Source organism: Silene latifolia, chromosome 10 (assembly GCF_048544455.1).
Source record: "Silene latifolia isolate original U9 population chromosome 10, ASM4854445v1, whole genome shotgun sequence".
NCBI lineage: Eukaryota > Viridiplantae > Streptophyta > Magnoliopsida > Caryophyllales > Caryophyllaceae > Silene > Silene latifolia.
Genome location: NC_133535.1, coordinates 78,568,077 through 78,640,165, shown reverse-complemented (window position 1 = coordinate 78,640,165; position 72,089 = coordinate 78,568,077).

Here is a 72,089-nt window from a genome sequence, read left to right as displayed (position 1 = left end):
ATGGGGTTGGGAAAATTGTTTACTACAAGAGAATTGACATACCCCTCCCTTACCTTGGAATTCCTGAGTTCTTTGAAAGTGACTAAGGTAGAGACTAGAGAAAACATCGAGTTCCGCCTTGCCAATGTGAGTAGGCGCATCACCTTTGATGAATTGGGTAAAGCATTAGGTCTTAGTGATTCACCTAGTTATTACAAGAAGCCCGAAAAATATGACCCCGCTCCTCTTTGGGAGGCGATTTTCGGGAGCAAATTTGAGAACTATCATGCTAGTCGCGCTCTATTAGTCCACCATCTGGGCATTAGAGTATGGCACAAGGTCATCGGGAATACTATCATTGCAAGAAAAGACACTAACCACTTTACCAAGCTCGATTGTGTTCTACTTGAGTCGGCCTTAAATATTGGAAGGGAATTCACCAAGCCTTACAATTCTCTAAGGCTTTTGGTGGAAAGATGGCTAAATGTTGATTGTGGAAAGCAGGTTAAGTACTTTGATCCGAATTTCAACAAGGATGACAAGTATGTGGCGAAAAAGGGGGTCATCTCATTGACATGAATGCCGTGATTAACAATTACAAGTTGGTCACTCATAACCCTCTTGACACCAAATATGGGTGGCTCACCAATAACGCTAGATCTTTTACTTTGCCTTCCAAGATATACCGTTTGAGTGTCCATCAGACAAACTACCTCCTTCCCATCTCAAAAGAAGACGAATACATCATCCGTCAACAAAGGGGTGAAATTGAAATGCCCTCCTCCTCCATTGTCACACCACCCTATCCATTCAAGTATCAAGAGTTCAAACCCGAAGGTGTTAAAGCAAGTAATGACTACATGACTCTACTTATGCAAGAGATGCACAAACAAGCTTATAAGGATCGGGAAGATGCATACTTAGCCCAATATCCACCCCTCCTTCATTTAGCTAGGCAAGGACTGCTTGATCCTTCATGTCCTTTGCCTAGTTGGGCGGATAGGGAAGTCTTCTTTCCAAGTGCATCTAGGGGTGAGATACCGGGTGACGATGAGGTTGTCGGTGATGAGGTTGTTGATGAAAGCATTAATGAAGAGGTAAATGAAGAAGAAGATGCTAATGAAGAAGAAGAAGATGATGAAGGAAGGTAGCAAGGAAGTGAAGAGGGAAGTGGTGATGAGTCTACTTCTATTGAGGAAGATGATGACAATAATGATATGGTGGAAGACTAGCAAGCTTTGGAGGCTCCTACCCTCTTGAGGTTTGTCTACTTCTTTCTTTGTTTTATTTATTTTATCTTGATCATGGTTGGAGAGTCCTAGCAACATAGAGGACTAACACCTCAGCCCCATTGAGTTGTTCTTATTTCATTGTTCCCACTTTTGAAAATCCAAAATGACAAATTTAGTTTCATGCATTGCATCTTGTGTGCATGAACTACCCCCAACATTAGGACATTAGAAATAATGTCTATCTCGGTTTGGGGAAGTACATGCATACGCAACGGGAGGTAATCTAAATTACGCTCTCTGTCATAAATAAAAACCAATGCATCATGTAGTGTAGATTAGTATAGCTTGCATTTAGTGTAGAATTCATGCATCATGTTTGCATAATTTCGCATTATTTTGGCCATTGAGGACAATGCCCATATTACTGTGGGGATGGGGAATTCTAACTTAGCTTTTATTCAAAAATCCAAAAAAATCAAAAACAATTTCGAAAAACCATAAAAATTTGAAAATTTGAAAAACCAAAAACAAGTTCATTTAGATTATATGGCATTAGTTGGTAGAATCATTTGCATTAGGATGTTTATATGCTACTTGCATCATGGCATGTAGTTTGCATGTTAGAAAATTTTTTTGAAACCATCTACTTGGGAAGCTTGACAAGTGTATATAGGCCCTGGTAGATGCTTTTTCTTCTTAAGACTTTGCTTGTTAGAATGCTTGTAAAACACCCTAGGATGTGTCATGCTAGTATCCTTTGACCCATGGATTAAGGCCTAGTCAAGAGTACCTTGTGGTGTGATAACTCCTTGGCTACCGTTTATTCCAAGGTGACCCTTGAAACCACGCATCCATCATCCATGTTCTACCACATTTTTGTCATCAACGGGAATGGGCACAAAGAGTTCAATGAAATGAAAAGTGAAAGAAAGTTTGCAAAATGCATCAAATGAAAAGAGGAGCAAAAATAGAACTCCTAATGCTTCAAATATAAGGCACCCTCACTACATATGGGGTGACTTTGAAAATGTTCAAAAGAGAAATGCAAAAAGTTGAAAAGTTGTCAAGTATTGAAAAGCCAAAAATCAAAAGAAATGGCAAGAAAGTGTTCTCAAAATTCAAATGCCACAAGAAATTGGGGGGAAAAAAACAAAGCAAACTCCCAAAATGAAACTCAAATATCTATTGATCCCTTTATCCATCGTATCCATTTTTGTGCATGGTAGAGAGGGGACGACCCTTCTTCTTGTCTAGGCAAGAGGGGGAATTCCGCGATCCTCCAGTGTTTCTAACACCATAGGGAGTCTACTCCTGACAAAAGCATTTAACGATTGAGGACAAAGGTACCCTAGCTTGACACAATTTGGAGGTGATTTATTGGTATCCTTCTAAGCTTAGTAGTTTGAAGAAATTGCATCTATGAAGGAGTGTGTACCCTTGAATTGCTTCCCTTGTAGATATTTTCTGCCACTTAGATGAGGAAAGTGGCTATTATTTTGTAGATGCATCCATTACTTGATTTTGTATGCTTAATGTTTGGATGTGTCGCCATTTTGGCAAGACCCACCTTGCCTTGCAAGAAGGCATCCTACCTCATGGTTGTTTTGTTGTGAGTTGAAAGGGCGGAGTGAGACCCGCTAATTGTCTCATATCGGCTATGTTATTAGGTTAGTTTAAATAATGGTCCTAGTCTTTGTCACCTTTTTACTCGGGATGAGCAAAGGTTCGGTTTGGAGATATTTGATGTGACCATAATTAGAGTATATTTAGTCCCCGAATTAGCCTTGTTCCCATGCTTTTGAGTGCATATTTGGGTCATTTATTGTCTTTAGTTCTTTGTTTTGCATATTCTTTGAGGTTTTGTGTCCTTGGTAGGAAAGGAGTGCAAACCTTGCATTTTCATGGCAAAATGAGGCTAAATTGATTGAATTCAATGACCAAGCATCAAGGAGAGACAAGATTAGAAGGCCTTTGTACATACTATAGTAGATGGGCAATGATGGGAAAACATCCTTGCATCCCCGAGGAAATCCTCAAGGATTTTATGAAGAAAAAGGAAGAAAAGAAGAAGGAATGAAACTGTTTGACAATCCGTGCGGATTGCCCTGAAGACGCCCGTCCACCACCCACAATCCGAGCGTCTTCCTCCACAAGACGCCCGTCTTCCCCCTCTGGACACCCATCCAGAAGCTCCCAAATCCGCCCGTCCCGTGCCAAAAACGCCCGGATTCCCAGACAGTACTTTCGTCTTCTACAAGCATCAAGGAAGGATGCACATCTTTTTCTAAGACCGGCGAAAAAGAGACCGGAGTCTCCCTAGAGACCGGCGATTCCTCAAGGACTTAATCGTCATTTAAGCCCTTAGTAAACCCTAATTTATGTACCTAATCCCCACTATAAATACCCCATTAGTCTAATTTGAAGAGCATGTTCTTCTTAGCAATCTTTAGTGTAGTTAATATCAATCAAATCTCTCTTTAATATTGTAATCAACATTTAATCAAGTTTTAATACAAGTTTTATTTCCTTAATCTCTCTCTTATTCATCCTTTATTTTGGGTAATTGAAGATTATTTGGGTTATTATTGGGAGATTGACAACCTTCCAATCAAGCATCAAGTACTTCTTTTATTTTTTGCTTTATTATTGGAATCATTAGTAGGTATAATTCTCTTAATCCCTTTTTAAGTATATTTAATCACTTTCATTTATTTATCATGTTTCACTTTGTTGGTATGATTGACAACCTTGCTAGCATGTTCAACATGATAATGAGTGAGTAGTTTCTTTAGCTAGGGTTAATGGGTAATTAGGGGAAACCAACATTGGGAATAATTCATGCTTAAATTAATATGCTTTCATAGTTTATTTGCTTGCTTGTTGTGATCTCAACTTATGCGCATGTTATGTTTGATGAAATGTGAGCCTATGAATCCTTACATTTTTTACCCATCACCTATCTTTTCAAAGAGACTTGTAAGACATAAACCAACTCGAGTCTCATTAGACCATGCATATTGTTGAGTAGGGAAGATTAAGTCGACTTGTAAGTGTTGTACAATCTAATCGATTCGGCTCCGGGACCCAAACTTTCCTAGGATTGTAAGATATAAACCAACTCGATCCATCACAACAATAATTGCTTGCTTATAACTTGAGAATATGTTTGTATGATCAATTCCCATGAATCCCCTATGACCCCATGACACCCTAGTGGCTTTTTATCAATTTTTTACACCCCTTTTAATTCATCTTGCTTGTTTACTTTCATTGCTAATTAGTTTAGTGATCTTCTACTTGAAACCCCAATTGTGACACCCTTAGACACCACTAGTTGCAATAGAAATCTCATCTCAATTCCCGTCCCTTGGGATCCAACCTTTACTTGCCTCTTTACTAATTGTAGAGTTGTTGGTGAAGTTATAAATTGTATTTTGGTCTAGGTGCTCCGAACGAAAAGTACTGAAAACCAAACCCTCACGATTGATCACGACCAAAACTCAATAGCGCTCCAAAATTATAAGCACCCATGTCATATTTCTCCACACTAGAAAACTCATTTGTCCACTCTTTTAGACGAACTTCGAGAGTGTTCATGATGTATGCTTATTTTGAGAGCTTTTTGTAATAAGACGAAGAAAAGAAGGAAGAATTATGTGAATAAAACCTCGCTCGACGTTTATATTTATAGTAAAAGTTGTTTCCTAAAATCCGTCAGGACGGAAACGCTGGGGAACAGGTGCAGCACCTGCTGCCCCTCTTCGAAGGGACGCAGCTCTTGCTGCGCCTCTTCCTCAGCTGTGTTTCTGTGATTTTCCGCGTTGGGTCTTTCCTAAATCCCTCAACAAATAATTTCCTATTCATATGGGTTATTATTTTGGTAAATACGTCAAGTTGTCATATTTTGTGTTTCCTAATTCCACGGGCACGCATTTCCAGGCGATACCAACATTTTCGTCATTTTAGCACACTTATACATTTCTTTTTTTATTTTCTTTTTGGGGAATCATTTCACCAATTTAATTTAATTTATTCTTTTTTTGACTTATTCATTTCTTTTTCTTCTTTTTGGGGAATCATTTCACCAAATTTATCCATTCTGTAAAGTTTTACATTTCTTTTTTTAATTTCTCCTCTTGGGAAATCATTTCACTCCTGTCCCACATCATATTTCAGGCTTATAGGTTTCTTTTTTTTTTCTTTTTTTTAGGGGGTAACCCTTCCTACCGTCCGGTCATTTCCAACAAAATTTTTGCATTTTTGCATCCTCGAGTCGTTGTTTTGCGCTAATTTAGGCCATATGTACAAATGTATGTTTTATGTGATTTCTATGTAAATTTCGGCAGCATGACGGCGTAAACTGTCATCTACCAAACTTGTTCAAAGCTAACCTGCAGGTACAAGTAACACAACCCAGCAGCAAAGGCACTCAGGCCATCATATATACAGCCAAAGGAGATATGTGCATTAAACTGGGGGCTCGAGCCCCAAAACAAAGTCCGAATGTCCAAAATATAAGTCCCAAAATGTACAAAATGTGCAAAATATAGCCGACGACAAACAAAAACAACAAGAAAACTACTGCTGGTCGCCACCTAGCTCCGCAACTCTCGCCTCGAGAGCGGCTATCTCGGCGTCATGAACTTCGAGCTCCCTCAGCAGACGAGCTGTCTCCTCCCGAGACTGAGCTAGCTCTCGCTCCAGGTCACTCTCCCCCTTCAAATGCAACAATTAGCTCATGTCAATCACTTCAAGCAAGTCAAACGATAAAGAAAGTTAGAAAATTCAAAATGAAGTAAACAAAAGGTTCATACCTGATGTCCTCGACCGCCAACGAGTGCCTCGACGGCAGTAGCTTGCAGCCGGTTGGCTACCCTCCATAAAGCCACGAACCGGGATGGCGCAACCTGCATTTCAAATAAGAGATTCTCAATATTTGGATAAATTCTAGCCAGCATCCGTCACCGCCACGTCGAAGTCACGCAGCTCGGAGATCGTCTTCCTCCCGGTCGCGTCAGTGTACTCAAGGGTCTCGGGGTACGCTGGGGGCTAAATGCCCGCCGCGTCGACCACCTGCAAAGTGAAAGGATTTCTATTTAAATCGATGATCATTCATCGTATTTTCAAAATAACCAAAAGAAGAGTGAATACTCACCACGACCGGCCGGTACGCCAACCTCCCATATAGGAACGCCGAGTAGTCCTCGCCAGAAAGAAGAAGGACGTCACCATCGACGCCAGCCAGGTCAGCCTCCCTCTTAGCCTCAGAAGGCTCCCTAAACATCGTCCTAGAAGGATCGATGGGAACCGTCAAGACATCCCGAAAGCACTGACGAGCCAAGCGCTCACCTAAGTACCACACATGACCCATCGACGCCCTCAGCAGCAACCGGCTCAACTCCTAGGTCGAAGGATCTCAACCACGAAAGGAGGAGCGCCAGCGTACTCCACCCAAGGCTTGGGCACCCACTGGGGGCAAAGTAAAAAAGAAGTCATTCTTATGATCAGTTCTAAAAAAGGTAATGAAGAAAAGAACAAAGGTGAAGTACTCACGCCGTCCAACTGAAGAGCGTTCACCTCCCGTCGACAGACGTCGTGGAAGGAACGCCGGCTCCTCGTACAACACATCACCCATTCCCTCACAACGGGATAGGCCTTCTCCACTGGCTCCGTCCTCTTGGGCGCGAGGCTCGGAAAGTAGGAGTACACCCACGCCTGTGAAGCACGATAATCAATAACGATCTTTGTGATTCGATAAGAAAAGGAAATGACCTTTCATGAAATGAAATGAAGGTTCATACCTCCAGCAACAGAAATGAAGGTTCATAGCTCCAGCTCAGGTCATAAAGAAAGGGAAGAAGCTTCGTCGATAGCCTCTCTTCCTTGTCTTCAAGGTAGATCGAAGACAAGAACCACTAGAGCTATAAACGGACTCTCTTCTCTGTAGTGCAAGGAGGAGGAGCCATCTCCCTCCCATCGATCACCAGCGACGCCGGGGTCTTCCCCGCGAAGCAGTCTCGAACGTAAGAACTAGGCACCAAACCAAGTACCGCAGCAGCCTTCGGCGCCAAGTTCCAGCTGATCAACCTCCTAGCCTTGGCCGAGTCAACCCTCATGGCAGTCTCGGGCCACTCCACCAGTTTAGTCCTACACGGCAGACCAGAAATCATGCCGTAATCGTCCAACGTGACCCCCACGTCATCAAAAGGCATGTGAAAGGTGGAGGTCGTGTCCCAGAACCGATCCAAGAAAGCTCGGACCAAGCTAAGGTTAGCCCGCAGCTTCCTCTTCGCGATGTCCCTCCAAGCCTGCGCCAGGGCGCCGAACGCCCCTCGCTCGATCATGGCTCGCTCCACCGCTGACAACCTCTCGTAGCACCCCATCGCTGTCGAGTAGCCCGAGAACGATATGATGTTTTCGGCCTACTATTTTAATTTGAAGTAAAAGTTATCTTTATTGTGAACGAAGCAGAAAAGGAATGACAAATGGAAATGAAAGAAGATGAGTGAAAAGTGATGAATTCAAGTTACCAAGCTCTTCACCGTCCTATAGGACAGGTGACCCTCTGCAGCCCAAATAAGGTGCCTACTGACTTAGGTCTCAGCCCACGCCGGTGCTCCCCTTAGCTGGCGACCACCTCATCCAACGTTGGCCCGTCTCGGGGCCTCCTCCTCCTCAGGAACCTCCTCCTCGAGGACCTCGTCCTCAGCAACCTCAGCAGCCGTCACCCCAGCAGTGAAAGCCTCCTCTAACACCTCCTCAAGTCTCTGAGAAGAGTCGAGCGGTGTCCACGTCCATGGGATCTCTCCCAGAAGTAGAAGCCTCGTCACCTGCAAAATTATGTGAATTTAGGCCGCGTCAAGTGACGACAAGCCTTAGTTAGGGAATTTTCGAGTTTCCAAAGCTCCTAAATCGCTTTTTTCTCGCCATCCTTGGCAATTTTCCCACAAACCCGTCCGCTCATGTGGTAATTTGGGTCAAGTCAAGCCTAAGTTGAAGCCTAGTCATGGGTTCGAGTCGAAATTTGGACAGTATTTCGTTATAACGGCGATTATGCCCTAGAGAACTGTCCTAAAAAAGCCGTCACAAACAAAAATTCCGAGATGGTAGGATGTTTACCCATCATACAAGGATTACAAATATCCAGTTTCGTTACAAATGGGCAATCCTAAGGCTATTTTCGAAGCGATTTACGGTTTAGCTGTGAGACCGTCACAATTTCACTCAAATGCTCAAAACTCAACGAAAATTCGAAACAAATACATGGTTGTGATCCTTATACTACCAATTAGCCATTTATAAGGTTAATTTTGAAAGGCAAAATCATTTGAGGGAAAAGCCCCAAAATTTCGACATTTTAGGGTTGGAAACCCTAATTTTGTCGATCCAATTTGATCTATTATGGAAGATTAATGCAAAAATAATACACATACCTCGATTAGTCATGGTAAATGCAAGCTTTTGGATCACATTTTGGCGGAAATGGTTGAAATTTGAGAGAGAATTTGATAATTTGTGTTTCGAAGATTATGAAATAACCCCCCTACTTCATCGGGTTTTTACGCAGAATTGACACGTCCAGGAAAAGACGCAGCAAGTGCTGCGCCTCTTCCAAGAGACGCAGCTCTTGCTGCGCCTCTTCCTCAGCTTCCCTTCATGCGAATTTTCAAAAATTCGTTATGAGTTCGTTATTCGTGGGCCCATCTTTGGTGCGCCTCTTCCTCGATGCCATATTACGTATTTGGTCTATTTAACATCTATTCTTCGCTCGGACCCGCATTTTCGAGCCAACTACAACTGCAAACTGTCGTCATATTTATTTCCTCCAAGACCTTACTTGTTACAACGAGCGAATATTCTCTGACAGGTGTTTCGAGACGCCTTTATTATGTTCCCCTAGCGAGAGTTCACGACAGACAATCGTTCTTCTCGAGACATGGAGATCAGTTCTCGATTATGTTCCCCCAGCAAGAGTTCACGATAGACAATCGTCCCTCTCGAGACATGGAGATCAAAATCGACCCCAAGCTCTCCTGAAGTTTGTTTGCAGCCGACCCAAGCAGATTTCTCCCAGCAGTTCCTGACTATGTCCTACTTTCTTCTCCCAATATCATAATTTGTTTCCCCTAGAGTTTTGAAGAATTTCAGGTATGGTCTCTTCTTATGGCTGGCGAGCCTCCTTACGTAGTCTAATGGACTTTAATCGACCCTCCCCGATAGTTGACCGACTCTAAAATGTTCCCGATGACAGGTCCTTGGTTCAGACCCCTTGAACCGCCTCACGTCACCATAGTCGTCAGGTTGTAATCTTCGAATGACCTGATGGCTATACTTTGAATTTTGCCTTGTCCAAGCCTCAGTCAAAGTGGGGGCTCTGTAGATAACTCATTTCTGCACCTCATGCAAACCACCCGGTGATGATTGGGCCGCATGTTTGGTTCGCGGAATGATTTCTGACAGTTCGTAAGTTTATCATCAAGTGATCGCTCAAACACTTGTGTCTACCTCTTAATTGTCATCTACGCGTCGATACGGTCGTTTTGGCAGTAATTAGAGTACATTTGGAGTCCCGGCCTAAAACCGTCTTCATTTTCTGATAACCGTTGAAATCCAGAGTTAGAATGTTCTGGAATGTTCTGGATATTTCTATTCCATATTTTGCAATCTTTTAATCTTTGATAAAGAATTTCCCGTAATATTCACACAAAATATTAAGGAAAACAAGATTAATCCGTTATTCCATAAACTAAACACGGAAATCTTTCTTCCGCAGGAGGAAACCACTTGGAAAAGGACGCAGCAAGTGCTGCGCCTCTTCCAAGAGACGCAGTGCCTACTGCGCCTCTTCCCAAGTCCTTTTCTGCGTATTTTTCGTATCTTTTCATATCTTTTCGAGATTCACTTCCAAAGTTTCTCCGAAAAACCCTACTTCCTCCATGTGATTAGTAAAAATAGAGACCTTCGGTCTCACATATTTCTCACGTGAGTGTCTGCCCTTCTCTTCTCCCTTTGCATTCTAGACCACGTTCTTACTTTTTGGCGTCTACGTGCTTGAACTTTTGACCACGTAAGCTCGAATCCTTCTCAGTACCAGCCTCGTTTTGCATGACCGACCAATTTGACCAACTCCACCATAATCAACTTTAATCAACTTTGTTTCTTTCCTCCTAGAGGGCACTTTCGTCTACATTCGAGTCGAGCATCACTAAACGTTAACTTAGTTCATCTTGTTTCGTCAAACATGTAAGTCTGAGGGTGTAAATCCTTCTTTTGTTTATTATTATTATTATTCTTTATTTATTGTAATCATAATGTAAGGTTTATGTCGAAAGTATTCTTAAAACTGCTTTATAAAACCATGCTTTAAATCCCTTTTTACGGATTATCAGAAGACAACCGTCGAGAAAGGACGCAGCAACTGCTGCGCCTCTTCGTGAGGCTGCCGCAGTTCCTGCTTCCTTTCTTCTTCCTTCGTCTTTTGTCAATTCGTCTCTTTTGTTCTCTGATTCTTTAATATAACAATTTTAACATAGTAATTTAACATATCATTAATCATCATTAGTATTTAATTCGTCATTAAATCCCGACTTAAATCCCTTATAACTAATATTTGCGGGTTTTCGTCATTAAAGTCAATCCGGGTTTTAGAGGTTCGATTCATTTGTATTGGATCTCTGGAATTCGATCTTTGATATATTTCCATCTGTTTATTATCATATTCATCATCAATTCGTTTTGTTTAACCTAATTAGTTTATTCAATTCATTAATTAACCTTTTAATCATGTAATTAATTCATTCTAATTAGTTTCATTCGTGTTTATTGCTTTTATGACCCTCATTCACATGTAAATAACATGTTAATCACTTTCATCCGAGTCAAATAATATAATCAATCATTAAATTCACCAATTGACATTAACGATTTGCAATTCCGGCTTCACAGCCAGAACTGAGCCAGGGAACAGACGCAGCAACTGCTGCGCCTCTTCTAGAGGGCGCAGCTCTGCTGCGCCTGTTCCTGGTTGTTTTCTGTCTCTGAACTCCCGTTTTGCTTTGACCTAGTTATTAGCTTACGTATTAATTATTTATTTAAAAGTATCCGTTTTAAAAGTATTTATTTATTTATTCTTTTCATGTTCGTTAATTTATTTATTTATTCTTTTCCAAATTATCCGTTTTAAAAGTATTTTCGACATAAATCATTAATCCAATGTTATTATGGTAATTTTCATTATCGTATTTATTGTATTCCTTGTATCGTATTGATTGTATGTTTTCGCATGTAATCAATCTTTAAATCCCAATTCGACCTAATTGTATGATAAACTACGTGTTAACCGACTTATTATTAATTCTCACATGCTAGGATTAATCTAATGGATATTGCATTGCATGCATATAAATTGACAATATATCGAGCATAGATAATTTCCCTAATCATTAGTAGAGGCCGCTATCGAGGCGGGCGGGATTAGGTGTTCGATCAAAAGAGCTTCCTAATATGTACCCTCACCCCCTTACTCTAGATCTCTATGAACATCCGTGTTCATTGGCATCCAAGAGATTCATTCTCGACATAGAATGCTAAGGGTAACGAGTTCTTGGTGTTCATGTCACTACTTTGTGTCTTGACATGGCACGAGGTATTCAAACGGTTTCCAATTTTCCACAATAAATTGGTGGCAACTCCACAAATGCAAACGCTTGTTCCCAAGCACCCCCCATGGGCCCGCGTCCATACTAGACCATATGCAACCACTAGACGATGTACACTTACAACCAAAGTAGAACACGACACATAATAACTTAAGGCACAATGCTAGCATCAAAGTATTGCGAATACAGTAACACACAATCCACAACAACTGAAGGCACAAAGCTAGAAACAAAGCATAGCGAATACGGTAACACACAATCCACAACAACAGAAGGCATAAAGCGAGCAACAAACCATAGGGAACAGGGCGAACTCCCGTTAGAGCGTATAACCACTGCCTCTAACTTGCCAGAGCGTATAACCACTGCTTCTAGCTGATGGAGCATATAACCACTACCTCCATCGGTGTGGAGCCTATAACCACTACCTCCATCGGCGTATAACCACTGCCTATATGTCTAAGACCTGGCCAGGCTCTCGGTGCAAACTGAACGACACTCGGGGAACAGAGCGTATAACCACTGCGTCTGCTACCCCCCCCCCCCAACATAGACCAAACAAATCTTGCATCAACGAGTGACATTAGTTTGTTCCGATAGTATATAACTAATACTACCGTCATCTATTCAGACTAGCAAACCACAAATGCACAGTATAACTGACTATACTAACATACGTGAACAACATCACGACTCAACACATAGGATGGTATAACTGACTATCCCACTTATCACATGAACAAGAGTAACCAAAGATATATACAAACACAATGTAATTAAATAACTGAACATAACACAACATGTGAACAAGTATCAATCATTCAATGTTATAGTACTCCAGCTATAACTTCAACATTAACCATTCAATGTTATAGTACCCTAACTATAACTTCAACCATATCCTTACCTTGTAACTCAATGTTATATTAGCTCAGCTATAACATTGACTTCATTACCCCAATGTTATATTAGCATTAGCTATAACATCGACATGTGACTTAAGTCATAGTAGCCCAGCTATAACATTGAGCTATAATGTCAAAGTTATACGGCTTCACCAATAACTTTATCAGAACCTCAGAGTTGTACCAACCCAGCTATAACATTGAGCCATAATCTCACGGTTATACTAGTTTAGCTATAACTCTAGGCCTTTTCATTTACCACCACCAAGCCGCCACTAGGGTTTCCATTGTGAACCCTAGTCGCACGCCCAAATGCCCAAAATGGAGCATAGGTAAGATACGTTATGCAAATCAAACAATAAAACGCATACGTAAACACAAAAACACAATTAAACATGAAAATAAACAATCAAACACGTTCTAATTATAAAAGTCAATTATTAAATCATGTAAATTACATCAATTGGCTATTCTTCTTCTTCATCCATTAAAATAAGAGACCTTAAAGGTAGGTCTAAAGGTCCATACAAATAATTCCCATAAAATTATTTGGAGAATAATATCTTGTAGAGGTAAGAGCAGGGATTGTGGAAATATAACTTGTTTGTGAATTGGGAAGTACGAAATATGAACAACAATGGAGTCAAAGGGAAAAAATAGAACAAAAGAGAAAAAATGAGGAGAGAACATGCGGCAGCCTTATGCACAAAACAAAAGAATTGACCTAGTTGCTTGCTAGGTTAAATTCTATTTATAAGGAGATTAACTAATGGCTTTTTGGTCCATTAGCTCATATAATGGATTATCTGATTATAAATCGGATTTGACCATATAAAAACGCAAGGAGGCCTTATAATAAAAAGATAATTATTAAATTAAAATAGTCAAATCGTGCACGGACAATTTAACCCTATCAAAAGTAGTCCAAAACGTGAAATAATAAAATAGAGAACGAAGACCATAAATATAAATATTTCCAAAATACATCCTTATACTCCGAAATAATTAATTTAATAAGGAACTTTTATAATAAAATATTATTATAAAATACGAGGTGTTACAACTACCAACCAAAACAATATTTATAACTTCACAAACTACTCTTAGTAAAGAGGTAAGTAAAGGTCGGATCCCAAGGGACTCGTATTGATTTAAGATTTCAATTATAAGTATCTATTGAAGGAAAAGAAGATCTATATACTCAACATATTCATATATGTTTTAATTTAATTTGTCATAAAATTAATGAATGATTTTATGCATGCAAACAATAAACAATTTAAAGAAGAATTCATCATCTTACATAGGATGTTTCGGTTTTATGGGCACAAGTGAGTTCACCTACTCACTTGTTCTTGAGCTTTCCTTATGGATGAACAAGATTCAAGTATAGAATCCCTCCCAAAAGCATATACCCAAGGAATCTCTTAATAACTTATATATTTATGATCTAGTAATAATATAAGTTTTTACTATAAAATTGACACAAATAAATTGTATTTTTACTCTTGAAAATTTCGGTCAAGAGGTGGAATTTTGTGAGATTTTATTTCTCTAGAATTTTACAAATTGTAGAGAGTTTCTAATTTTCTTACTCTAGAAAAATAAGATGATAAGAAAATGAATGAATAATTGAAAAGAAAAACTCTTTTCTTTTCTTCTATGGTTGGCCGAAAAATTGGCCTTGGGTAGTATGCCCAATGCGTTTTATTTTTGCTCTTCTCAAAAGCTTAGGTTTGCATGGCTACTTGTTAGCTTCCATCATTGTGTTTTCCACTTAACAATTAACACAATTTCTCCACTAACTCCCTCCATAATTTCGGCACTTTCATTATAAAATGGATGGTCCATTTTATTTTGTCATTTGTCAATTTGTCACATGTAACATGTTACATGACATGTCACAATGTAATGTATTTTTAACTTATTAAAAATCAACATACTCATAAAATATGTCTTTTACAAAATCGACTAGTAATTCGTAATTACTTGTACCAAAATGGTTTCCAAATTATAAACTACAACATTCTGTATTTATAATAATTTATTCATTCCGTCTCATTTGTTTCTGTAAACAATAATTTCATCTAAGTAATAAAACAATTTGATTACTTAGACCGTGTCTCATTTAGTCATATTTACAATAAGATACGTAAATTATACTCACAAAATCATCCGTCAATTTTAAGCAATTTAATTAACTCGTATCGGTATACGATTAATTAAATAATTAATTAAGAGTATTTCCCTATAGGTATGACCTAAGGGGATGAACTGATCACCACCGTCGCACGACAGTAATGTCAAACTCTAGTCAGCCAATCATTACCGATATGTGTGGGCCAGTTGACTGTAAAATATTACATCCCACATGTATTCTTAAAATGAGATTTAATAATGATATTTAAATCATGTGATCGCACTATTGTTGAGGACACATTTCCCAACAATCTCCCACTTGTCCTCGACAAGTGTGCGTCACCAATACTCTTGTCCTATTACTATCTCCCACTCAATGCAAGGTGTCTTTCGGGTCGTACTTTCAAGTGATCATATCGAGAGTGGTTTCCTCGATCTGGAGAATAACTGATTGACCGGATTTATCTATCATAGATACCTTGTGAGCGTGGCCACGCATTTCCAGTTCATTACTCCTCGAGTGGCCCTGAGATATTGTTTTAACCCTGACAAGGGGGTGGACAATTTTTTTCGCACTTATTCCCTTCGACTAGCCACAACCATCATAACCCAAAATATGCCCATTTGACCCCATTTACGAAGGTCGTAGTAACACAAATCAAAGTTAATGAAATCGTGCCATCTTAGGCGACAGTCTTTAGTCAAAAGAATCGACTCATTAGAATACTATAGCAAATTGCCGCCACGACCAGGCTATATAAATTGCCAGAACTCTATGAGCGGTCATAAGGCCCGACAGAGTGTTCCTAACAGTCTGCCTATGTGATCGACTAGTCATCTCACATGACTCTATGGCACTTGAACTTGCCATCAATCGCATCACACTCTAGTCACTTCGAGACGTCACCTCATACAAGCGACTATGGGCTAATACTATGTTAATCCGGGTTCACTTTAACGGGGTTCAACGTTGTCTCTACAACCCATTTGGATGTAACAAAGTATAATAAAAGAGTTTTAAAGTAAAACTCGAACGACAAATGCGATTATCACATATGAATAGTCAATGCCTGATTACTATTTCATGTTCTATAATCTAATTTGATCTTGTACGTAGTTGTTCATTTCAATTCAATTGAAATGACATGACTCATCATGTTTAGCCTTTGAGAAGGCTTTGGTTAGTAGGTTTTATCAATTTCTTGTACCTTACTCAACCTTACTACATACTCGTTTTCCTTCGTAATGTATACATTTGCATTACAAAACTTTCTGAGTACGTGTCAAGATCCAATCAAGACATAGGCCCTCTAGCCTAAGAATGGCTCCCACTGTTTTCACAGTGTGCGGGACTCATCCTTCTTGCACATCTCATGATTGCAAGTGTACTCAATTTCCGTTATAAATATCTCTCATTGTTCTTTATTGCCTAGAATTATTTTAGAAAATCTATTTCTTAAATAACATAGCCACAATGGTATCTTAACCATCTTAATGTGTTTTGATTATGGTTTTGTCGGAAACCATGCGCAATCTCAATTGTCACTTGTGTAACACCCTTACACAAAATTGCATCATAAACACTTTGCTTTACTTCCTTAATGCTTCTGCAAGCACTTAAGGGTAATCTTTATGGCTTACTTGGTAAAGATTACTTAAATTCGATTTTGAAAACAATTCATCATACTCAAAGTATATGAAGTGTTATACATCATTACTCATTTAATTGATCCGGCAGCGGAAGCAAATGGAATCAATCAAATATGTTCAATTTAATTGAACTAGTCATGAATCTTATCAACGTAAGACTTCTTATTGACGCTAATATCATGGGGATTTACCTACATAAATCCGGATATTAAAGATGTATTATAATACTCCAAAAGTCTTAAATCATTCTCAATGATCAATATGTCATCCACATATCGGACTAATTAAAATTTCCGTAACTCCCACTAAACTCTTTGTATAAACACAACTTCTTGACTTATCGAGAAATGTTTTATAACATGATCAAAACATTGATTCCAACTCATTGATGTCCTAATTAAGACCATCTCTTAAGTTGCACATTATCTTAGGATTGCAAGAATCTATAAAACTCATGACATGTATTGAATACATTCCTTCTTTTGAAGAAGTGGGTTTTAGATTCACATGCTATATGCGTATCCTCATAATGAAACACAATCCCTAAGAAGATCCAAATAGACTTAAGCATTTTAATTAGTGCAAAACCCTTTGCAACCAATCTTGCTTTTGAAATCTCTCTTTATTAGTGCAAAACCCTTTGTCACTAATCAAGCCCTTTTGTTTCGGATTTTCATGGTTCTAAGCCTTGTATTGAGTTGTGACTTAAACACTCTTATGTAAGTCATATGTTCATTACTTTCTATAAGTAATCAACTTGAATCAAACAATTTCTTTTGTAAGTTATAAGCTCTTTACTTCTTAAAAGTAGCATGAATTCATCATTTTTAACAAGTGACGAATTTAACCTCCTAGGTTACACAAAACGTTTCATGTAGCCAAGAAAGACCGTTTCTTGCGACATAACATTCTTTGTGGCATTCTTTGTGGCTCTTGAATAATTTCTCCCACTCTGTCTTCTAGAAATAAACTTGTATTTTAAAAAGACAGCTTCACGAGCCGTAAACCCGTCGTACTCGTGATAATTGAAAAGGGAAAAATGAGCATTTGTTTCTTGTGAAAACTTACAAACATGGTACCCTTACCATTTCATATCTCATATGATTCGATTTAGTGGAAAAATAATCTAGACAAAATGATAAAATCCTCAAAAGGATCAAGTAACTAAAAGTAACTTGATCGAAGTCCAAACCTTATCAAATAGCGTTTGAATTCTTATCCAATCATACATTATCCCATAATGAGTGTTAAGAGAGATTAAATTGTGATACTATATCACAATTTATTTGGCTTATATCAAAGTCTTCACTTTGATAATCACATCACGACTAAATCGTGATTTCTTGAACTCTTTGAAATTCTTCAAAGATTTCTCTATTTACCTTATTAAGTGAACATATTAGTGTCAACTTAAATCGTTGGTAAAAGATAATGATCAACCTATTTTTGATCGATGATTTACAACCTCGATCTCCTTTTCAACCAAAAGGCACGAGACATCTTGCTTTGAATACAAGATACGCATATACCATTAACAATCTAATGGTTTCAAGAGTACTCGATAACTCTTTGCGTTCATCATTCCAAAATTTAAGGTTTAATCTTGGGTTACCAATTTGAATTTTACATCATCTACATGATATATCATTCTAGTTTGGTTTAGAATATAATCACCTTGATAATGGGCTAGCCATACATCAAATCGTGGTGTATAGGGTAACAAAAGTGAAAACCTCTTTTGTATCTTAACAAGTTTATATTCTTATTTAGAGTTTATGCACTTAATAGTCAAAATTAAGTACAACTTTAAATCCAAAAACTAGATTGAGTACACAATTACTCTATCTCTCGACATTATTGTTGCTAGTCGTCATATTCTAATCATCCTATGTATCAAGTACAATGATGAAAACCTCCATTGGTTTCTAATATTGACGAAGTAGTACTAGCAAAATTTTATGTTTAATCAAATAAATATTTAAAGAAGAAGGTTCAATTAGATGTCCCACAACTAACTTGTTGATACTTCAATAATTTGGGGTAGTTTCCTTTCTCGTGTCCAACATTTAAGACAATGGAAACTTTATCGGTCGGGATTGATAGGTTTAGTATCGTCATTCTCAACAACTTTACCTTTAACATTACCTTGTATCAATTCCATTATAATCTTTACTTCTTGAACCTCGTCCTCATCTTAACGGTTTAAGAGAATGCTCCCACTTATTTCAATGAATCTTTGCTTTGAGAAGCAAAATTGAATTCATGAAGATCACTCTTCATTTGTTCGTTTTAGTCTTAAAACTTTCATTGAAGTGGTTGCGTTATTTTGGTCAATTACGAATTCTTGACAAAACTAATTACCAAAACAATTTATCGCTTCAAGGTACTTAATTCATTTAAGTACATGAAAAACAATCCATTGTAAGTAGATGTGTTAGTCTATAATCAAAAACCTGTTTGATAATGAATAACTTTAATCTATACTCTTTGCAAGAGATCCTTAGCAATGGTTAATTCGAGGTCTTTAGAAGAAAATTCAAATTTTGTCTTTAGTTACGATGTTTTAATGGAGTTTTGAATCAAAAACGAAATGATATCGTATATGAATTGTGGTAAAGAAATAGAACAATATGATAACGGAATAATGAAAACAAAACATTTATCGTTATAATAATACTTGTAAATAACAAGTAAGGCATTTACATAGTGACCTCTACCTAACTATGATAAATGATTCCCAGATCCAAAGTCATATAACTTGGGCACGGGGTAGCCGATGAAACCCTTATCAATATAACTCGGTGGATTAACTCTTTAATCGATTCTACTTTTAGAACTCTCGGTCGATAAAATTACATTAACATTTATCTTTAGCCCAAAACACATCCGACAAGAGCACGGGGTAGCCGATGAAACCCTTATCAATTACTTTTGTTGAGTTCAACCCAAATTTCGAATAAATGTGTCCATGATCCAAATTCACATTAACTTGGGCACGGGGTAGCCGATGAAACCCTCATCAACATGAATTCGGTGGATAGACATTCATCACCCACTTCCCCTACGTAACAAGGTTTGTACCCCGGGGTGGCCGAGTGCACTCCCTCGCGAAATAGGTTTTCATGGTTTCTACTATTTGGTAAGGCTAAGTCTCAATTGTTTATTTTAGCGAGAGGTCATGTCAATTTATTATCTATCACGTTTTAAGTGAACTAAAGCGGTGAACTACGATAATTGTAATTGACACGGTCGAAATACTCGACTAAAAGATAATGCATGTTTTAGTTATGGCGATTTAGCGATGCATGCAACATATAAATAAAATGCAAAGCATAAATAAAATAATCCTAGTATGGCCTTCCTAAAATAGAAAAAATATTTAACTATTACATATTCGGAAACCAACTTCATTGGTCCCTTGAACTTCGGTTGAGGCACGCATCTTGAGGTAACACCGTCTTTATGTATCACCTTCTTGAGTGACACCGTCTTTATGGAACTCCGGAATAAATAAATTACATAACAAATTACATAATTTCCTATTATACATTTGTAATTAAAATAAAATAAACCTATTAAATTACAAAACGGTGATACGAGATCACAATAAATTACAACCGAATCGATATTCCCATACATTTCGGGTAATATCAATTAAAAAACTAAGGCCATACTAAGTAAAATTACATAAAAATAAAAATTATGACAATCATAAATAAAATTCAGCATTATAATATGTATGAACATGCCCAATTTTATGCTAAATCGCCTTTAAGGAGCCAATATCGTATATTATTACACGGTTTTTACGGATTTGCGTGATTTCAACATTTTATAATCACAAAAATTACATAAATTCATATTTATGTGTAAGTTAATTACCCTAAACTCTTAGGACTCAAAATTCAGTCTTCACTAATTATTTGACCATAATTAACTCATGTTTCTAAAATTGTTCATTAATGGACCAAAAATTACAAAAATAAGCTATAAACTTCAAATAAATCACAAAATTTCAAATAAATTCAAAATTTGAAATTTTAATTCATGAACATTCTGGAAAAATACCATGACACTCATAATGTTCAAAAAAAACTTAGGTTAAAAATTTCGAAATTTATACGGAAAAACAATGTTGCGGTTTATCGGTTTTAACAAAATAATCATAAAAACATGAGAAAAATTATATTCATTAAATTTTCAATTTTATATCTGAAAAAGATAATAAAATTCAACATATAATGTTTTTCCTTAGTCATAGATTATGTTTTATTAATTTTTCACTAATAATGTCACTATTTATGCTATTTTTCTTCAAAAATCCATAAATCATGCAAAAAGACTTCACTATAGCCTATTATTTTACACACATCTTGTAAAATTGCATGTTACAACATACTAAATTTCTATGACCAGATTCGAAATTTATCTCATATTAACCTATTTATCACTTAAATCCGAATTTAATAATGAAAAATCCATTTTTCGAGCATAAGAAGTCCAAAAATTATGAAAATTTTCTGGTTATCTAGAAATAATATATGTGAAAACATATCCAAAAAGCACTAGAAAATATGAAGTATAGCTAATTTTAATCCGAAAATGACATTTTTACTCATAAAATCATATTTAAATGCCATTATTGTATAATATGAACAATAAAAATCCGTAAATTAACCAAAATATCCTAAAAACATTTTAGGACCAGAAATTTAACATGCATAAATTAATTTCGTGATATTTCATAATAAACACAAATTTATAAGTTTTGTTTGTTAATCATATAACTCGAAAAAACAATAACCGATATGCATGCAAACAACCTTGTGCTCTGATACCAATTGAAGGAAAAGAAGATCTATATACTCAACATATTCATATATGTTTTAATTTAATTTGTCATAAAATTAATGAATGATATTATGCATGCAAACAATAAACAATTTAAAGAAGAATTCATCATCTTACATAGGATGTTTCGGTTTTATGGGCACAAGTGAGTTCACCTACTCACTTGTTCTTGAGCTTTCCTTATGGATGAACAAGATTCAAGTATAGAATCCCTCCCAAAAGCATATACCCAAGGAATCTCTTAATAACTTATATATTTATGATCTAGTAATAATATAAGTTTTTACTATAAAATTGACACAAATAAATTGTATTTTTTACTCTTCAAAATTTCGGTCAAGAGGTGGAATTTTGTGAGATTTTATTTCTCTAGAATTTTACAAATTGTAGAGAGTTTCTAATTTTCTTACTCTAGAAAAATAAGATGATAAGAAAATGAATGAATAATTGAAAAGAAAAACTCTTTTCTTTTCTTCTATGGTTGGCCGAAAAATTGGCCTTGGGTAGTATGCCCAATGCCTTTTATTTTTGCTCTTCTCAAAAGCATAGGTTTGCATGGCTACTTGTTAGCTTCCATCATTGTGTTTTCCACTTAACAATTAACACAATTTCTCCACTAACTCCCTCCATAATTTCGGCACTTTCATTATAAAATGGACGGTCCATTTTATTTTGTCATTTGTCAATTTGTCACATGTAACATGTTACATGACATGTCACAATGTAATGTATTTTTAACTTATTAAAAATCAACATACTCATTAAATATGTCATTTACAAAATCGACTAGTAATTCGTAATTACTTGTACCAAAATGGTTTCCAAATTATAAACTACAACATTCTGTATTTATAATAATTTATTCATTCCGTCTCATTTGTTTCTGTAAACAATAATTTCATCTAAGTAATAAAACAATTCGATTACTTAGACCGTGTCTCATTTAATCATATTTACAATAAGATACGTAAATTATACTCACAAAATCATCCGTCAATTTTAAGCAATTTAATTAACTCGTATCGGTATACGATTAATTAAATAATCAATTAAGAGTATTTCTCTATAGGTATGACCTAAGGGGATCAACTGATCACCACCGTCGCACGACAGTAATGTCAAACTCTAGTCACCCAATCATTACCGATATGTGTGGACCAGTTGACTGTAAAATATTATATCCCACATGTATTCTTAAAATGAGATTTAATAATGATATTTAAATCATGTGATCGCACTATTGTTGAGGACACATTTCCCAACATCTATGTCATAGGGTGTCACAAATAGGGTTGAAATGAGATGTAATATAAACTAATCAACAAGATGAATGTAAATTAATGAAAACAAAGTAAAGCAAATAAAGAGGTTTGTAAACAATTGATTAAAGGCAGTAGGGTATCATGGGTTCATAAGGGATTCATGGAAATAGATCATACAAACATGTTCTCAATTAGAAGCAAGCACTTATTGTTGTGATGGGATCGAGTTAGTGTATATCTTACAATCCCTAGGAGGATTTAGGTCCTGGGGCCGAGTCGACCAAGTCTTTACAACACCTACAAGTCGATTTAGTCTCCTCCTATTCAACTCTATGCATTGTCTAACAAGGCTCGAGTTGGTTTATGTCTTACAAGCCTCATTGAAAAGATAACAGATGGGTAAAAAATGCAAGGTTTCATAGTGTAGCATTTCATCAAACATAACATGTGCATAGGTTGAAATCACAACAAGCAAGCAATTTAATTATGAAAACATATTAGATTAAGCATAGATCAATTTCCATGATTGTTTCCCCTAATTCCCCATTAATCCTAGCTAAAGGACTACTCACTCATGATCAAGTTTAGCATGCTAATAAGGTTGTCAATCATATTAACAAAGCAAAAAATGATGAATAAATGATGTGATTAACAATAATTGAACAAACGTAAAAGGAGATTATACCTACTTGAGATGATTCAATAATAAAGCAAAGAATATTAGAAGTAAACTTGATGATTGATGGAAGGTTGTAAATCCTCCAATAAACCAAAATAATCTTCTAATTACCCAACTAAAACTAAGAACAATTGAGAGATTAATGAAAGATTAAGATGTGATTTATACTGAAATGTGTATTACAACTTTGATTAAGACTAAATTAAGAGAATGATTATAATAAGATGATAATTAGATTGTACAATGGGGTATTTATACTAAAATTAAGTACAAGGATTAGGGTTACTAAGGGCTTAAATGACGATTAAGACCCTTAGAGAAACTTGGTAATTTTGCTAATCCCGAGGGACATGCGCGGATCATGCTGCAACTCCCAAGGGAATCCACGCATCCTCGCCTGGAGCACGGTTGGTCCTGTAAGAAGATCCGCTCGGGCTGGCTTGGAGAAGCTCGGATCCTATCTCTGGGACGCTCGTCCTGAGCTCAAGACGCTCGGATCCTGGCACAGGGTTCTTCTCTTGTTTTGGCTTCCTAAGAATCTGCGGGGATTGTATTCAGGATGCACATATCTTTTGCCATTGCCCATTTTACTTCATTTATTTTCTTAGGTTTCTAGTGTCGGTCTCCTCTTCGATGCTTGGTCGTTAGATGCGATCCATTTAGCTCCATTTTGCTCCATAAATGCAAGGCTAGCAATCCTCTCCTTCCAAGGACACAAAACCTCAAAGAATATGCAAAATGGGAAGCTAGAGATAAGAAATGACCCTATATATGCTAGAAAGCATGGGAACGAGGTTAATTCGGGGACTAAATGTTCTTAATATAAGTCAAATCACAAATGCTTGAGAGATTTGCAAATCATGAGTATTTTTCCTTTCTTGACGGTTATTCTGGGTTTATCCAAATTCCTATTCACCCGGATGACAAAGCAAAAACTACTTTTAGTTGTCCATATGGTGTCGTTGCATATCGAAGAATGCTATTTGGACTTTGTAATGCTCCCGGTACATTTCAAAGAGCTATGATATCAATCTTTTCAGACTATATTGAGAAGTTGATGAAGGTGTTTATGGATGACTTTAGTTTCCATGGCACCTCTTTTGATGATTGTTAGAAGAACCTCTCCCAAGTAGTGCTCCAAATTTACATCCAATACAACCTTGTATTGAATTGGGAGAAATGTCGCTTGATGCTGCAAGAGGGAGGGGTTCTTGGTTATGTTATTTCAAAAATAAGGGTACAAGTGGACAAAGCAGAAGTTAAGGTGATTGAGAAACTTCCCCCACCTACCAATGTCAAGGGTGTGAGGGGTTTTTTGGGCCATATGGGCTTTTATAGGAGGTTGATAAAAGATTTTGCAAAAATTGTCAAACCCCTCACCTCAATTATTGCCAAGGAAACCCCTTTGTATTTGATGATTCTTGTGTTGATAGTTTTTGTTGGCTCAAGCAAGCCCTAACGACAGTTCCAATTGTGCAACCACCAAATTGGGACCTCTCCTTTGAATTAATGTGTAATGCGAGCGACTTTGCAATAGAGGCGGTCTTAAGGCAAAGACAAGATAAGATACTTCATGTCATAGCTTATGTGAGCAAGACTTTAGATATCACCCAATGCAATTACACCACCACAGAGAAAGAAATGTTAGCGGTGGTGTATGCATTTGAAAAATTTCGACCTTACCTCCTTTGTTCCAAAGTGGTTGTCTATGCGGATTACACCGCTCTGAAACACCTTATGGTAAAGAAAGAGGCAGATCCCAGATTGATACGTTAGATGTTATTGCTACAAGAATTTGACATCACCATCAAAGATAAAGCGGGTGCTGAATATGTTATTGCGGACCATTTATCTAGGTTAACACATGAAGCAAGAGGGAATGTTTATGATGGGATTCCCATTAATGAATGTTTACCCGGTGACACTATCATGGCTATTATAAATTTTGACCCTTGGTAAGCGGATAGTGCAAACTACTTGTGTTCTATCTTTATTCTGGAAAATTTGATAACCATGTTAGGAAAAAATTGAAATATGAAGCAAGGATGTATGTATCGGAAGACCCCTTCTTATATAGAAGGTATAATGATGGTATTTACCGAAGATGTATCATTCATGAAGACAGAAAAAGTATCCTTCAAGCTTGTCATGCTACTACTTAAGGAAGCCATTTATCCACCTCAAGAACTCAAGCTCGTGTTTTTCATTATAGTTTCTATTGGCCTTCACTATTTAAGGATGCATATGCTTTTGTCCACTCTTGTGACTCTTGTCAACGAAGAGAAAATAATGGGAGAAGAAATGAGATGCCCCTTAACAACATTTTAAAGGTGGAAATATTTGATGTATGAGGTGTGGACTTTATGTGACCTTTTATATCCTCCTTTGTCAACTAATACACATTAGTTGCGGTGGATTATGTGTCCAAATGGATTGAAGCTATTGCCGCACTCACTAATGAATCAAGAGTTGTTACCAAGCTTTTCAAGGAGTATATCTTCTCACGCTTTGGAATGGATAGGGCCTTGATAAGTGATGGTGTGTTGCATTTCATTAACTGCGCCATCTATGCTTTGCTTAGGAAATATGGTGTTCGGCACAAATTTACCCTTGCATACCACCCACAAATGAATGGGCAAGTGGAAGTGTCGAATGGGAAAATTGAGTCCATTTTAGAGCATGTGGTAAACAAAGCAAGGAAATATTGGAGTGTCAAGCTTAATGATGTACTTTGGGGATTGAGAACCGCTTACAAAACCTCGATCGGCACCACTCCCTATCGACTGGTTTTTTGGTAAAACGTACCATCTTCCTCTTGAATTGGAACATCGTGCTAGATGGGCTTTGAAAGAGCTCAATTATGACTTGAACATTGCGGGTAACAAGCGTTTCATTCAACTAAATGAGCTCAATGAGTTAAGGATGGATGCATATGAAAATGCAAAGCTTTATAATGAAAGAACCCAGCAACGCATGATTCCAAAATCATGAGGAAGGAGATAAGTGTGGGGGACAAAGTCCTCCTTTTTAATTCAAGATTCCAATTGTTCCCCAGAAAATTGAAGTCTGGATGGTCGGGACCTTTTGAGGTGGTAACCGTTTACCCATATGGCTCATTTGAGATAAAGAACGACAGGGTGAATGCTTCAAAATCAATGGACAAAGAGTAAAGTACTTTTATGAGGGACAACTAATTGATACTCAAGGTAAAATGGAACTTGAAGAACCCCCTCCCTTGGGGGAGGAATAGTCCTCTTTCTACACAAGCTTAGGTTTGGTGGAATCACTCAACAACCACCAACTTGTAAATATTCCTTTCCTTGTCGTTTACATATCGCAATTTCAAATCTGTCATTTAAATATCGTTGTTAAAATGAGTAGATGTAATTGTTAATTGCTCCCATTTCTCAAAATCCAAACTTCCACTTAATCTAAATCTCCTCTCAAATCCAAATTTAGTGTACTTTAATTAGTTTAGTTTAGCATAGATTAGTGTCGCGATGTTAGCTTAATTTCCGTATGCATTATCATATAAAAATAAAAACAAAATTGAAAAATTGAAAATCACAAAAACACGTTCTTCTTTTTCATAAATTAATTGATTTTGACAAAAAAAATGAAAACGTTGAAAAATACAAAAATATGTTACATTAGTTTTTCCATTCTCCTCCCTACATTCGTTCAATCGAGGACGGTGTTGATTTTAAGTGTGGGAGGGAAATATCCACACTTTGTATATTTGTACATTTGTAAATAAATGTAAATATATGTAAAATTGATAAACTTTTAAAAATCTAAAAAAAAAAAAAATGAAAAGAATTTATATATTGCCTAATATCATGTAGGCATACATGGAGCATCAGAAACAAGGGAGCTAGAATACCCGCTTGGTATACTCTTTCCTATCTTTTTTCCCTTTCCTTTATTTTCTTTGCATAATTGAAGAGGATGGGCTTATGTTAATGAGGATGTTCTATTTTGGAACTTTGTGGGAGTGTGTACTCAGGTGCTTTTAGGATTAGTTGTTGCATGCTAGATAGAACACATGTCATGATTTTATATATTTGTATTCAAGTAACATGTATATATGTGTCTAGGTGCATCTAATTCATATTGCATTTTGTTTGTAAATAAATGTTTTAGAGAGTCTAAATATGGAGAATGTAAGCCGTCAAGGAGGATACTTGACTCGATCGTGTCCCGTCCCTTTTGATAGCTCGCATCTTAGTAGTAATTGTTTTTTTTTGGGAAGCGTGATAGACATCCGAGTCTTGACTACCTTGTGATACACCGACAATGTCTAGACTTGACAAAAGGATGATACAATTACATAATGGCAAGGGTAGAGCCTCATATGGGTCGGCCCATCTATGACCGACCTCATTTTAGGTTGTGAGTAGGTCTCCTCGCTTGGGGTGTCACATCACCACGCACAAGTGTGACGTTTGTTCCTTAAATCATAGTGGTGCTTATTTTTATGCATGCATTTTGAAGCAAACTTGTTACATGTTTTTAGCCTCACATTGCCAAATAAACTTATGTTTTGACCATTTAGATTAGGACCTCTTTTGTTACCCCTTTGAGCCTTAGCTTTTCATTTGGCATACCTACACAAAGAACTACATCTGAAAAACAACTATCCTTGATCAAGAAAGTTGTCATAGTGTTTGTGGTTACATGTAAATGGGGTTTGAGTCCTAAATTGTTAGAAATTGAGGTAAATTTGCAAAGAGTTAAAGACATGGTGTTATTTGGTTAAGCTATGTTGAGTAATCCTAACTCGATACTAACTATTATTTAGCGAAAAGTAGGATATCGAATCCACAAAGAGGCGGCAATAATCTATTTCCTTATGTAATCATTCCTCTTATGGGTAACAATTTCTTGAAGATTGATTTGTTTAGATATAACTAATTGCGATGAAATAAAAGATGAATACAACTACATTAAAAGAATTTAGGGATCGGGTTCACCAGGTCAGTTTTCCGAGGGTATGATTTAACTAATTAACAGAGCAATTATGTTGTTTAAGGTTATATGTCCGGTCAGTATTATAAACCCTTTAGATCTAAAGTTAACATGCGGTCGCTATAATTAAGTTAGAATATTCAATTGTCGTAGCCTATATTAGTCTTAATCTGGTCGGCAATAATCCTACAATGCAAGCTTAATTAACTAATCCGGACCAGTAATTAATCAATTAGATTTAAGACAACAATTGAACAACAACAAAAAAACAATTTAACTATTAATTAATTAATTAAACTGATGAGAGTGTCGTTGGGGCTCTCAATCAAACACATTTATAATTCTCAACAAACAACTAGTTAGTGGTAAGTCGAGGTCGATCCATGGGACGGTGGTACTCAAATTATTCAATCTAATTATACTTGTGCTTGGGTTTGTCACAATTGTAATGGGTTGATGATTCAAGTCTAATAGAAGCAATGTAAAGTAAACAAGCAACAAAATTAAGAAATGTAAACAAATGACTAAAAATGCTAGGATATCATGGGTTCATAAGGAAATCATGGGAGTTGATCATACAAACATGTTCTCAATTATAAGCAAGCAATTATTGTTGTAAAGGAACCGAGTTAGTGTATGTCTTACGGTTCTTAGGAAGAGTTGGGTCCCGAAGCCGAATCGATTAGATTGTACAACACCTACAAGTCGACTTACTTTCCCCTTAATCACTTCTATGCATGGTCTAACTAGACTCGAGTTGGTTTATATCTTACAAGTTAAGTTGAATAGATAAGAGATGGTTGTAAATGCAATGATTCATAGGCTTAGCATTTCATCAAACATAACATTTGCATAGGTTGACATTACAACAAGTAAACAAATTAATTATGTGAACATATTAGATTAAGCATGAATCAATCCCCATGTTGGTTTCCCTAATTACCCATTAATCCTAGCTAAGAGACTACTCACTCATTATCAAGTTAGCATGCTAACAAGGTTGTCGATCATATTAACAAGGCAAAACATGATGAACAAGTAAGAAATATTAACAATAATAAAAACAAGGATTCAGAGAATTATACCTATGGAGGTTCCAAAATAATAATGCAAAGAATAATAGAAGTACTTGATGATTAATGAAAGGTTGTCAATCTCCCAATAAACCCAAATGATCTTCTAATTACCCAATAATAAACTTGAATTACTCAATAATAAACTTTGTTCAATAATTAAGGAAAGATTAATGTGTAATTTGTGGAAAGATTAAAGAGTAATCTATTCTAATCTACTCCTAATGAAAGCTTAACCTAATCTAAAGAAGGATTGATTTAATCTCATGAAAACTTGATTAAGAGAGCTTTACAAATGGGGTATATATAGTAGTGCATCATTAGGTTAAGCAAGGGTAAATTAATAAATAACAATGCTAATTGTTGAGTAGGGAAATGCTCCTCTCAAAGAAAGATGCGACTCTCCTTTTTGCTAGTCTTCAAGAAATATGCGCGGATTGCGGATCACGTAGCAAGAAAAAGCTTCCTGTCCAACAATACGCTCGTCTCGAGCGAAATATGAGAATCCTGAGCCTCAACTCTAGCGGGTTGAATTTGTCCCGAGCGGGTTGAGCTGTACCATGCCTTACTTGAACTCGGATTGTAAAACGGACGTCATTTCCTCATCCGGACTCCTATTGGAGTGATTCAAAAGCCTAGACCGCTTGATTTTTCGACGCCGTTTCATCTAGCATACTTTCAGAGCCAAAGTAACAACTATCAGTTTGGTTCCGAGCAATTTCTTCTTGCATTGACTTCCTTCTCGTCATCCTTGCTTTTTAGCCAATGATCCTTCTATATACTCTTTATTCCAACATCCTTGGTCATCATTCTTGCCTTCTCTTCATACTAGTTCATCCAATATCGTCAAAAAGCTTCTAAATACTCCCGGGAGACGGGAATTTCCGCCTAATTACCTTCTTTCCTACAAAACATACGAAATGCACTAGAAAAGCAAAATAGAAAGCATTTGACGGATAAAATGGCTATGGAATGTTATAATAGTATGCAAAATAGGCTCAGTTAGGGGACTAAATGTGCGCAATTGTGAGTCACATCAAAAACCCCCTTCCAACAACTAGATCCCCTTTCACCCTAGATGAATAAATTAGTTAATCATACTAATAACAATAACAAATAAGACGAAGGGAAAACATACTAAAAACATGTAAAAGATGAATAACAAAGCAATGATGAAACTAGAACTTGAATTAATGAAGGAAGATTAATAATACCGTAAGTAGCAAGGTAGATCTGAAATAATGCGTAAAATAAAGTATTCTATGAGTTCTTGGAGGAATAAAAGCGTAACCTAATAATAATCTACAAATTTCCTATTGATATTACAAATAAACCGACTTAAGGAAGTTTCAGCTCTTCCTTGTTTTCTTCTCATTTTCTTCTCGGTTGTCGTGCTAATCTTTTCGTGCTCCAGTTTGCCAACTCTGTGGTGCTCCATAATGTCCAATTGCTCCAAAAATGCATCTAATCTGCATTAGAACACCAAAAGGCAGAAGTATCGACATTTTTGATATAAACGACATATAATCAACATAAAATAGCGCAAAACTGTCTTAAAACAATTAAAGAGGAGACATGTAAATGTATATAAATATGACTCATCTAACTCCCCCAAACCATCTCTTTGCTTGTCCCCAAAAAAGCACTAAGACAATACAAAAGGGTAATCATACAAATGGTGAATGAATCACTCAGATTAAATGTTTATGCACATACAAATCTCAAGTTATCCATAGTTATAACAAAGTAATGACCAAAGTGTACCAATAAAACAAATTCAAAAGCACGGGTGACAGAAAGCACATCTCAAGTCCCCAGATGTAACATGATACCGTAGTATTGACAAAAACCAAATACCTTTCGATCTTGTAAGACAAATTAGTTGGATTCTTGCGGATTCACTCATACACTCATATATAATGGTAATTTATGTGTAAGATAGGAAGAAATAAGAAACTCACTAAACATATGAAACATGTATGCATTCTAATATGATAGAAATTTATTTCTCCAACTAATACGCAATCACAAAATAGACAAAAGTACATGTATCAAGGACAATAGGGTGGCAAATGGGTGAATGGTATATAAGTGGTTTGTGCCAAGGCACGTATGGATATGTGAGGCTAAGACGGTGGTCGTAACGCTAAAACCAAAACAAAATCTATGATAATAAGCACAAATTAACCGAGCTAGAGAAATTATCTCAACTTTGACAACACATGAGAGGTAAAGTAACTACTCTCCAAAATTGCATTAGACTCTAGTAATCATCCTTTTCAATCCTTAACAAAACAATTGAAGTAGCTTATCTGATACGTGCATTTTACATAGTCCTTTTTGGCCTCTTATGCACGCATTTCCATGTAATTCTTGTAGTATTAAGCTACGAAATGCTCCGAATAGTCTAGTTTGGTTTGCTTTGCTTTATTTGCAGGAACGGACCCGAAGGTAGCGGAATCATGCCTTTTTCTGCCCCTTTGCATGCATTTATGGAGATTGAAGAATTGAAGCGGAATTGCCTTTGCCTCGGGAAGCGTGAAGTGGCCTTGGAAGCTAACCAACGAAGTAAGGAGCTGTTTCAGTGGCATTCACCTCGATCGAAGGCTTTTGTTAGCCTTTCTGTTCGATCGAGTAGATATGGGTGGTGAGAAGACCTCGATTGAGACCCTGCTGTTCTCGATCGAGAGGTGCATATTTAAGGTTCCTCGATCGAGTAGACTAAGTCCTCGATCGAGAGGTTTTGTCATGGAAGTGTTCGATCGAGGAGATTTAAGTTGCTCCATCGAGAGGTTTTCTATCTGACACGAGATTTTATTTCACGTGAACTTAGTTATTTTGCTAAGTACTTGTTTAATAAATATCTTTCCTATACAAAGAAAAGACGTTATTTAGGTTTAGGTTATATTTTCATTAATCTTTTAATCTCTTAGTTACTCTTAAGCATTCAGTTAGCAGACACTTTTTCTCTTCCTTTGTTCAACGTTCCATTGCCGGATCTTAAGCTTTGTATCCCTCTTTAGTCTCCTGATTTAATTTAATTCTCCTTTTCACTCTTAATTACTTGTCTCTTAATTTCTGTTTTAATTAGTTGTTATTAGTTTATGCAATTTCTCCCTTTTTATCTCTATATTATGTCTTCTATTATTTCATCAATTGTTGTTATTAGTTTCATTATGAACATGGGTAGCTAAATCCTTTTATGCTAGGATTAGGGGAGCCATGGTAGTGAAACAATAATGTAATAATTAGATTAGAAGGTTTTGATCGTGAGAATTGATTCATAGCAATTTAATTGTAATCGTTTAGTTGAGTGCACGCTTCTAAACTAGTTAATCCGGTTAAATTCAGACCTAGATCGAGCGATTGGAATGAACAGACCTGTTATGAACAATAGACTACACTAATGAGGGTGAAAGCTAAGTTAGTAGTATTTTAGGGCGGATAGCGGACCGAAAGAACCTTTCCTTTACCGTTCTCACATCAGACCGACTAACCTTACCTTTAACAGAATTGTGTGATACCATGGTGAACCGACATCCTGGCATTCTTCTCTTTATTTGATACACCTTTATTTCATTTTACTATTTTTATCGTTCTCTCTCTCTTTGCTTTACATTTCAGTAGTTTAGTTAAAATAAATCAAACACCCCAATTTGTTACCATGATGGACTAGAATAACAAGTAGATATAATAGCCTCCATGTGGAGTATGATACCCGACTTACCTCTGCTACATTAGTTAGAGCCGGTTGGTTTATTTTTGATAGGGTTGCGACAGCCGTGTCATTATCCTTTTCTTCTTCTTCTTTTTTTCGAATTCTTTTTTTTCGATTTTTTTTCTTTTTTTTTCATTTGCTTCATACTTTTCTCTTTTTTCCAACATAAGGAATACAACACAATTGCTAATAAAAATTCAACTACACTCATATGACAAAAATAAGTCCCAACCCAACCACAGTAACAAAATAAACATTATAAACAAGAAATTGCGACTGTCGCGGAAAACGTAGGCGAATTCTAGGAGTGTAGCTATTGAATGGGATATAGAACCGCCTTTCCTCATGTACTTCATCATATGAACGTGTAAAAGTATTAAGAAACTAATGGCACACTTGTCCAATTCGATATTACGTATTCCACAAGGAGAAACCACACTCAAGCCGAATTGACAATGAGGCCAGTTTATTGATGTTCATGGCTTGGGAAGCTCTATAGACCTAAGAATTGAAGTAGTTTACCAACATAATTTTGTCAAATTTAATCAGCATAAGGTATGTCAAATACGGTCAAGACTTGGGTTATGAGCTTTGTTTTCAAAAGTAGTAAGCCAAAACGATGTACATGGATAACTAAATTGAGATTCAAATGCAAAAACAATGCAAATTAACATCATTGCTAAAAAATTCACCAAGATTCGACTTAAAACAAGGGAAAAACATATTTTTGGATTTTATAAATTTTTGTGGATTTTTTAAAAATGCACACAACATAAAATAAAACACACAACGGAATGTAAAGACTCCTCCCCGAAACCTAAATTTCATAGTGTCCTCATTATGACTCTAACAGCCTAGCAATCACACTATAAACTATCGCCAACAACTTATAGGACACATTTAACAAAAGGAAAGGGAAAGACCAGCATCCTAAAGATAATACAATAAAAGGAAAATACAAGGAAAGAGAGTATCAGGTGTAAGCATATGAGCTCCCCCAAACCAGCTGCAACAACAGGAGGCAATAGTGACCAACTATTGCGCATCTCCATTACTATCAGCTCCATTTCAGACCAAAAACCCAAACTACTTGATCGAGTCAACCAGCACTCAATCGAGTGTCTATAAGACGAACACCTCTTTTATAAGTCAACACTCCAAAACGGCATAATCAAAGCAATTAAGCGCCCTCAAAAGTTGATCAAAATTATGCGCATGTGCTACACAAAGGTATAAGTAGATCTAATAGATAATGCAAGCATTGAAAATTAACACTTAATAGTGTTTGGGCTCATCAAACACAATATCTAGAATAAAAGGTAAACCTGATCGCCCATTGTCTTCCACCTTGGCATCGACGGGAAAAGAATGTACTCCCCCACCTGTTATTGGAGCAATAACTACCTCAGATACTTGACCTGTATCCACTCTGACGGGCTCTTCTCTAAATATTTCATTTTCTATAGCACCTAATTTAGCTTCCAAATCAACACTTCCAACGAAGTTGCATGGCATCTCAGGTTGCGGCTCATCTTCATAGATCAATAGTTCCATCTCATCCACTTCCTTACTCCATGGTCTTGACGCAATATTAGGAGCGTCAGGCGGACCCCTGTCAAAACATAAAGCAAAGCATTCATAAAAAGTAGGACCAACAATGTCAATCACATTACAGGTGGCTTCTAATTCAGAATGTCGATGTGCTTTTTCAAGATTAAAGGTGATAGTGTCATCCCCACAGTCAAGGTAAGACTCCCATTCCTAACATTTATATATGACCGCCCCAACCGTGTGTAGGAATGGCCGTCCTAAAATATTAGGAACTCGAGAATCCTCAGCCATATCTATTAATACAAAATCAACTGGAATAAAGAATTTCCCGAATCTAACTGGCACATCTTCTAAGACACCCATAGGGCACTTAAAAAATCTGTCAGCCATTTACAAGGTCATATTAGTACATTTTCACTTAGTCATGTTAAGTTGTTTGCCTATTTTATAAAGCATTACACTACTACTTACCCCTAAGTCACATAAGGGATTATCAATAGCTAAGCGACCAATACAGCAACGAATAGAAAAACTCCTTGGATCCTAAAGCTTAGGTGGAGAGCGAGATTGTAGCACAATACTGCATTCTTCAATAAATGCAATTGTCTCCACTTCATTGAAGGTCCTCTTCTTTGTTAATATCTCTTTCAGGAACTTTGCATAAACCGGCACTTAGGTGACAAATTCAGTAAATAGTACACTAACTTGTAAGTTCTTCACTACCTCCATAAATCTCTAAAACTGCTGATCTAGCTTAGATTTCTGGTGTTGGTGTGGAAAAGGTAGAGCAATTTTAATGGGCTCAACTTCTTTCTTGTTTTTCTCAGCACTAAAATCATCGCCATCAGGTACAGGGGTCACTCGATCGAGTTCTAGGTTCACTCGATCGAGTGACCTATAAACAATAATAGTTCTCTTCTCTATCACCGACACTCGATCAAGTATTGGAGCACTCAATCGAGTGTCCAACTCGTTAGCAGCTTTGACATTTTTGTTCATAGTAAGCGACACTTCTTTGCTATAACTATTACCTTCATCGTCACTCAACTCTAGATTACCCAATCCCTTAGGGTGCATGTAAGGCACATTACCTCTTTCAACAGGTATTGTTGGACTTTGATAACTAGTATTGCTCCTTAATGAAATAGCATTAACTTGCTTATGAGCTTGATTACCTTGAGGAGGAAGAACTCTGGGTTGCTAATCGAATTTTGGCTTGAAGGTTGAGCAATTTGATTATCTAAGATCTTATTGTGAGCCAACAATTGAGTAATAAAAGCTTCTTGTTTTTGTGAAGCCATTGTCTATTGTTGGGGCATTGCCTTAACTTCAGACATGTCATTATTGGAGCTTGAAGAGGAGGTTGCATTGGTTGGAAATTTTAAGCTCTGATCCTTGGTTCTGTCTAACGAAGTTGCCGACTGATTTCCTCTATTCTGAGGAATTACATATGGTTGTTCACATTGTGGCTCCTTTCAGAGAAGAAATAAGAGTAAGGAGTACCTTACTTGAAAACTGGAAGGCGTGTACTTGTTTAATGGTAATCATACACCTTGCCGCACTATGACCATCAATTCCACATCTTTCACACGACACTTCATGTTGTATCATGGCATGAATCGTCTGCTGCTTGCCCAAGTTTCCACTTTTAAATTTGTGCCGTGAAGGCTTCCAACTATGCTGCAACTGCATTATCTGAACCACTCCCTCTTTTACTTCCTCTGGGATTACCATACTCAGCAGTGTGAGTAGCCATCTCCACTATCAACTTCTATACATTGGCATCAGTAGTGTTATTTTGGAATCTCTCATTGCCAGAGGATTCAAGGCTCTGTGATCATCGTATAATCCATTGTAGAACAGGTTGTAAAGGAACCAGATCTGAAAACCATGATGTGGAATGGAACGAACTAGCCTCTTGAAGCGAACCTATGCCTCATTAAGGTCTTCAGTGGGACCTTGTTTAAACCTTGTAATATGGCTTCTTAGAGCATTGGTTTTCTGCGGTGGAAAATACCTCTTGTACAATGCAAGAGCTAGCCTATTCCAGTCAGTAACACCATGAGCCTCCATATCCAAATCTCTTAACCACTCGGACGCACCATCTCGCAAGGAAATAGGGAATAATACCTGCTTCATTTGGTCTTGAGTTACTCTAGCACATAGCGGAATGGAGCAACAATAATCAGTAAACTTCTCCATGTGCTTAGTAGGATCTTCAAAAACACCTCCACCAGACATATTTTGCTCCACAAAATTGATATAGTGTTGGGTTCATTAACCCCTAATTAGACTCCTCCAATTAGTTTCTAAATTACTCACTAATTAGAATAATAGATCTAGTTACATGCAATATGTAAATAAATGAAATAAGGAGGAAAAACGGTTTCTACCCTTACAATTGGTGGACCGAATTTTTGGGCACAAGGTAGGACACCTTCCTCACCTTGTTCTTGAGCTTAATGACATTAGGAATGATCCTCCAAGATCACCAAGTCTTCAAAGTAGAAGACCTCCTCTTAGTTGCACCCAAGACTATCCCATAACACTAATAATATCATTAACTAGATAATATTACTAGTTACCTTAAATATCAAATCTAATACTTATAATATTACTACAATAGTAATCTTGAGTTTTATTAGATTTTTAGAACAAAATTTGAACATAAAAACCATTTTTTTATTAGAGAGGAAGAGTGAGAGATAAGCATAAGATAAGATGAAAAATGAGAACCTCACATGTAGTCATAAGGGAGGGGGTGACCAGTTTTAGAGGATCATGGGGGAGGGAAAAAGCTTTTCCTTTTGCTTTTTGTCTTACACAAAATACTAGGGTAGGACCCTAGGGTTAAGCATGCTATTAGTGTCATCATGATGTTCTTAAGCATAAAATAAGAACAAAATCAATCCCCACTAATCACCCTAAAAACCGGTCCAACATTTAAAATGGACATCCATATTATCTTTGTCATTTGTAATATGTTGTGACATGTGACATGTAACATATCATTAGTAATATAAATGCACATTTAACTAATTAAATATCATTATATATCAAATAAATTACATTTAGCAAACTAACAAGTAATTCACAATTACATGTACATATAAAATGGATCACATTAAGTCTAGTTAATATAATCTACAACATTTTGCAATTATGATTAACTAATTACACTTATCTCAAATGTTTCATAAACATTAATCAATTTTAGTAATATAACATATTAATTACTAAATTGAATTTTATTAAATCAAATTACAATGAGATATATAACTCTCACTCATTGATAAAATTTGTTCTATTTAAGGATTTAATTACTCTTTATCGACATACAATTAATTAACTTATGAGTTAAGGGAATTGTCCTATAGGTTTGACCTTAAGGGATCAACTGATCACCACCGTCAAACGACAGTAACGTCAAACTCTAGTCAGGCAATCGTTACCGATTAATGTTGATCAGTTGACAATATATTGAATCATCCCTTTTGTATTCTTATTATGAGATTTAATATGTGATCGCACTATTGTTGAGGACACATAATCCAACAATCTCCCACTTGTTCGAGACAAGTGTGCGTCACCAATTCTCTTGTCCTATTACTATCTCCCACTCAATGCGAGGTGTCTTGCAGGTCGTTCTTGCATTTGATCATATCTAGAGTGGTTTCCTCGATCTGGAGAGTAACTGCTTGACCTCAATTATCTGCCGTAGATACCTTCCGAGCGTGGCCACGCATTTCCAGTTCACTACTCCTCGAGTGGCCCTGAGATTTATATAACCCTGACAAGGGTATGGACAATTGCTATCACAATGTTCCCTTCGAATACCACAAATCTTCATGACCAAAAAGATGCCCATTTACACGCCATATTCGGAAGTCGTGGAGCAAAAATCAAAGTCAATCAGAAAGTGTGCTTCCTTAGGCGAACAGTCTCTAGTCAAAGATTCGACTAAAAAAGAATACTATAGTAGCTCTCGCCACGACCATGCTATATGAATTACAAGAACTCTATAAGTGGTCACTGCCCGAGAGAGTGTCCCATACAGTTTGCCTATGTGATCGACTAGTCATCTCTTATGACCCTATGGCACTTGAACTTGCCATCAATCGACTCACACTATAGTCACTGGAGACGTCACCTCATATAAGTGACTAGGGGCCAATACTATGTTAATCCAGTTCACTTTAGTGGGGTTCAACGTTGTATTTACATCCTATTTGGATATAACAAAGTAATAAAATGTTTTAAAATAAAACTCAAACGATGAATGTATTTTCACATATGTAAAATTAATACAATATCAATTACTACATAATCTATAATCTATATTTATTTTTGTATATAACCGTACATGTCAATTCAATTGAAATGGTATGACTTATCATGTTAAGCCTATGAGAAGGAATTGGTTAACAAGTCTTAGCAACATCTTGCACCTTACTTAACCTCATTATATACTATTTCCCTTCGTTATCTATAATCTTGTATTATAAAACCTCTTGAGCACGTGTCTAGATCCAATCTAGACATAGGCTCTCTTTCCTTAGGTTAGCTCCCACTGTCCTCCCAGTGTATGGGATTCATCCCTTTTGCATATCTCATAGTTGCAAGTGTACTCAAGGGATCAACCGATCACCACCGTCAAACGACAGTAACGTCAAACTCTAGTGAGCCAATCGTTACTGATAAATGATGATAAGTTGACAATATAATATCCGTTGTATATTTCTCACATTTACTCCTCAAAAAATATAGCCAAGATGGTTCTCCAACCATCCTTATGTGTTTAGAATATGTTTTTTTTTTTTTTTGTTGTGTAACTCATTGCACATAAGTCCAATAATTATTTCTAAACACTTATCCTCTCATATATATCACGTATAGATTCGGATATTAAATATGCTTTGCATCTCTTCCTAGTCTTCCAATCCCTCCTTCACGGAGGACAGAATTGGTCCATCATTCCAAATGAATAATATGTTATCTACATTTGAGACATAGAAGACATATCATTAGTGCTTCTTGAGTACTAATGGATAGACTACATGGCTATATAATGACTTTTACAAATATTCGATTTTAATTTCTCGTCATACTCCAAGTATAAGAAGTATAAGAATAGAGATACATCTTAGCATAATAAATTAATCCAGCAGCGGAAGCAAATGGATTCAATTTCTTCATGTTCAATACTTTTGAACTTGTCAAGATTCTTATTAACTTAATAATATTAACTTTATGCTAATATCCATCCAAATGGATATCTTAGAGATGTATTATTCTTCTCCTAAGTCTTTCATCACTCATAGTGATCAATATGTTATTTATATACAAGACTAATAATACCACCCTACTCCCACTAAAATTCATGTATAAACAAAACTACTTGACAAATCGAGAAAGGTTTATTACATGACTGAAACATACGATTCAACTCCTTGAGTTCTACTTAAAATTTCTTCCGAAGTTCATATCCTACTTTAGGATAGTTGCGATTTACAAAACTCATGCAAGATGATTTTAAAATACAACAGTCAAATAATATTATGAAATCCGAATTTAACGAAGCGTTGCAATTGGTGTAAACCTCTTATAACCAATCAACCAAGTTATGAAAACATCTTACTGTTTATGTTCAGTTCGGACTTTTGCGGAGTTGAAACTAGATAAAGCATCTTAATAAGTTACAGGTTTGTTACTTTCAAAAATAACATGACTCATGTCCACTTAGGTTTTGAATCAACATTTACTGATTTTGACCGAGAAAGACCACTTTCCTTACGTCTTATCTTCAGTTTGTGGCTCTTGAATATTTTCTCCCACTCTGTCTTTAAGAAATAATCTTCTTTTTTTTAATAGACAGCATTACGAGCCACAAACCCTTTGTTCTCGTGATCATGTAGGAAGAGAGAGCACATATTTACTATCGAAACAAGCTACAATTTAGGTACCATGCCTAACCATATCTCATATGAAAAGTAGATGATTTCTTTAACCATGTTTTGTTTTAGTGGAAATATTATAATGCAAGACAAATTTTACAAAAGAAACTACCTCCAACTATATTGTAAAGATTCAATCATTTCGTAATGAAAGTGAACTTGTGATACCATATCACACTCTTTTTGGTGCTGATAAAAGTCTTCACTTTATTGTTCCCCATTTTATAATCTCTAGGTTTTGATACTTTTTAACCATTCATTGAACTTATTTAAAGAATTTCTCTTCTTACCTCATTAAGTGGATACCAATTATCTACCTAGTTCGTTGGTAGAAGAGATGAAGAAGTAATAACCTTTTTCTGATTAAAATTGTATTCGACCATACACTTCAAAGTGTAAATAGGGTGAATATCTTGCTTTGTTCATAATCCCTTTTTTAAGAAAAAGTCATGAATTGATCTTGCTTTGAATACAAGATTCGGACATACCAAGAGATTCCCAATCAAATGGTTTGGGACACTAGTCAAAACTAGTTTCTAAATGCGATTTTCAATCGAGAATTGAGAAATGATAGGGGTCACTAACTTGAGTCTTGTATATATAACATTTTATATCTAGTTTGAATATAATTACCTTGATTTGTATGGTCTCACCATAAACTTAATCGTGGTATGTAAGGGCACAACGCTTGTTTTAATTGCATAATACTGAAACCCTTTGCGTTTTTATACAAAAACTTGAATTATATTCTTATTTAGAGTTAGTGTACATCATAACAATTATTGAGGTACATTTATAAATACAAAACTAAAATGAGTACACGACCACATTCTTGCTAGTCGCCACACGATAATGCCAAATATTAGGATGAAATCCACAAATTAGTATCAAATACTCATGATGTGGTAACTAGCAAGAATGCAATGTCAATGTCATTGATATTCAGGAAGGAATATGTTGGGGTCACACAACCAACTTCCTTGGTCTTTACTTATTTGGGGTTTGTCTCTATTTTAGTGTCTAACACTTTTTCTTTAGAGCCTAGTTCTATCCTTAACAATTAAGATAGGTACTTACTTCTTATTGCTCCCACTGACTTCAAGAATTTCTACTTGATGAAGACTTATCTTCATTTAAATTCCTAGTTAATCCTTCACAAGGGTTAACTCTATTGTGGTATTGGTTAATCAAAATTTCTAACAAATTAATTTAGCAATTTAACATTGTCATGTTCTTAACAATTTAAGTGCTTGATGACAAGTGTTTAGTTTGAGCAATAAGAATTTTGAACCGTGGATGCATAGAAGATATTATCAAAACATATTTTGACTAATCATTACCTCTATTCATATTTCTTCACAGGAAATCATACATAGGTATGTTGGGAATTTAAAGATGCTAATCTTATATGACATAGGACAACTCATATGGAGTTCTATGGAATAGAACGATTCCTTTGGAGCTAGTCCATGCCCTATTTAAACGGTTCAATTGAGGCTTTTTAGAAAGGGGATTTTATTTGTATTTGGCTATAGTGGTTTAATGGAGACATAAGTTAAAATCAAAATGACATCGTATATGTCTAGGAGCAAAGATATAGAACAAATTTAACCAACGAAATAGTGGGAAAATTAACATTCATCGTAATATATGAAAACTTTTATCAAGTTATAACATTTATATAATGACCTCCACCCAATTATATAAACGATTCCGAGAACCATCTTTATATAAATATGGGCACGAGGAAACTGATACATCCCATACTTATGTAAGTTTGGTGAATTAACTCTTTAATTGATTCTACTTTAGAACTCTCGGTTGATGAATTTCATAAAACCCATCACTAGCCCTGGAACGTAAGACTAGTCATAATGTCCCGTTGAGACCAAACAAATCTCGCGTGTAATAACGTTTTATTACCCCACTTACCCAATGAAAAATGAAAGCACCCCGGGAAAACCGAACCTACCCCAAATGTCACGGGGATTCATGGGTCCTACTATTTGGTAAGGCAAATCTCAATTTTAAATTTAGTGAGAGGCCATATCAATTTATTATCTATCTCGTTTAGTGAACTAAATCGGTGAACTATCGATAATTGTAATTGACACGGTCGATAACTCGATAAAAAAAGATATGCATGTAAAGTTATGGCGATTTGGCAATGCATGCAACATATGAAGAGAATTGCAAAGCAAATAATAAATTCCTAGTATGGCCTTCCTAAAATAGAAAATCAAATAATCTATTACAAATTCCGAAACCAACTCCATTCGTCCCTTGAACTTCAAGTGGCAAGCCTCCCAAGGAAACACCGCCTAGATCGGAACTCCTTTTGGCCCCGTCTTTAGGAAACTGCGGAATTACAAAAATAATAATAAAATACATAGCATATCCTATTATACATTTCTAATAAAAATTTAAATCTATTAAATTACAAAACGGTGATGCGAAATCACATTAAAATTACAACCAAATCGATATTCCCTTACATTACGGGTAATACCAATTAAAAACTAAGGCCATACTAAGACAAAATACATGTCTCAAAATTTCATAAATGTAAATGACATACATCTATAAAATATGCAGCATTATATTGGTATTCAACATGCAAAATGAATGTGCCAAATCGCCCTACTAGATTATATCGTATATCGCTTTGATTTTATGGAAATACGTGACTTTTAACTCCTTAAAACTCACCAAAATAATACTTAAATCAAATTTAAGCCCAAGTTAATTACCCTAACTTTCTTAGGACTCAAATATTAGTCCACAACAATAGTGCGATCACAAGTTTAAATCTCAAATTAAGAATACATAAGGGATGATTCATTTTATAGGCAACTGATCAACATTAATCGGTAATTATTAGGTAACTAGAGTTTAACATTACCGTCGTTTGACGGTGGTGATCAGTTGATCCCTTTAGGTCACACCTATAGGACGATTCCCAAACTGTGAAGTTAATTAATTGTATGACAATACAGATTAATTAAGTCCTTAAAATTGAACAAGTTATTTGTAATTGAGAATTGCTAATCAAATTGTTAAATGTGAATTATTTATAGTGAAATAATGTTTAACTTGTTAATCATACATATATGTGACTAATAACATGTTACATGTCACACATCTCACATGATACAATTGACAAAACACATTTTGTAAAATGGAAGTCCATTTTAAATGGAGGGGGCCAGTTTTTGTAGTAGTGGGAGGGTAATGATGTTTGTTCTTTTCTATACAAGAAACATAATCATTCCCCTACTAACCTACACCCTAGCTATGCTGTTGAGAAGGTAAATAAAGCAAGCATGCTTCCCTCTTTTCTCCCACCCAAAACCGGCACCACCACTACCCATATAATAATGTGAATTGTTCTTATTTTACTCATGCAATCTAATTTTTATTCACACATCATAAAATTAGTTTTATGCATTGTTCAAAGATCTAAAAAAAAATCTCTCCATTACTAGAGTAGTAATAGTAATATTATTAGATCACTATTTTATGCTTACTAGTACTTAAAATACCTAGTTAGTATTTGTACTAGTGGTTAGGGTATGTCTTGGGTGCAACAAAAGGAGGTTTTCTACATTTGAAAACTTGGTTTTTGTAGTATCATCCTTTTACTATCAAGCTCAAGCACAAGTCAAGGAAGGTGTCCTTACTTGTGCCCTATTTCGAACCATTTCCGCAATGTAAGGAAATCGATTTTCTTCCTTTTTCATTTTATTTAGTTATGCATGCACTAGATCTTAATGAACTTAAGTTAAAATATTAATTAGTTCACTATAAAAAATGTCTTATAAGAGGTATATGAACCTAACAATTGGTATCAGAGCATAGGACGTTGCATGCATAATTGATTTATAGTTTTTTCGAGTTATGAGTAACTTAATTAAAATTAAAAAATTGTGATTTATTAGATAAAGCAACAAAATCTTAATGCATGTTGTATATTCTGGTCCGTATTTAGGTTGCTTTTATGATTTATGGTATTTTATTGCTCATTTTAATGATTTTTAGTTATTTTATTACATTTTTATGACTAAAATGGTATTTAAAATCCTAAAAAGAGTTAAACTTAGTTTCTGACCTTGAAATTTTTATATGACCCCACATGCATATTTTACTTATTGTATGTAAAATTTCGTATAAATTTGATTTATTTTGCACGATTTATGATTTTTTATGAGATAAAAATGGATTAAAAGGAGGTAAAATGGTTAAAAATAGTTAAACTTTAAAATAGGCCATGAAATTTTAATATGTTGTCACATGCACATTTTACTCACTGTGTGAAAAATTTAAGATGAATTTTGCATGATTTATGAATTTTTAGAATAAAAATAACATAAATAGTGACTATTTTAGCATAAATAGCTAAAACAAATTACATGGCATGAGAAAAAAATTTTAGGTTGCATTTATATCCACCTTATCAGATCTAAAGTTGTAAAATCGATTAGATTAATTTTTGTATGCTTTAGATGTTTTATTTGATAAAACCGATAAATCGCAACTACATTTTTTCGAAATAAATTCGAAAATTTTAACCATGATTTTTGATATTATGAGTGTAATGGATATATTCCAGACTATTCAAAAATTTAAAATTTGAAATTTGAAATTATTGTAATTAAGTTTGGATTTATTTCATAATGAGTTATGATTTTAAGGTAAAAAATGAGCATAAAATTATATCAAGTTCAATTATTGTCAAAAATTGAGTAATGACTACTTTTTGAGTCCTAAGAGTGTTAGAATAATTAAGTTGGAATAAAATTAGATTTTAGTATTATTTAGCGATTTTAATAAGTTAAAATCGTGCATTTCCATAAAACCGGGTTATATAACCGATATAAGTTAAATAGGGCGATTTGACACATAATTTGGCATGATAGACACATATTGTAATGCTGCATATTTCATTGTTGAATGTCATTTTTTTTATGTAATTTTGAATTATGTAATTTTATCTTAGTATGGCCTTAGTTTTAATCAATATTACGCGTAATATAAGGGGATATTGATTCGGTTGTAATTTATTGTGATCTCGTATCACTTTTATTTTTACTAGTTTTTCATATTACAAATGTATAATAGGAATAGATATGTATTTTATTATTATTTATAATTCCAAATTCCTTCAAGACGGTGCCATTCAGAACGGCATTCCGATGAAGACGGTGTTCTAGGGAGGCGTGCCACTTGAAGATTTAAGGGACCAAAGGAGTTGGTTTCCGAATTTGTAATAGATTATTTGATTTTCTATTTTTAGGATGGCCATACTAGGAATTTATTATTTGCTTTGCATTTCTTTTAATATGTTGCATGCATTGCCAAATCGCCATAACAACACATTCATATCATATCGAGTTTTCGACCGTGTCAATTAAAATTATCGATAATTTGACCTTTTAGCTCACTTAAAATTGAAAGATAATAAAGTGACATGACATCTCACAAATTTTAAAATTGAGATTAGCCATACCAAATAGTAGGACCCATGAATCCCCGTGACATTTGGGGTAGATTCGGTTTTCCCGAGGTGCCTTCATTTATCATTGGGTAAGTGGGGTAATGAAACGTTATTACACGCGAAATTTGGTTGGTCTCAACGGGACATTATGACTTGTCTTATGTTGCGGGGCTAAAGATGGGTTTTATGAAAAACATCGATCGAGAGTTCTAAAGTAGAATTAATTAAAGAGTTAATTCACCAAATTTATATAAGTATGGGATATATCGGTTTCCCCGTGCCCATATTTGTATAAAGATGGATCTCGGAATCATTTATTATAGTTGGGTAGAGGTCACTATATAAATGCTATACTTGTATTTACAAGTATTATAACGATAAATGTTCATTGTTTCCTTCATCTGCATTTTTGTAGTTATTTATCCGCAATGGATTCATCTAATACTCTTACACCGATCACCATTAATTCATGGCTCCAATCATTCAATGAAAAATGCTCCTTGTATGACAATGACACGACTAGAGAACTACGCTTTTGCATTGGTGAGGATGGAAATCTTTGCTACCTTACCACTTCCACACCTCCCATCCCCATATTCATGCCGAGCACTTTCGTAGGAGCATCTTGTGAGGAGAATCTCACAAATTCCATGTCATCCTTGTTTATAGAAGCCAGGAGAAATATTATATTGAGTGGGAATTCTAGCAAGAATGTCCTTGCAACTGAAAGGAGTAATGGTATTATTAAAGGAAAGGCAAAAAAGGGTAAGAAACCCAAACCCGATAATGGATTAGAAGTGGATAGTGAGACTACCACAACCAAAACCAAGAAGTGTGCCCAATCCTACGATAAATGTCATTATTGTAATGTCATGGGACATTGGAAGTGAAATTGCCTCAAATATTTGGCAAATATCAAAGCTGGACTTATCACTCCAGTCGGGGTTAAGTAATGTGGAAGCACTTAGCAAGGGTGACTGATGTGACTCATATTTGACCACATTTAGTCCCTGAGTTAGCCTCGTTCCTATGCTTTATAGTGCATAATTGGGTCATTTACTATCTTTAGTTTCCCATTTTGCATATTCTTTGGGGTTTTGTTTCCTTGGTAGGAGAGGAGTGCAAACCTTGCATTTACATGGCGAAATGGAGCTAAATTGATCGCATCTAATGACCAGGCATCAAAGAGAAGACAATACTAGAAGGCCTATGTAGATAATAAAGTGAAACTGGCAAAGACGAAAGAATCCTTGCATCCCCGGATTGATCCTCACGGATTATGAAGGAAGAAAAGAAGAAACGCTGTCTGCCAAGGGATCCGAGCGGATCACAGAGGATCCGAGCCTCTCCCCACCACCATCCGAGCGTCTCGTGCCCAAGACGCTCGTCCTGAAGCAAGAATAGTCGAGCGTCTCCCTTGACAATCAGCTCGGATCGTACCCCAGAGAGCCCGTGCGTGTTTTCAAGTCGCTCGGATCATGGGGAGACTAGCAAAACGGAGATGCTCATTTCCTTGGAGAAGAGCATTTCCTCAACTTTTCTTAAGGACTTAATCGTCATTTAAGCCCTTAGTAACCCTAATCTGTGTACTTAATCTTTAGTATAATTACCCCATTGTACTAACTAAATTAGCATCATCTAGTAATCAAGTTCTAATCAATTAGTAATCATTCCTTAATCTTGTAATCAACTCTTAATCTAGTCTTAATACAAATCTCAATACTTAATCTTTCCTTAATCTCTCTATTGTTCATCATTTAATTTGGGTAATTAGAAGATTATTTGGGTTTATTTGGAGGATTCACAACCTTCCATCAATCATCAAATACTTCTATTATTCTTTGCATTATTATTTTGGAATCTCCATAGGTATAATTCTCTTAATCTATGCTTTAATTATTATTAATCATTTTCATTCATTCATCATGTTTTGCCTTGTTAATGTGATTTACAACCTTGTTAGCATGTTAAACTTGATCATGAGTGAGTAGTTTCCTTAGCTAGGGTTAATGGGTAATTAGGGGAAACCAACATGGGGAATGATTCATGCTTAATCTAATATGTTTTCATAATTAATTTGCTTGTTTGTTGTGATGAAATGCGAGCCTATGAATCATTGCATTTTTTACCCATCACTTATCTTTTCAATGAGACATGTAAGATATAAACCAACTCGAGTCTCATTAAACCATGTAAATAGTTGGATAGAAAGGATTAAGTCGACTTGTAGGTGTTGTACAATCTTATCGATTCGGCTCCGAGGCCCAAACCTTCTTAGGGATTGTAAGATATACACTAACTCGATCCCATCACAATAATAAGTGCTTGCATCTAGTAGAGAACATGTTTGTATGATCAACTCCCATGTATTCCTCTATGAACCCATGACACCCTAGTGCTTTTAATCAATTGTTTACATCCCATTTTAATCACCTTGCCTGCTTCAATTTCCTTGCTTTTATATTGTTAATTAGTTTAGTTGACCTCTTATCTCAATTCAAATTGTGACACCAATACCCGTCCCTTGGGATCCGACCTTTACTTGCTTCTTTACAAAGAGTAGTTGGTGAAGTTATAAATATTATTTAGGTTGGGTAACTTTTGACGACGAGTTTAAAAACCTTCGAACAAAAAATTGCGCCGTTGTCGGGAACGGTGTTAACTTGATTTGATTTTCTTTAATTGTTTTTAGTTGTGTCTTTCTTTACCTTGGGGAAGTAAAACTCCTGAAGGTACTTCTCACCTTTTTCTCCTAGTATATTTTGCAAGATGGATATTATAGATTGTTTTGTTGAGGACAACTTGAGTATTACTTTCTTCAAAGACCCCATGCAAGCATTGGAAGCCTTAGAAGCAAGTGAGGCAAAAAATAAGCATTGGGAATTGGAATTAGATCTCCTTGAGGTCACTTTAGCCAACAAAGAACTTACTTATGAGCAATCCATTTTGGTACATGACATTCTTGTGGAAGCATCCCAATCTATTGAAGAAGAACAAGCAACCGAAGATCATATCATACAAGCCGAGGAACAAGTTGAATATGCCATGAGAATGGAATGTCTAATGAAAATGGAGCAAGTCCTGAGTGAATCATCAATGATGGAAGAAAAGTGAGGTACAAACTCCAACAATAAAACCTCTTCCCCCAAATTTGAAATATGCTTACCTTGATAAATCTAAAACTAAACCCCTGATTCTTAATGACAAACTTGATGAGAACCAATTGGAAAGTTTGCTTGATGTGTTAAAACAACATGAAAAGGCTATAGGTTATAGTCTAGATGATCTTAAGGGGATACGTTCTAATTTTTGCAAGCATAGAATTCATCTAGAAGAGGACCATAGTCCTACCATCCAATCCCAAAGGAGATTAAACCCCCACATGCAAGAAGTTGTAAAAACGGAGGTTATGAAATTACTTGATGTAGGAATCATATATCCTATATCGGATTCCTTGTGGGTTAGCTCCGTTCATGTGGTACATAAGAAAGGAGGTACCACGGTAGTAACAAATGATAAGAATGAGCTAATACCCACAAGGAAGATCACCCGTTGGCGTATGTGTATCGACTATCGTAAATTGAATTCCGCAACAAGAAAGGATCATTTCCTCCTACCATTCATTGACCAAATGCTTGAGAGGATAGCCTCTAACAAATTCATTTGCTATCTTGACGGGTATTCGGGATTCTTCCAAATCCCAATACACCCGGATGACCAACATAAGACCACCTTCACATGCCCTTATGGTACTTTTGCATAAAAAGAATGCCTTTTGGTTTATGTAATGCCCCCGCTACCTTCCAAAGATGCATGATGAGTGTTTTCTCCGATTATCTAGAAACCATAATGGAAGTGTTTATGGACGATTTTAGTGTATATGGAAAAGACTTTGACTCATGTTTGCATAATCTTTCTCTTGTATTGCAAAAATGTGAAGATGTTAGTCTTGTTTTGAATTGGGAAAAGTGTCACTTCATGGTCAATGAAGGTATTGTTTTGGGTCATTTAATCTCGGAAAAGGGCATCGAAGTTGACAAAGCCAAGGTTGAGGTGATAGAGAAACTCCCACCTCCCGTGAATGTTAGAGGGGTGAGGAGCTTTCTTGGTCACGCGGGTTTTAATCGCCGTTTCATAAAAGATTTTTCAAAAATTGCGAAACCCCTCATTCAACTTTTGCTCAAAGATGCCCAATTCCAATTCACTAATGAGTGTGTTGAAGCCTTAAATAGAATCAAGGAAGCCCTTATCTCGGCACCAGTCATCCAACCACCAAATTGGGAATTATCGTTTGAGATCATGTGCGATGCAAGTAACTACGCCGTTGGAGCGGTTCTTGGCCAATGGGTGGGAAAGGCTTTACATGCTATCTATTACATAAGCAAAACTCTTGACTCCGCACAAGTGAGCTACGATACCACCGAGAAGGAGCTCCTTTCTATTGTCTATGCCTTAGAAAAATTTCGTTCCTATTTGCTTGGATCGAAAGTGATTATTTTCTCGGATCATCGTGCTCTTAGACATCTCTTGATAAAAAAAGGAAGCAAAACCAAGATTGATGAGATGGATTTTGCTACTCCAAGAATTTGATTTAGAGATAAGAGACAAAAAGGGAGCCGGGAATGTGGTGGCTGACCACTTGTCAAGAATTTGATTCCATAGTGATGAGGGAGAAACACCGATCAATGACTCTTTCCCCGATGATATCTTAATGGCCATTCAATCACAACTTGAGAGGCAAACCACACCATGGTTTGCCGATTATGCTAACTACATTGTGGGAGGAGTCCTTCCTCCAAATTTGAATTACAACCAAAGGAAGAGATTCTTGTTTGAGGTAAAGAGATACTTTTGGGATGATCCCAATCTTTACAAAGAATGTAGTGATGGACATTACTGAAGATGCATACCACAATGGGAAGTACAAGGAGTTTTGGAGGGATGTCATTCGTCCCCATATGGAGGACATCATGGAGCACGAAGAACTATTGCTAAAGTCCTTCAATCGGGCTTCTTTTGGCCTCCCATATTTGAAGATGCTAGAGAATTTATTCTTTATCGTGATCCTTGCCAAAGAACCGGGAACATTTCTTGGAGGAATGAGATTCCACAACGAGGAATATTGTAGGTAGAAATTTTCGATGTATGGGGAATTGACTACGAAGGACCATTTGTATCATCTCAAGGAAACAAGTACATTCTTCTAGCCGTTGATTATGCATCAAAGTAGGTAGATGCAATTGATACTCCAACCGATGATGCCAAAACGGTTACCAAACTCCTCAAGAAAGTTATATTTCCAAAGTTCGGAGTTCCTAGAGCAATCATAAGTGATGGAGGAACACATTTCCATGAAAAGAAACTCACATCCCTTTTGACAAAGTATGGTGTTCAACATAGAACCGGCTTGGGATAACATCCTCAAACAAGCGGTCAAGTTCAAGTTTCAAATAGAGAGATCAAACAAATTCTTGAGAAGGTTGTTAACAAGACCCATAAGGATTGGAGTATGAAGCTTGATGATACTCTTTGGGCTTATAGGACGGCCAATAAGACTCCCATAGGAGCCTCCCCTTACAAGCTAGTATATGGAAAAGCATGTCATTTGCCAATTGAGCTAGAATAAAAAGCGTTTTGGGCAATCAAAGCTCTCAACCTTGATCCCAAGCTAAGTGGCGAAAAGAGGATAATGCAAATCCAAGAGTTGGAGGAATTCCGACTACAATCCTATGAGAATGCCAAGATCTACAAGGAAAGGACAAAGTTGCTCCATGATAAGAGAATCAAGCAAAAAGCCTTGCACAAGGGAGACAAAGTCCTTCTATTTAACTCCCAATATAGGCTCTTCCCCGGGAAGCTGAATTTTAGATGGATGGGTCCCTATGTGATTACTGAGGTAGGAAAAGATGGTGACTTTGAGATAAAGTCGGAAGATGGGAACAAATTCAAAGACAATGGCCAAAGGTTGAAACCGTATTATGAAGGAGCATTCATTGGAGAAGTCGAGTCATCTACCTCGGGCCTCCCCCTCCATGAGAAGATCATCAAAGAGAGAGTTTGGTGGAATCCTCTCCAAACCTCCATTTGTAAATATACTAACTCTTTTCACTTGTATTTTTAACTTTACTGCATTTTAATAAGAATCATGATTCTTGACATGAGAGTAGGTGAGGGAGGGTCACTAACCCTTTTTTATGAATGAAGGATTTAGAAATTCAGGTGTGGGGAAACGCTCTCATCAATTGAGAAAGAAGAGGACCAAAAAGGAAGAGATTCCTACGGGCAGACCTGGGCCCGTGAGAAATATAGGTAACCCGAGCGTCCCAGTGTAGAGCCGCTCGTCTTGGCATGTATCCGAGCATTCTGGATACAATCCCCTCATCTTGGGGTACCTGGAAGCTGAAGAAACTGTGCTGACTATGTATGCGAGCGTCCCATGGATAAGACACTCATCTCAAGCTAAGACGCTCGTCTAACTGAAAATCCGAGCGTCCTTGCTACTTCAAAATATGGGATTCTACTCTGATTGTGGATCCGAGCATCTCGTGAGCGATCCCCTCGTCTCCGGAAGCTATGATCCGAGCGTTCCGTGCTCGATCCGCTCGTCTCCCTGCCGTCCTACTCTTCTATTTTCTCGACAATTAAAACACCTCCCCTCCACACATTTCTTGACACCTCATCCTTCCTTCCTCTATAAAACATATAACCCCCTCAGACATAACCTACAACACATCAAAAGCATCTACTTATCTCTCTAATTCAAAAACCCCCAAAAACTAGGGTTTTCAAAAAGGACCTCAAATTACAAAGAACATTCTCATCAACAAATCAAATTCAAGATCTATTTCAAGATTAGACCAACAAGGTCCTTACCTAGAGAAAGGAGGAGAGCTAGACTGATTGGAAGTTCCTCAACTTCCCACCTCAACACTCTAAGAAGGGAAAATAAAGAAGTTGTAGATCTCTCAAGACTCAATGAATTTGTTAATGATGTCCAAAGGCTTGTCTTTCATCGTTTATTCGGTAATTACATTCTACCCACTAAATTTGTTTGTCATGACACCTTGAGAAAACTTGGCATCTACGATCAAACTGAGGCACTATTCGAGCTATTTGGTCTTTCGAGTATGTTCAATATGCATGAGCTCACCTATAGACCTTTGGTTCTTGAGTTTTTGAACTTCCTAAAGATCTCCACTTTAAACAATACAATTTGTGTGCAATTCCCTATTGAGAATGAAACCCGGATGATGACATTGGTAGAATTTGCTAGTGTGCTAGGTCTCGATGTTTCGCCTACCCGAACATTTAGACCCCGAAACTACTCTATAGCACCTCTTTGGCGAGCTTTAACCGGTCGCAATTTTACTTACATCAAAGAATACTCGGCCTCATACATTCAAAACCCCATCATTCGGTGCACCTATCGGTTCCTCACAGGCACACTTCTAGCCCGCCGCGATCCCGTGGTCGTCAATGAACTCGACCTTGTTTTCATGGAATCTTATCTCAAAATACAAGGGCGGAGTGGTTACTACTTTAATGCACCCCTAGTACTCCTTGAGAAATGGGCCAAGTTTAGGAATGGGGACGATGATGTCAAGATACATATTGTTAATGGAGGGTTAGTAACAAAGCTTGCAAAACACTTTAACCCCAACTTCAATCACAACAATGCCTACACCCCTCTTCCCAGAATAACAAGGATCGATGAAATGTTACTCCTACAACAACATCATTGGATAGCCCTTGGGGGCTTTGAAAAAAGGATAAAATGGATCATCAAAGGGAGCACCTCCATTTACCTTCCCATGGAAGGATTGACAAGAATTTCACCTAGAAGAAGACCCCTCTCTCAAGTCCCGTCTTACCTCATCCCGACAAATGTAAACCGGGCTAACCAAGACCAACCTCCTACTCCACCTCCACAACAAGTAACCTAAGCAAATGACAATGAAAAAGTTGTGATCCCACCATACACCTTCCAATACCAACCTTACATTTTTGCTCCCACCATGAAAAAATCCAAAATGAATTTTTTAGATTCATGCATAGCATTTTTGTGCACGAACTCCCCCATTTTTGACATTAGAAATAGTGTCTCATTTGGTTTGGGGAAGTTCAAACATATGCATTGGGAGTTAATTTAAATTATGCTCTCCAACCAAACAAAAATTCATCATATAGCATAACTTAGTTTGCATTCACATTTCTTCATATATCATATAGTTTGCATTTAGTATAGAAATCATGCATTTTCATATAGTTTGCATAATTTCCTATCGTATTGGCCATTGAGGACAATGCCCATACTAGTGTAGGGATGGAAAATTAAAACATGACTTTTATAAAACAAAAATGATAAAAATTGAAAATTTTTGAAAAATACAAAAAACATGTCTTTTTATTTCATAAACATAAAAACCATAAAAATTTGAAAAACACAAAAACCCAAAAACATGTTCATTCCTTTTTAGTTTAGAATTGTATATATTGTATATACTTGTTTCTTTGCTTGTTTGTTTATCCTTTTTCACATTGATCGACTACGCCACATCCGAGACATGAGGATATTGAAGACCGCATAGTATGATCTTTCCAATCTCCTTTTTCCTCTTTATGTTAATGACTATGTGGCTTTATTTTGATTTATGCGGTATAAACAATGTGATTATAGGATTGCATTTAGATTATTTGGCATACTAGTTGGTAGAAGCATATGCATTAGGTTGTATATATGTTAGTTATATCATGGCATATAGTTGCATTTCGGAAAAGATTTTGTGAAAGCATCAATTTGGGAAGCTTGAGAAGTGTATATAGGCCCTTGTAGATACTTTTTCTTCTTGAGAATTTGCTTGTTAGAATACTTGTAAAACACCCTAGGACGTGTCATGCTAGTATCCTTTGACCCATGGATTAAGGCCTAGCTAGTTAAGAGTACCTTGTGGTATGATAACTCCTTGGCTACCGTTTATTCCAAGGTGACCCTTGAAACCATGCAACCATCATCCATATTCTACCACATTTTGTCATCGAAAAAGGAATGGGTACAAAAATTGTTCAAGATTGAGTGAAAGAAATGAAAAGAAAAGAATAAGTTTGCAATTGCATCAAAAAGGAAAGAGGAGTAACAAAAATTAAAACTCATATCAAATACAAGCACCCTCACTACAAATGGGGTAACTTTGAAAATGTTCAAAAGAAAATGCAAGAAAAAGCTAAAATTGTCAAGTGTTGAAACGCCAAACATCAAAAGAAATGGAAAAAAAAAATGTTCTCAAAATGTCAAATGCCACAAGAAATTGGGGGGAAAAACAACAACAAAAATCAAACTCCCACATGAAACTCAAATTCTATTGATCCCTTTTCCATCGTATCCACTTTTGTGCATGGTAGAGAGGGGATGACCCTTCTTCTTGTTTAGGCAAGAAGGAGAATTCCGCGATCCTCCAGTTTTTCTAACACCATAGAGAGCATACTCTTGACGAAAGCAATAAACAATTGAGGACAAAGGTACCCTAGCCTGACACAACTTGGAGGTGATTTATTTGTTGGGGTTTGTGTCCTTAACAGTTAGTGCAAGGACTTATAAACCTCTAAAAGGATCAAAGGGCATACTTTTGGTATTATTATCAGTTGATCCACGTTTATCAATAACGGTTGGCTTGCTAGATAAGTTTGACGTTATTGTCATACAGATGGCGGTGATCAACTGGTCCCTAAAAGTCACACCTATAGGATACGTTTGAGAGATGTGACAGTATGAAAATACAGTCATGTAGATGCCAAATTTGACTAACCAGTTAGTCCGAGTTACTTGACTAATAATTAGTCAAAATATGATGTTGAGATATTATATTTGATACGGATTAAATATCATGGGCTAAGGCGAATTAACCAGTTAATTCGTAAAATTAAATATAAGCGATTTATATTTAATTAATGTATATTGAATATTAATTATACAATATTGTCTTTGTCGGACATGTATTAATACTTCAACTAATCCGTGTTATTAGTCGATGTATTAATAACCGATAACCGATGATAATGATTTATAATACAAACCCGTCATATACATTTTAGCATTTGCTTAACTGGACCTCGAGCTAAAAGTAAGAGGAAGTGGAAGCCCACTTCCCCATGAGGGCTCTCGGTTTTGGCCGAAACACACAAAAGGAGAGCTCCTCTCCTTTTGTGACCTAGACAATTCATTTCTGAGAAAACTAGGGTTTTGGAGACATTTTCTCTCTGAAACCTAGATCTCACATCTCGAAAACCTCACAACAAGTTCTCCCAATATTGCAAGGCAATCGGAGAACACCATCTAGCACAAGGGCATATCTCGGACAAGTCTTGGGTGCAACAATTAGGAGGGAATCTCGTTTGATTTCTGTTCTTTACGCCGCACTATAAAGGACCCGAGGTTAATTCTTGTTCCTTATCGTTTCTCTATTGTATTTATGTTTTATGACGATAATCGCATGCTAAATTTACGTTATAGTCCTAAATTTAGAGGGTCTTATACGGATATTACCCCTCAAGTGGTATCAGAGCGAGGCCACGTAAATTTTTCCATGTGTTTTTCATAAAACCTATTTTGAAACGATTGTTTTGTCTCGAATTCCGTGCCATGTATACACGGCTGATTCGGTTTTTGTTCTTGTTGAAACCGTGACATGTTTTACACGGTTTTATCATCTTGTTTTCGATTTGTTTTATGCATATTGTTGTTTTATACGGAGATTACAGCAACATGTCAAGTTTTGTCAATTGTTAAATTGTTTTTGATGCGTTTTTGATCAAAATTGCAATTGATTTTGTTTTGTCAAAATGTTTTCACGAGGGTTTTATGTTTTCCAGAAACTTTTTCCCTCGATCGAGCATGTTTTTAGTCGATCGAATGGTTTTTCTGACATGTTTTTACTCGATCGAGTCCTTCTTTGTACTCGATCGACCGCTTTTAAAACCCCCTTTGCTCGATCGAGAAGTCCTCGTACTCGATCGAGCAAGTGTCTTGATATAAGTCCTCGATCGATCGACTACCGGTTTTGTCGATTGAGTACTTCTGATTAGCACACCTCTCGATCGACTTGCGTTGATCGATCGAGCCCTTTCGTTCCTCGATCGAGCACTTTTTGTGTCCCTGGATCGAGGATTTCTTTTTGATGACTTTGAAAATTTATTCTTTTTGCTTTAAATTTTCTTTTGGCTACAAAATGTACATTATACGGATATTGTACACTCGCTATGATTGTGAAACGGTTCACACACGTACCATTAAGTTATTTTAAAGCGTATTTAAAGTAAGCAGTTGTAATGGATTAAAATTAAATGATAGAAGCGGTTTTATCACATGAATTTTAATCATTAAAAGGTGGTTTGGATAAATTTAACATAATTACGGAATTATGTCACGAATGAATTTGTTTTTAGTTGATGCATTTTTATTTATCGTTAATTTTGAATGCTTGTGAATGCCTCTTATTACGTATTTAATATTACAATCAGTTGTAACTTAGTGTGGCCTTAGTAGAACGTGTTACCGTAATGATGGAACACGGTCTTGGTTGTATTTTGAGATCTCGTATCTCCGTTTTGGATTTTTCACTTGTAATTACAGTTTTAATTAGAATGTAAATAGGTTTATATTTGTAATTTTAAATTGTAATTTTTGAGAAGACCAAAGATGGAGACCGGATGCTCACTCCCGCTACTTGGATCAAGATGGAACATCAAGACAAGCCTTTCGGGTCCAACGGTGGATTCCAAAGTTGTATTATGTTCTTATACTAGGATAGGCCACACTAGGACCTTTTTATTTACGTATTGCATTCTTTTATTTATTTTTCGTAACGATAGTATGCATCATATTCCGCCTAAAACCAAACCACCTAATAAATGCATGAAAACTGACACATTTAGAGGTCACGAGTTAGTTTTCTTTGACATTCGTATGTCACACGATTTTTATAAGCCATCACCCAAATTAATTCATTCACGCAGACGCTAGTTATTCGTTCACTTAATATGAATTATAATTTAGTTGATGGGATCTTCCTCGTATAAACAAAAATTGAGAACGGTCTTTATAGGTCAAACTCCAATGAGTCCCTTCTTCGTCGGTAGGCATAATATGACCCCTTCTACGTCGGGTAAGTTGGAACCGATTGACCTATTTTATCTCAACACTATGGTCACTCGTACGATCCTGTGACTATGGTGGACTATAGATAGGATTTACGGAAATCTATCGACCAAGAGTTCTTAGGGAAGAATTAGCTAAACAGTTGGCTTATCAATTTACAGAAATTGAGTCTTGGGATCACTTGTATCATTCTTGAGGGAGATCAATTATGCAAGTGCGAGAGTCTACATGTTAAAATGAATTTTTAATAGACTTAAATCACCTCGATGAGTTGCTTATTTCGTTTTGTTTTTCTTTCTTTTTCAGTGTAGATCACGTTTTATTAAAGCGCAAATAACAAATGGTGGTTCTACCGATAACCCAATGCCAAGTGCCACATTGGACCGTGAGTCCACGGCGGATCTTCATGAATCGGATGAATCGGTCTACTCGGATCGAAGAATGATGGATCAAACTTCGCGGACCGGGAGGCGGCATTACGGAATCTGCCGCTGGCGACGGGAAGCTCAAATATCTATTAGAGCCCATCCCGGCAAACCCAGGTCCCACGGCTAGAGCTCTTTGAAATCACCAAGTTTAATGATTTACGTATGGAAGCGGGTGCGATTAAAAACGTACTCATTTTTGCAATGGAACCCAATTTGCGGAAACGCTTCATAGCCCATGGTGCAAACAAGATTTTCACCACGCTCACCAAGGAATTCTCGAAAGCACCGAGAATCGTGACCTATGAGCTTACCACTCGCTTCTTTGATGCGAGACTCGAAAGGGCCAAACTGTTAGCCCACACATTCTCAGCATGATTGAGAATGTCGAGAAGCTGGAGACCTTTGATTGTAAGATCGGCGAGAACATTGTGATCGACCGCATACTTCACTCACTCCACGATGGTTATTCGCAATTTAGAGCGAATTACTATATGAATGATTTGAAGAAAACTCCCCATGAACTGCACTCCCTCCTCGTACAGACCGAGAAGGACATGAAGTTCGGTGGGAGCATGAAACAGGATGTTCTCGTTGTGACAAACAAGGGAAAGGGTAAGGGCAAAGCTCGAGGCAAACCTAGCGAGTAGGTAAGGCGAAGTTCAAGAAGTCGGGTTCGAGGTAAGAGTGGGCCTGGTGAGTCGAGCACCTCATCAGGCGTGACAAAGAGCAAGAATGAAAACATGGAATGCCATCATTGCCACAAGACTGGGCATTGGAGACGCACATGTCCTGTTTATCATGAGGACTTAAAGGCAGGTCGTGTTAAACCTGTTGGTATGTCTTCCTCTTCTTCTACTTTTATTCATATGATTGAGATTAACCACGCAAGTTACGGAACTTGGGTACTTGATACTGGTTGTGGTTCTCATCTGTGTAATCATGTGCAGGGCCTCCGAAATCTCGAACCTCTCGTAAAGGGTGAGGTTGACCTGCGTGTCGGGAATGGAGCAAGAGTGGCTGCCGTCTCGAAGGGAACATATGTGATCCAGCTTCCTAGCGGATTTGAGTTATCATTATATGATTGCTATTATGTACCAGTCTTTGAAAAACATTATTTCAGTTTCTGCACTTGATAAACTTGGTTTTTCATTTGTAATAGAAAATAATACTTGCATTTTCTCATTACACGATATGATTTACGGCAAGGCAGTCTCCATGAACGGAATTTATGTTTTAGATCAGACCACGGAAATATTACACGTAATGAATAAAAAGTTAAAGGTTGGTGACAAAGATCAAACGTATCTATGGCACTGCCGTATGGGACACATTAACGAGAAACGCGTAAAACAGCTCATTAAACATGGAGCTATCTCGGCCTTTGATTTTCAATCATTTGGCACGTGTGAATCATGTCTCATCGGTAAAATGACTCGTATTTCCTTCAAAGGTGTTGGAATGCGCGCTGCTGACCTATTAGGGCTCATACACACGGATGTATGTGGTCCTATGTCAATCACCGCACGAGAAGGCTATAGGTATTTCATCACTTTCACGGACGATTTAAGTAGATATGGCTATGTCTACTTAATGAAGCACAAAAGTGAATCCTTTGATAAATTCAAGGAATACCAGAATAGGGTACAGAACCTATTGGGTAGGAAGATTAAAACACTGCGTTCAGATCGTGGTGGCGAGTATCTTTCTCACGAGTTTGATCAACACCTAAAGATTTGTGGGATTGCCCTACGATTAACTCCACTGGAACACCTCAGTTGAACGGTGTGTCCGAACGGAGAAATCGAACACTACTTGATATGGTTCGATCCATGATGAGTCACACGGTTTTACCTGATTCATTATGGGGTTATGCTCTTCTGTCAGCTGCTCTAATACTTAACCGAAGTCCGTCTAAAGCTGTTGACAAGACTCCATATGAACTATGGAAGGGAACGGTCCCTAACTTGTCCTTTATACGGGTTTGGGGCTGCGAGGCTTATGTCAAGTGGAGACACGAGGATAAGCTCGGCCCGCGATCAGTCAAGACATACTTTATAGGTTATCCTAAAGGAACACTTGGTCATTACTTCTATTCGCCAACCGAACAACGTGTCTTTGTTGCGGCCAGTGCGACATTCTTAGAGAAGGAATTTCTCGAGAATGCAAAGAGTGATAGAATCTTCGACCTGTCGGAGATTCCAGAACCAAACACCGAGCAACCATTGGAGGAACCTGTTCCTTCAATCCCGGCTGCGGTGAATATTCCTGAGGAACCTAGGAGGTCGGGAAGAGGCTCTATTCCTCCGGACAGATACATTGGTATGGTCGAGGAACATGACATAGATGACGTTCTACTCTTAACGAGTAGTGAACCCGCAACCTATAAAGGTGCCATGACTAGTTCTGACTCAAAGCTATGGCTTGAGGCCATGCAATCCGAGATGGACTCCATGTATGAGAACAACGTGTGGGATCTTGTTGACTTACCTGCTAAGGTTCGTCCCCTTCAATGCAAATGGCTTTACAAGATAAAGCATTCTGTGGAAGGTCAACAAGATATCTATAAAGCACGACTAGTTGCTAAAGGTTTCACCCAAGTGCCAGGTTTGCACTACGATGAGATTTTTGCACCCGTAGTCATGCTGCGTTCCATTCGGATTATCTTAGCGATCGCCGCTTTTCATGACTATGAAATTTGGCAAATGGACGTGAAAACCGCCTTCTTAAACGGCTTTTTGGAGGAAGAGTTGTACATGGTATAACCCGAAGGTTTCATCGATCCACAACATCCTAAGAAAGTGTGCAAACTTAAGCGTTCCATTTATGGACTTAAGCAAGCATCTCGGAGTTGGAATCATCGCTTCGACCAAGTGATTAAAGAAAATGGATTTACTCGATCGGTCGAGGAACCATGTTTATATATCAAGTCGAGTGGGAGCAAGATTGTCTTCCTAATATTGTATGTCGACGACATACTCCACGATTGGGAATGACATACCTCTCTTAACCGGTGAAAGTATGGTTGAAAAACCATTTCCAGATGAAAGATCTGGGAGAGGCACAAAGAATTCTAGGCATTCGTATCTATCGAGATAGATCACGACGGATGTTATCTCTCAGTCAGGAGTCTTACATAGACAAAGTCCTAGAGAGATTCAGCATGACTAACTCCAAGAAGGGGTTCCTTCCTATGGCTCCAGGGGTGCATTTGAGCAAGTCTCAGGCACCAGAGACACCGGAAGAGAAAGAGCGCATGACACGGATTCCATATGCTTCGGCAATAGGATCAATCATGTATGCCATGATATGCACACGTCCGGACGTGGCATATGCATTGAGTATGACAAGTCGATTCCAACGGCATCCAGGTGAACCACATTGGCTGGCTGTCAAGAACATTCTTAAGTACCTACGGAGGACTAAAGATTGGGCATTGACTTATGGAGGCGATCAAAAGCTATGCGCAACCGGTTACGCAGATGCTAGCTTCCAAACGGATCGAGATGACTCGAGATCTCAGTCTGGATTCGTTTTTACTCTTAATGGCGCTGCGGTCAGCTGGAAGAGTTCGAAACAAACTGTTACAGCAGATTCTACAACTGAGTCCGAGTACTATGCCGCGTCTGAAGCTACAAAGGAAGCGATATGGATGCGTCAATTCTTACATGGGCTCTCTGTAGTGCCTAGTTCGAATGACCCGATCACCATCTATTGCGACAATAGTGGTGCCATCTTCCAAGCTAAGGAGCCAAAGTCTAGCAACAAGTCTAGACATGTACAACGGAAAGCTCATCTAATCCGGGATTACGTGGAGCAAAAGGAAGTAGTGATAGAAAAGATTGCTACAGATGATAACATAGCAGATCCTCTCACTAAACCATTACGACAAGATAAGCATGAAGGGCATGTTAATTCCATGGGAATTAAACGTGTTCCTAACTTGTAGTACTCTTTTATGGATCAGATTCATTCTCTCTTGTACTCTATACGACATCATCGTTTTGATATTTTATATATATATTTTGTTTTTCATGTGGAATTGTACGACAATTTTTGAACACCACAAAGTGAACTGAACGAACATTATATTTTTCAGTCCTTAATTGCCCACATGAGCTGATAACTCTGGCAATTATTTTGTGACGTTGGTTGATGGTGGGTTCAACGAGCCATAAGTCAACCGGTTGTGACCAATCACAGAGGCGATTTATACGGATATCTCGTAGGACACAATTGTGACATCGACGTGGAGTCCTAAATGTTTTATAACATTCGGTGCCGGTCGTGGATAGGACCTCCATGGTGATCCTAAGAGTCGATTCTTTTGACTATCGATTGTCTCTTGAGACTACGGCAGATTTTGGGTGACTTTGGTTTCTTTCTCACGGTCATCCGTAACAGGGGGCCAAGTAGATTTTTTTACGGGTCATTTCATGCTTTGTGCTTAGATCGGAAGGAGTCGAGTTGAAGGAAATATTCAGCCTTTATCAGGTACTCGATATTTCTCGGGGCCACTCGAGGAGTCAGAATCGAAATGCATGGCCATGCTCGAATACGGATTCGTTTTATCAGTTAAGTTACTCTCTAGTCGGGGAAACCACTCTAGATACAGATCAATTGTAAAATACGACCTTTGTGGATCCGGATCTGCAAATTGTTTTACATTGAGTGGGAGAAATTTTAAATGAATATGAGAATCGGTTATCGCACATACACTTGTACGGACAAGTGGGAGTTTGTTGGGTTTGTGTCCTCCGGTTAGTGCGGATAACGTCATTGCACATGCACTTGTACGGACAAGTGGGAGCTTGTTGGGGTTTGTGTCCTTAACAGTTAGTGCAAGGACTTATAAACCTCTAAAAGGATCAAAGGGCATACTTTTGGTATTATTATCAGTTGATCCACGTTTATCAATAACGGTTGGCTTGCTAGATAAGTTTGACGTTATTGTCATACAGATGGCGGTGATCAACTGGTCCCTAAAAGTCACACCTATAGGATACGTTTGAGAGATGTGACAAAGTATGAAAATACGAGTCATGTAAATGCCAAATTTGACTAACCGAGTTAGTCCGAGTTACTTGACTAATAATTAGTCAAAATATGATGTTGAGATATTATATTTGATACGGATTAAATATAATGGGCTAAGGCGAATTAACCAGTTAATTCGTAAAATTAAATATAAGCGATTTATATTTAATTAATGTATATTGAATATTAATTATACAATATTGTCTTTGTCGGACATGTATTAATACTTCAACTAATCCGTGTTATTAGTCGATGTATTAATAACCGATAACCGATGATTTATAATACAAACCCGTCATATACATTTTAGCATTTGCGAACTGGACCTCGAGCTAAAAGTAAGAGGAAGTGGAAGCCCACTTCCCCATGAGGGCTCTCGGTTTTGGCCGAAACACACAAAAGGAGAGCTCCTCTCCTTTTGTGACCTAGACAATTCATTTTACAGAAAACTAGGGTTTTGGAGACATTTTCTCTCTGAAACCTAGATCTCACATCTCGAAAACCTCACAACAAGTTCTCCCAATATTGCAAGGCAATCGGAGAACACCATCTAGCACAAGGGCATATCTCGGACAAGTCTTGGGTGCAACAATTAGGAGGGAATCTCGTTTGATTTCTGTTCTTTACGCCGCACTATAAAGGACCCGAGGTTAATTCTTGTTCCTTATCGTTTCTCTATTGTATTTATGTTTTATGACGATAATCGCATGCTAAATTTACGTTATAGTCCTAAATTTAGAGGGTCTTATACGGATATTACCCCTCATTATTGGTATCCTTCTAGGCTTTGTAGTTTGAAGAAACCGTATCTATGATGGAATGTGTACCCTTAGATTGCTTCCCTTGTAGATAATTTCCGCCACTTAGATGAGGAAAGTGGCTATTTGTTTTTGTAGATGCATCCATTAATTGATTTGTGTGATTTAATGATTGGATGTATCGCCATTTTGTCAAGCCCCACCTTGCCTTGCAAGAAGGCATCCTACCTCATGGTTGTCTTGTTTTGAGTTGAACGGGCGGAGTGAGACCAGCTAATTGTCTCACATCGGCTATATTAGTTGGTTAGTTTGAATAAAGGTCCTAGTTTTTGTCACCTATTTACTCGGGAAGAGCAAAGGTTCGGTTTGGGGATGTTTGATGTGACTCATATTTGAGCACATTTAGTCCACGAATTAGCCTCGTTCCTATGCTTTATAATGCATAATTGGGTCATTTACTATCTTTAGTTTCCCATTTTTCATATTCTTTGAGGTTTTGTTTCCTTGGTAGGAGAGGAGTGCAAACCTTGAATTTACATGGAGAAATGAAGCTAAATTGATCGCATCTAATGACCAAGCATTAAAGGGAAGACGATACTAGAAGGCCTATGTAGATAATAAAGTGAAACGGGCAATGACGAAAGGATCCTTGCATCCCCGGATTGATCCTTGCCGATTATGAAGGAAGAAAAGAAGAAATGTTGTTTGCCAAGAGATCCGAGCGGATCACAGAGGATTCGAGCGTCTCACCACCACTATCCAAGCGTCCGTGCCCAAGATGCTTGTTCTGAAGCAAGAAGATCCGAGCGTCTCCCTTGACAATCCGCTCGGATCGTACCCCAGAGAGCCCGTGCCTGTTTTCAAGTCGCTTGGATCATGGCGAGACTAGCAAAACGGAGATGCTTATTTTATTGGAGAGGAGCATTTCCTCAACTTTTCTTAAGGACTTAATAGTCATTTAAGCACTTAGTAACCCTAATCTTTGTACTTAATCTTTAGTATAAATACCCCATTGTACTACCTAGATTAGCATCATCTAGTAATCAAGTTCTAATCAATTAGTAATCATTCCTTAATCTTATAATCAACTCTTAATCTAGTCTTAATACAAATCTCAATACTTAATCTTTGTTTAATCTCTATATTGTTCATCATTTATTTTGGGTAATTAGAAGATTATTTGGGTTTATAAGGATGATTGAGAACCTTCCATCAATCATCAAGTACTTCTATTATTCTTTGCATTATTAATTTGGAATCTCCATAGGTATAATTCTCTTAATCTGTGCTTTATTTATTGTTCATCATTTTCATTCATTCATCATGTTTTGCCTTGTTAATGTGATTGACAGCCTTGTTAGCATGTTAAACTTGATAATGAGTGAGTAGTTTCCTTAGCTAGGGTTAATGGGTAATCAGGGAAAACCAACATGGGGAATGATTCATGCTTAATTTAATATGTCTTCATAATTAATTTGCTTGCTTGTTGTGATTCCAACTTATGCACATGTTTTGTTTGATGATATGCGAGCCTATGAATCCTTTTATTTTTTACCCATCACTTATCTTTTCAATGAGACTTGTAGATATAAACCAACTCGAGTCTCATTAGACCATGCATATAGTTGGATAAGAAGGATTAAGTCGACTTGTAGGTGTTGTACAATCTAATCGATTTGGCTTCGGGACCCAATCCTTCTTAGGGATTGTAAGATATACACTAACTCGATCCCATCACAACAATAAGTGCTTGCATCTAGTAGAGTACATGTTTGTATGATCAAGTCTCATGTATTCCCCTATGAACTCATTGAAAGATCATAGATCTATATTAGACTCTCTAATAAAAATTAAATTATCTCATAATTTATCATGTTGATGATCTATGTAACATGCATGCAAATATAAAAGCATAAAAATTAAAGTTTAAGGAAAAACAATTTCCTTACATTGATTTTATGGTAATAAGGGCACAAACTAGATCACCTTTCTAGTTTGATCTTGAGCTTATAACAAATGGATGATCCTCCTTACAAATCTTCAAAGAGAAGATCTCCTTCAAGATGCACCAAAGAACTTAACCCAAAATTAACAAGTATTTTACTAGAAACTTGTTAAAAATATACCCTTGATATTATTTGTAATATTACTAACACTTCTTAGTAATAATATTTTATTACTAATCTTCTTAGTAAAGATGCATATTATTTTAGAGAGAGGAAGACCAAATAAAGATATCACATGCAAAGTGTACAAGTGAACACACTAGAAAAATGAACAACAATTTGGTCTATTAAAGGGGGGAAAACCGGGTGGAGTGGGTGTGAGGTGGAGTGTTCAATTTGTGTTATATTTTTAATCTTACATCACATGCAAAATCTTTTATAAGATAACTTATGGTAGTATATAAAGTAAGGTGAAATGATTATGTTCCTAATCATCCACTACTCTATCTTACACGGTCCACTTGCCCATTTACGAATCCATGTTGGTTCTTATATTTGTCGCACAAATACGTGTAATTTTATTTTAAACATCGTTTCATGTTTAAATACTTCCATAATTAATTCGTTCAAATCACTCCGTAAATATACATGTACCGCTACACATATTATTTACGTACTAATATTAATCACATTAATCAATTAGTACAATTTTAGGGAATTAACAATTAATTAACTAAAACCCGTCTCCCAAAATTTATTATTCAACTATCGCATAATTAAATAATAACTGCCGTGCCTCGAGTTCGCATCTCGAAATCTCTCTAAAAATAATCGACTAACCTTTTAGTCTATAAATCAAGGGACTAAATAAATTGTATCTCATACAATTGATTAGTTGTCAATTGGGGTTCGTTCCTTCAGGTGTGACCGAAAGGGGTCAGTTGATCACCGCCGTCTCACGACAATAACGTCAAAGTCTAGTCAGCCAACCGTTATCGATTTACGTTAATCAACTGACGAGGATCAAATAATTAAATATCTGATGATATTCCTTTAATGTGATTTATTATGTAAACGCACTATTGTGGAGGACACTAACTCCAACAATCTCCCACTTGTCCGACACAAGGTGTGCACTACCAATTCTCATGTCCGTTATAATCTCCCACTCAATACAAGGTGTCTAACAGGGCTGTCGTGTACCTATCAAAAATAAACTAACTAAACTAACTATATAGCTAGGGAAGTCAGGTCGATCTCCACAGGGAGGCGGTCACTATCCACTTGTATACTCGGTCTGTCTAACGTCACAGTAGGGGTTTTGAGTTGTTTTGACTAAACTAGCAAGATTAAAAGAAAGAGAAATTAAGCAGGAGCAATAAAAGCGAGAAAATATGATAAGAGAGATCAAATAAAGGGAGTATGTCAGGATTTCGGTTCACCATGGCAGTTTATCGACTCAGTTGCAAGTAGCCTAGACAATCTACTGTGAGAAGGATACAGGAAAGGTCCTTCCGGTCCACTTTCTATCCTAGATTTCCGCTAACTTAACTTCCGTCCTCATTGGGGTAGTCTACTGTTCATAGCAGGTCTGTTCATTCCAATCTTCCGATCCAGGAACGAAATTAACCAGATTAATGTAATTTAGAAGCATGCATTCAACTAAATTGGTGTACAATTATATTTCTATGGGACAGATTCTCACAAGTAAACCATCTAGTCTATTCGCTACATCGTCACAATCCTACCATGGATTCCCTAGTCCTAACATAGAAGAAATTAGCTACTCATACTACTAATGGTGTCAACAATAATAATAATGAGCATACTAATCAAAAGCATGATGGAATAAAGATGATTAAGCATAAACTAAATTAGGGCAGAAATATTAAAGAGAGAAAGCAAGAATTTAAAGCAAACAAACAAAAAGATTAAGATTAAGAGAGAAAAGTGATTACAATCTAAAGCGATCCGGCGTAAAGATCAATATGATAGCAAAGCAAGAGATTAAAGGAAGAAAAAGTGATTAACAGTGAAGTGTGTATAACAAAAATGAGAGTTTTTGACCTAATCTTGACTTCCTTTATATAGGGAAGTCATTATTAACATAAAATAAACCTAACACGGGTTAAAAATCCCGAGTATATAAGCTAATCACTCGATCGAGTAACTTTATATCACTCGATCGAACAAAACGAAGCTAAAACCTCTCGATCGAGTACTTTAGGTACTCGATCGAGCACTTATTTAATAGGCACTACTCGATCGAGTAGAAAAAGGGGTCGATCGAACACAATTGTACTCGATCGAGTACTTTCCAGCGCACAAATCCTGCTTCGCGCACTGAACTGCAAACGGCTGCCATTTCTTCGTTACTTGGGCAAACAGGGCGATTTTAGTGGCATTGGAAAGTTAAGAGGATAAAATTTCATATCCAATTGGAATCACCTAAAAATCAATTGTAGAACTCGAGATATAGCTCTTCAAATTAGGCGCTAGCAATTTGAAGTTCTTCCTTTACTCGCCTAGCTATCTTACTTCTTTGCACATCTCAAAATAGTAGTTTGCAAGCTCCGACTCAACTCATCTCCTAAATGCATGCATAGGGACATGTTTTAGGCTTGATTATGCTCATTTCCGGTTCATACCTGCAAATAATACAAGAGAAACCAAAGTAGACAATTCGGGGCATTTCGTAGCATAAAACTACGATAATAGCATAGAAATACGTGCATAAAAAGGCCTAAAAGGACTATATAAAATGCACGTATCAAATCTCCCCAAACCAAACCTTTACTCGTTCTCGAGTAAACTTAATGCAAACTAAGGGAATAGAAAAGATAACTCAGAGCTAGCTACAAATGCCCACTTAAACCAATTTAATGCAAGCAGACTAACACTTATAGCAAAGCAATCAAATGCAAACGAGTTATAGGATGTTTATAAAATAGCTGAACCGTCGACCTTGCAAGACCTTTAATAATGGACTCTCACGGGTCACTCTTCAATCATGAAGCAAAGGGTGAACATATATATGTAAGAGAGAAAGAAATATAGTCGCTCACCTAAACTACGACCCACATAGACATGCATGCAGCTGATATGATAGACAATTCAAGCTACCGTACACACATTCCAACCAAACAAGGTCTTGTCACAGCCGAGGGCTTACAAAAATATGGCAAAGTGAGGAAATGGGTAAGAAAAGGCAAAACATGTTATGGGAATGTGGAGGTATATGCGGCCAAGTTGGTACCTAAACAAAACTATATGACAACATCCATTTCCAACTCAATTATAGAATTAAGCGCATATGCCCTTCATTTGGCACAAACTCACCAAACGGAACTGAAAATATTCCTCAATAAATGTAAATGAAGCATAGGAGCAGAAACCGTCTCATCAAACAACATCTTTTTTTTTTCTTTTTTTTTTCGGTTTCTTTCTTTCTTTTCTTTTTCTTCTTTTTCTTTTTCACGTTTTTTCCTTCTTTTTTTTCTTTATAAATTACCAACTCCAAATCAGTGGATACAAGCCAAACTTGGCACAATAAAATATATACCGCAAAAACATACACTAAACTAGCTTGACAAGGCAGGCTAAATTTGGAATGTAGCTAAGGGTCAACAGGCAAATTTGGCTAATGTGGAGTTAAATGGGTAAAAATGAAAGAAAGGGAAATTGTAAGCACCTCCCTGCATGTGACACCAATCACTAACTCGAATGTATGCAGGCAAAACGCAATTGAATTTCATATACGTGCAAATTGATGAACATGCTATGCAAGGAGTAACTACTCACAATCCTACATGAAACTGGTCACAAATGATACCAGTGTATACAGCTCTAAATCCTTAGAAATTATAAGTAGGTTGCCAAAATTTCAGGTCAAGTCTATTCATTCAGCTATATTTTAACATTAACTCGTAGATATGCAATAAGACAATGCTAAAGATATTAAGTTTTATGGAAGGCTTAAGTAAAAAGGACAATTGTAGTGCAATATCATCATTGAAATCTACCGTTCCGACTCAACCTATATGCAAAAATAAACGTGGCTTTTTTGAATTTTTTCTAATTTTTCAATTTTTATGAGATTTTTTGAATTTTATGGAAATAACAATGTAATGCATACAGAAATTAAAAGTGATAACAGAAATGCAATAAAAACAACATGCAGACACAGATATGGATGCATAACCTCCCAAACCAAACCCTACAATGCCCTCATTGTACCAAAACATGGAAAGGAAATGCAAACTAAAAGAGAAAGAGGGTATATACGGAAAGCTCACAAGATTGCGCGAAGCATGGACCTTCCCAAACCAGCCAGCAACGTGGGAGCTCGCTAAATAGCCCAGAACATCGTCACATGAAGCAAATCCAAGCAAAAACACTCGATAGTACTCGATCGAGAGGATATAGTGGTCGATCGAGTGAACTGGGCATCTTGAACTACTCGATCGAGGAAGAATAACGGTCGATCGAGTGGTTTGTCCTTGGCAGGTACTCGATCGAGTAGAATATATACTCGATCGTGTGAAATTAGCAGCAAAAGTTCTCGATCGAGTACAAAAAGTACTCGATCGAGTCATCCTCAGTAGAATCCTGCAAAGACGCAATAAAGGGCACGCAAAACTAACAAAACAAGCATAACCGAAATTGTCTATGGTACGAAAGCCAATTATTACAACGCAAAACTGAAATGTTTGAAAAACTACTAGAAATTAAATCTCCGGGTTGCCTCCCGGGTAGCGCTAGTTTCAGTCAGGTCCCAGCTCGACCTTCTTTTCTTCAACAGCTGCTCCAGTCAATCAGAATCAAAGCAACTCAAAGCTCTTAACAGTAGATCGTATAACTGCGCATGTGCTACACAAGAGCATATGTAGCACCATAATATAAAAATAAAATAGGAAACTGAAATGTGCAACCGTTTTAGCCTAACAAATTTCCTATGACAGCTCCTAAATTTGTCAATAAAATAAAGGAGCGTAGAATCAATTAATAATCTAGGGCATTGTTTTAGTTTAACAAATTTAAGATGACAAGAACGGTGAAAATCTGTTAAATTAACTGACCGACAGGGAGAGGGCGGTATAGCATAAAAAGAAAAAACACGAGTCATACGAGGTAGCGTACTATTAATATTAACAATAATAAAATTATCGCAAACTACCTCAGGTGGGTTGCTCTCAATGTCGGAATTATTGATAAAAGAATGTATTACCTCATCCGTGCTAGGAGCAATCACAGACTCAGCTGCCTTCTCATCACCCTCCTCAGTGGATTCTCTCCTGTAAATCGCAGCCTCAAGCGCATCTAGCTCGGCTTTGAAAATGGGCGACTCACCATAACCATTATCATCATCAAAATCGTCATCTAGAACAAACCCACATGACAAATCAATGCTCTCACTGGCCAATTCAATCGATCGAGTGGAATTTTTACTCGATCGAAAGCTTTCCTCATGATATTCACTCGATCGAGCACATAAATTAACTCGATCGAGTACTTCCTCTAAGCAACTGTTCGATCGAGTGGTGTATTCTGTTCGATCGAACACTTCTTCTGATATTCTACTCGATCGAACACTATTACTAGCTCAATCGAGTGATTTTGTCTAGTGCAGCGCATAAATATTCATAACTAGCTTCATTTT